Genomic DNA, 61,921 nt, shown 5'->3' on the forward strand with positions numbered 1-61,921 from the left:
GTGGCTTTCAGATGGTCTGGACTCTCGGCCGTGTGGATTCCCTGGCTCGATTGTGCCAAAGACCGTACAGATAGGACTTGTGTGTCCCAACAGGGTTGCGAGGTCCTCTGAGGTTTCAGATGGACTAGTGTCCTGGTGGGGTGTCCGATGGTGAACACCCACTCCGACAAGGATGGGGACATCTCCCGAATCCTCCAGGTCACCTTGCTAGCGTTCCAGCAATAAAAAACTGAGATCAGATGGCCGCAACCAAAGGGAAAGTATAGAAAAGACAGGCGGACAAAAAGACAGGCTGAAAAACACAGTTTTACAAAAACTTACCCAGCCGGTTGATCACAAACCTTTTGGGGTCGGTTCCTCTCGGAGGTCTCTGGGGGGAATCCCGGACAAGCCCCCAAATGCTGTACCCCCCCCATCCACTGGACCCCAAAGAGACCACCGAGAACCCAACACACCAAAATGCAAAAGCAAAGGTTTATGGTTTATTTGGGCTTAAGCTCGGGCTCTCAGACCTCACCAACTCAACGGATCCATGCTGAGAGCCCAGAGTAAGGGAGAGTGGAGACTTTTATAGGTTTAGACAAAAGGGTGGGGGGAGATACCAAAGATACATTTTGGTTGGTTCAAGGAGCCCGTGTGCGCCAACATAATTTTAAACCGATTGGATGTATAAGATGCAGCCCTGGAAGTTTCTTATTGGCAGGTGCTATTTTCAGGGCTGTGGAATGTACTGACTGTTACCTGTAGGGCCAGGAGTCTCCGTTTTTACCTTATAGGGCAGTTTTTATGCCTGGGCTTGCTTAATCTATAGTTTCCTGGAAGTGGGGGGGAATAGCAGGTGGGAGTCAGGGCATGCCAGGGCGTGTTTAGGCATGTCTAAAGCAGCAGCCAAGCATTTTACAGAAGCTAAAAGAGCAATTAGTGGGGGTCTGGAGGGATTGGGGGGTAGCGGGTGAATGAAGAGGGTCTCAGGGTTCTATAATTCACATAAAATTTTAAAAAGTTTAAGGCCCACCTGGAGTACATGGTGAGACTCAGTTTCAAAATGATTTTTAGCTGGGCATAGTGGCATGTCTTTTATCCCAGGACTCAGGAGGCAGGCAGAACTCTGTGAGTTTGAGGCCAGCCTGGTCTCCATAGTGAGGCCTGCCAGTGTTATATGGTAAGACCTTATCTCAAAACAAAACAGAAGGATTTTTAAAAAGGTTTTAGAGCCTGGGGAGATGGTTGAGGTGGCAAAAAGACTGTCTTACCAGCATGAAGACCTGAGTTTGGATCCTCCCGAACCTAAGTAAACAGCCTGTATAGTGATGTGTGCCTGTCATCCCAGCAATGGTTTGAAGGGAGGCAGAGATAGGCAGATCCTTGGAAACTCTTGGCTCAGCTAGCCTGGCCTACAGGCAAAATTCCAGGTCAGTGAGAGACTCCCTTTCAAAAAAAAAGGCGGAAGGTGTCTGAGCACCCACACCAGAGGTTCTCTCCTGACCGCCACACCTGTGCCCCCCACCAGAATAAATACAATGAAAACGATGTTGGGTTGGACCTTTGTTCAGTTCCTAGTACCACAAAACTGAACCAAACCCCCAGGCTTTCTTGTTCATGGAACTATATCCCCTTCCATGCATGGGACCCCCAGATCCCCAAAAGCTGAGCTCTGTAAATGCACAAGGGGCAGAAGGTGGAAAATAATGCAAGCAAGTGCTCCCTGGAAGAGAGGGTGGGGTTTGTTTGAACAAACTGGGTCTTGTCAACAGGAAGCAGCAGCTGTCACCTCCCCCAGCCCAGCCTGCTGTGTGCATTTTAAGCAAACCAAATGACTTTGCTGGCCACAAACATTTAGCATTTCAGCAGCTAATATAAAAGGGGACGTAAATAATGCCAGCTGGTGAGAGGCAACCTGCACAAGGGATGGGGAGGGAAAGACATTGGGCTCTGCTAAGGCTGTCTTGCCATGTCCCGGCTCCTTCCCTCCTTCCGGGAACCATTTCTCAGCCAGGCCTGGAGGTGTCACAGGTGGCTGTGGGCCAGTGTAAGTGAAATGTTGGCCGTAGGAGGTGATGACAGTGCAACATTGGAACGCTTCTGTGTCTTATAAGGTACCCCAGGAAGCCAGAGTGAGGAGCCGGGTACCCAAGATTCTACCAGTCACCCCAAAGAGAGCCACCACCTAGGGACCAAGTATTGAGTCTTTGAGGGACATTCCCTATTCAGACCATAAGGTGGCATGAAGCACTGTTGCTATTTACATTGTTCCTTCACCTCTCCCTGGACACAAAGTGTTCCAGAAACCAACTCCTGCAAAGCACAGGTGAAGTGTGGTGATGGGGACTGGGGATGAATTCTCACTGTTAGAAACATGTGGCTCAATGGGTACAGCACCTGCCTAGTGTGCACAAAGACCTGAGTTTGATCCCCAGTCCACATAAACCGGGTGTGGTGGTGCACACTGTAATTCCAGCACTTGGGAGGTGGAGTCAGGAGGACTAGGAGTTCAAGGTCATCTTCAGCTACATATTGAGTTAGAGGCCAGCCTGAACTATAAACCTATGAACATGAAGCTATGTCTCAAAGAACAAGAAAAGAGAGCCTGGCTCAGCAGTTAAGAGCACATACTGCTCCTGGCAGAGAATCTGAGTTCTGTTCCCATTACCCATAAAAAATAAAAGAAACCAGGTGTGATGTCACGTATCTTTAATCCATATCTTTAGTCATATCTTTAATCTCAGCACTCAGGGAGACAGAGGCAAAGGCAGGCAGATCTTTGTGAGACTGAAGCCAGCCTCCTCTACATAGTGAGTTCCAAGCCAGCTGGGGCTGCAGGGAGACTCCGTCTCAAAAAAAAAAAAAAAAAAAAAAAAAAAAAACAAACACACACACACACACACACACACACACACACACACCAAAAAAGGAGAGTTTTCAGACCAGCCCTCTGTAAGGCTCCTGGAGTTGGACTGCTCAGCTCCAAGGAACCTGGCCTGGTCAAGCCCAGACAACGAACATGCAGACCAGCCAGCAGCCAGAGACTTGCACCACCGAGTGGCTGTAAAGAGGACAGCAAGACCAGTCCATGTGCCCTCCACAGAGCCCCTCCTGACCCTCTAGTTCACTAGCAGCTCTTGTAGTGTATCTGGGGGCTGTGGCACAGGCCAGGGCAGGGAATGAGGTGCTGGCATGACCAGGCCCAATCTTCACTGAGCCCCAGAGCACACCTGTGGCAGGGCCTCTGCCTTCAAGGGTTGCCCATACTGACAGGGAGGGCTCGCTTTATAAGTTGTGGTGAGTATGCGTATAACCTAGCCCAAGATGTTTGTATTTCAAATAGTATGGTTACAGAGAATAACTTGTGGGATTTGATTCTCTCCTGGAGATTTAATTCGTCAGCCCTTTAAAAAATTTTTTTTGGGGGGGATAGGGTCTCATTATGTAGACTAGGCTGGCCTCAATCCACAAAGATCCACTTGACTCTTCTGCCTCCAAAGTGCTGGGATTAAAGACATGTACCACCACACTCAGCTCTTTAATTGTATTTTTAAAAGCTTTATTTGTGTGTGTGTGTGTGTGTGAATATATGCACACATGTATGTGTGGGTGCATGTGACTCTGTATGTGAATGAAGGCCAGGGTGCCTATTCTTCTGAGGCAGGGTCTCATTGTGTTTCCCTGGCTGGCCTGAAACTCATTATGTAGATCAGGCTGGCCTGAGCTCACAGAGATCCACCTGCCTCTGGCTCCCAAGTGCTGGGATTTAAGGTGTGCTATCATGGGTCTCCTCTTGAACCTGGGGCCCAAGTATTGACTAGGCTGGAAGCCAGAAAGCCCCAGTGATCCTCACCTCTGTCCCCCTCAGAGCTGGGGTTAGAAGTGAGTGTGTGGATGCTGGAATCCAAACTCTGGTGTCCTTATAATTATGGAGTAAACACTCTTAATTGCTGAGTCATCACTTCAGCTTGCTTTCTCTATATAGAAAAAATTTGTTTTTGTTTCTATGAGACAGGGTCTTCTGTAGCCCAGACTGGCCTCCTTCTCTACATAGTTGAGGAGGACCTTGAACTTCAGATCTTCCTGCCTCCACCTCTCCAGTGCTGGGTTGATAGCTGCAGTTACAGGCAGTTGTGAGTTACTGTGTAGGTGTTGGGAACTGGGCTCCAGTCCTCTGCAAGAACAGCCAGCCAGCTCTCCAGGTCCCCAAGAGTTTATTTTCTTTTTTCTAAGGCTTCACACCATAGAGCTACATCCCACCTGTCTTTACACTTTCCCTCATTAGGTTGCCCAGGTAGCCCTTGAACTTTCAATACATCTGCCTCAGCCTCCCCAGTAGCTGTAATCATTTTAAAGATTTATTCATTTATTTATTTTTGGTCTTTTTGAGACAGGATCTCCCTGTAGTCACAGCTGGCTTGGAACTTGCTAAAAGACCATGCTGGTCTTGAACTCACAGAGACCTGCCTGCCTCTGCTTCCCAAGTGCTGGGATTAGAGGCAGTGTGCCACCATGCCTAGCTATTTATTTTATGAGTGTTTTGCCTGCATGTCTGCAAGTGCACCACCTGTGTGCAATGCTATAGGAAGCCAGAAAAGGGCGTCAGATCCCCTGGAACTGGAGTTACAGACAGCTGTTAGCCACCATGTGGGTGCTGGGAATCCAACCCAGGTCTGCAAAAGCAGCCAGTGCTCTTAACTGCTGAGCCATCTCTCCAGCTTCTTTTGACACCTTGTTTTACTTAAAAGTTTCTACAGAGTTTGCTCTTGCTGGAAAGCTGATGTGACAGGGCATCTTGAGGATGCCATTCAAGAGGGTGGCTGATATTTCCTATCTAACATGCCCCTGCTTCAGCATATGCAAAGGAGACTGCTCCCCAGCTTGGCAGCTCTGACACTGTGCTGGACGCTTTAGTTGTCAAGTTGACACACCTGGGTGGAGGGAACCTCAACTGGGGAATTTCCTCCATTGGACTGGCCTGTAGCCATGTCTGTTGGGCATCTTCTTGATTTTCTAGTGATGTGGGAGGGCCGAGCCCAATGTTGGTGGTGGCACCCCTGGGCAGGTTGTTTTATATTGTATAAGAAAGCAGGTTGAGCAGGGGCCAGGGGAACAGTGTTCCTCCATGGCCTGTGCTCCAGCTCCTGCCTCCAAGTTCCTGCCCTGAGTTCCTGCCTTGGGCTCCCTGATGAACTGCGACCTAGGAGATGTAAGCCAAATAAACTCTTTCCTCCCCAAGTTGGTTTTGGTTAGAGTGTTTTGTCATAGCAATTAAAGGATAACTGGAATAGAAATTGGCACCCTCCACAGACTCTGCTCTCAGCACGCCAGTCAAAAATACACAGCCCAGGGCTAGAGAGATGGATCAGTGGTTAAGAGCACTGGCTGCTCTTGAGGAGGACCTGGGCTGTTCCTGCATCCATTAACAACCATCTGCAACTTCAGCTCCAGGGGATCTGACACCCTCTCCTGGCCTCTGGGCATTGCACGCACATGGTGCACTTAGGCACCTGTAGGCAAACACTCATACACATAAAATAAAAATAAATCTAAAAAACAACAAAACCTAAGTGCCCAATAGACTAGGAAGGTGAACAGTTAGGGGCCTAAGGCAATTGAGGTGACCTCGAGGGTGACAAAAGGCAGGTTAAGAACCCCACATTGGCTGGGTATGACTGTAGTCATTAAGGCAGGAGTATCAAACATTCAAGGCCAGCCTGGACTATACAGGGAGAAAAACTCTGCCTCACACACAAAAATACACTTCTAAGTTAAATAAGTAAATAAAAATGGAGAGACAGAAAAATCATAAAAAGAACCTAGTAGCCAGGCATGGTTAGTATATATCTGCAAGCCTAGGGTTTGGCAGCCGAAACAAGAAGATTCTTGAGAGTTCAAAATTGGCCTGGGCTACAGAGAAGATGTTGTCTAAAATAAGAGGGTCAGGGGGGCTGGAGAGATGGCTCAGAGGTTAAGAGCACTGGCTGCTCTTGCAGAGGACCCAGGTTCAGTTCCCAGCACCCACACGGCAGCTAACAACCAACTCCAGTTCCTGGAATGCAATACCCTGTTCTGGCCTTCATGGGCACCTACATGCACATGTGCACATACACATAGATAAATAAAAAATAAAATCTTGAAAAAATAGAGCAGTATTTTTCAATTTTAAAAAATTGGTTGAGGATGTGGCTCAGTGGGTAGAGTACTTGCCTAGCAGGCGGGAAGCCCTAGGTTCCACCCCCAGCACTGCATAAACAGGCGTGGTTGTACACACCTGTAATCCCAGCACTCAGGTGGTGGGGACTGGGAGATCAAAATTCAAGATTATCCTCAGCTACATAATGAGTTTGATACCAGCCTGGGCTATGTAGGATCCTGTTATCTAACAACAACAACAAAAAAAAGGTAGAGGGGAGGGGAGGGGGAAGGGAGCCAAAAAGAAAAAAAAAATGTAGCAGGAAAAACAACCCACTTTAGTGAAATGAGTGTACACTGATGGAATCAAATTAGAGCCCCCCCCAGATTAAAGTGGATTCAAACCAGGTCCCCCAGGCAAAAGAAAGTACAAGGAAGTAAGATGTAAAATCTAACTGCTGAGAAAAAGCTGACCTTTTCATGCTCTGTGCCCAAGCTGAAAATTACCCGAAACTTCCCCCCTCCCACTGCTGCCGGCCCCCTCCCACTGCTGCCGGTTTTGGTTTGTGGTTTTTGCCTTTAAAAGAAGCCTGTAAGCTGAGCTCTGGGCTGTTGCTCTCTCTCGAGTGAAGCAGGAGCCCGTCTGCGCAAACGATTAAATCCTCTTGCTTGTTGCATCTCCTGGTCTGAGGACTGAGTTATTGGGGTGCGGCCTCCCGTGGACATTGGGTACCCCAGACCAGGGGCCCAACAACACTACAGTTCTGGAGCCTCATGTGTCCTGGAGGAAAACTACATTGTATTACTGACTCCTCAGGGAGCTGGCCAGCCACACTCAGGGGCTTTCAGAGCAGCTCACCCAGCTATCTTTGGAGCAACTTGCCAGCAGATAATTGCAGGCCTGCTCCTGAGTTCATTAGGGTATATCAGAGGGGGTGTGCTGAGGCCTTTGATGAACCAGGAACCAACCACCAAGCTGTAGGGATATTTGCAATAAGTCAGTTCAGTGGGCAGAGGGAGTGCCTCTCTTAGAAAGTAACTTTAGGGTCTGGAGAGATGGCTCAGTGGTTAAGAGCACTGACTGCTCTTGCAGAGGACTTGGGTTCGATTCCCAGTACCCACATGGTGGCTACGAACAGTTCTTAACTCCAGTTCCAGGGGAATCTGAAGCACTCTTCTGACCTCCGTGGCTTTGCACGATACGGGTGTACTCACATACATGCAGGCAATACACTCATTCACATAAAAAGTAAAATATTTTTTTAAAAAAGCAACTTTAATTAAACCTTGGTATAGCAAGTGCAGCCCAAACTAGGTGTTTAATTTGAACTCTCAGCAATCCTCCTGTCTCAACCTCCTGAGTGCTGGGATTACACAGATTTGAGCAACCAAGCTAGTATTTTTTTTTTTTTTAAAGACCAGGTCTCAGCCAGGCGTGGTGGTGCACGCCTTTAATCCCAGCAGTCTTTAATCCCAGCACTCGGGAGGCAGAGGCAGGCGGATCTCTGAGTTCAAGGCCAGCCTGGTCTACATAGTGAGTTCCAGAACAGCTGGGGCTACAGGGAGACCCTGTCTCAAAAAGACCAAAAAAAAAAAAAAAAAAAGACTGGGTCTCTCTTGCCAGGCATGGTGGCACATGCCTTTAGCCCCAGCACTTGGGAGGCAGAGGCAGGCATATCCTCTGTGAGTTTGAGGCCAGCCTGGTCTACAGAGTGAGTTCAAGGCAGCTGGAGCTACAGGGAGACCCTGTCTCAAAAAGACCCCCCCCAAATAAAAAACAACAGGTCTCATTGTTGCCCTGACTGGCCTTGAACTAGCAGCAATTCTGTCTTGGCCTCCTGCAATGACAAGCATGTGCCACCATGCCTGGCTGGTTTTAATTAAAAATTTTTATGTGTATGAGTGATTTGCTTGCATGTATGTAAGTATATCCATCCATGCAATGTCTGCAGAGGCTAAAAGATCCCTTGGAACTGGAGTTACAGATGGTTGTTATGTTGGACCCCCAGACTGGGGTACCCAACGTTCACGGGAGGCCACACCCCAATAACTCAGTCCTCAAATCAGGAGATGCAACAAGCATGAGGATTTATTGGTGTTTTGCAAAACGGACTCCCACCTCACTCGGAGGACAGAAGTCCAGAGCCCAGTTCACAGGTTTCTTTTAAAGACAAGCAGCGGCTATGTGCCAAGCAGAAAAGCGGCTGCTATGTGCCAAGCAGAGGTAGGGGGAATTTCTGAGATGATTTCCAGCTTGGGCAAAGGACCATGAAAAAGGTCAGCTCAGCTTGTCTTAGCATTCAGAGTTATTTTTTATTTTTACTTCCTTGTACAGTTTTTCTCAGGCCTGGGGGATTTTAGTTTAAATCCATTATTCTGGGGGCTTTGGATCCATCAGAACAACCCGATGGCCCCCTCACCTGGGTCAGGTCCTTCCTTCCCCCAATTAACCCAACTGCTCCCTCTTTACCTCTACAGGTCCTCCCTCTCAGACCAAAGGCGGAAGAGAAACCCATTCTCCAGGGAGGCATGGGGGAGAATGACATCTTTCCCCGACCCTACTCCTCTCAGATGGGCACCCCACCAACAGTGCCACAAGTGCAGGCCCTGCCTCCTAACTCTGAGGAGCCACCATCGCCTCCACAGGGACCTGCGCAGGCCACACAGAGCAGGAGGGGGGCAGCCCCCCAGCCTGACACCATTGTCCTTCCCCTCCAGCCATCAGGGTCCCCGGATGGAGAGGGCAATCAGCCCTTTATTCATTACTGACCCTTTGCCACCAGTGATCTTTACAATTGGCACTCACAGAATACACCTTCTAGCGGAGTTTAGTCATAGAATCTTTAACAACCCCTGAGTTGTCAGCATAAAAGCAACATTCTTCTCCCAGGGCTGCACAGAGTCCTCCTTCCTTGAGGAAAAGCAGATCTAGCCCCCTCCTATTCTGTAATACTACTTCTGAGGGGGAGGTTAGAGATTCCTCCAAGAGGGTAATTGACTGTTCTATTGTTTTAATATCTTCATCTACAGCCATCTGTAAATCTGCATAGTATTGTGGTCCTTGTATTAGGGCCGCTGTTCCAGTTCCTACCCCCACTGCCACCCCTGCTCCTAGAAGTATTGCCAGGGTCAGGGATATAGGCTCTCTTTTATATCTGTCTGGGTGTTGCTCAAAAAACTGTTCTATGGAATTTGCAGGGTGGTAGAATACTCGGGGCAGAAGCTTAATCATAACATAGTAATCTTGAGAAGTTTTGAGGACCATGCTAGCTACACAGGCAGTTAACCCAGAGTTACATGTCCACCAAGCCCCTTTGATTGATCACCTGCCAGGTAGTTAACACAGGGAGATGGGGACTCCCTTGACTGAGGGCAAACCTACAAACAAGAAGAATTATTAAACATCTCTGGAGAGTCTTATTTTTAAGGGGTTGGATGTTTTGTGCAGATGTCATCTTTCAGCATCCTCTTGAATCGGGGCTCTTTTGGCGTGGGAAGCGAGGATCCAAGCCGAAATCCCATCTACCTTGAGGGCCGTGGGTGTAGTCAGAAGAACTGTGTAGGGTTCTTTCCACTGTGGTTCAAGAGTCTTTACGTTGTGTCTTCTCACGTACACCTAATCTCTAATTTGGTAGGAGTGGGGCGTTTGTGGACTCCCAGGCTGGTAGACAGCAGCCAAAGGCCTCCAAACGTGGTTCTGGATGATCTGGAGGGCTTGATTTTAGGCTGGGGTTATCAAAAGAAGAGGGCAAGGGGGACAAAGTTACATTGAGGACAGGAGGCGGTCTTCTAAAGAGGATTTCATAAGGGGTTAGGCCATGTATAGCAGGAGTATTTCTAGCCCGAAATAAAGCTAGAGGTAGGAGCTGCACCCAGTCTTTAGTGCCAGTCTCTAGAGCTAATTTAGTCAAGGTCTCTTTAATGGTTTTATTTATCTTTTTTACCTGTCCTGAACTTTGGGGTCTGTAAGCACAATGTAATTTTTAATTAATCTCTAATGTTTTGGCCACTCCCTGACTTACCTGGGAGTCGAAGGCAGGACCATTATCAGATCCAATTACCTTGGGCAGTCCAAATCGAGGGAAGATTTCTTCAATCAACTTCTTTACCACAGCCTGGGCTGTTTCCTTTTTGGTGGGGAAAGCTTCAACCCACCCTGAAAAAGTGTTTATAAACACTAAAAGATATTTATAACCATATTTTCCTGGAAGTACTTCAGTAAAATCTACTTCCCAGTTAGTCCCTGGTCATGCCCCTCTTTCTCTCTTGCCAAATGGGACCTTTGACTTAGTTGTGTTTTTAGTTTCTTGTGTCCCAAATGTGTCCACTGGTGAAGTTGGGAGATCAGCTCAAGTGCTGCTTCCTGGGGCAGTATAGTGCGATTTTGATGTCTCCACATCTTGGTTTCAGGATCCAAAGTAGCATTAAGCTTTTGAACAAGTTCTAAATCTTGTTCAGTGTAAGTAAAAGAAGCTTCTGCTTTCTTTTCCTGTTTCTTTATCTCAGCCTTAAGGTCTGCTTGTGTGTAAAGAATGTATGTACCTTCTGCTGCCTGACGGGCAGTTTCATCCACCATCCAATTGCCTCGAGCAATCGGCCCCTGGTCTCATTGATGCCCAGGGCAATGAATTATTCTGACCTGTTTTGGCAAGTACAAGGCTTGTAGAAGGGCCACTATCGCTTCTTTGTTTTTGATGTCCTTACCAGCCAAGGTGAGGAGTCCCCGCCTCCGATAAATTTCCCCATGTATATGGGCAGTGGCAAATGCATAGCAGCTGTCAGTGTAAATGTTGACCTTTTTGCCCTTTGCTAATTTTAGGGCCTGAGTCAGGGTTTCTAATTCAGCCCACTGGGCTGATGTTCCAGCCGGTAGGGCTTGGGCCCAGATTATCTTTTCCCCATCGACCACCGCTGCCCCCGCCTTACGCTCACCATTTCATAGAAAGCTGCTCCTATAAGTGGCATCTGCATCTGTTAGGGGCTGGTCAGTGAGGTCTTCTCTGGTCCCATGCGTCTCCACAAGTATTTGCTGGCAGTCATGAGGAATTTCAGTGCCTTTCTCGGTGGCTGGTAGCAGCGTGGCGGGGTTTAGGGTGGCAGGGCTACCAAACTTGATCTTTTCTGGATTTAATAGTAGTGCCTGATAATGGGTCACCCTGGCATTTGACAACCATCTGTCAGGAGGCTGTCTGATGATGAACTCCACTGCATGAGGTGTGATAACAGTTAAGGGCTGGCCCATAGTGAGTTTGTCTGAGTCTTTAACCAGGGATGCTATTGCCACCATGATTCTCAAACATGGGGGCCAGCCAGCAGCCACATTGCCCAGTTTCTTTGAGAGATAAGCTACTGGCCTTTTCCAGGGTCCCAAAGTCTGAGTAAGGACCCCTTTTGCTCTAGCCATTGGAGCTTACCATGAATGTCAGGAGCTGATTGCCCTATAAAGGCCATAACAAGATCTGCCTGACGCTCCTGGGCTGTGGGATCAAAAGGGGTGTACATCCGATATCCCTCTATCAAGCATTCTAGAAACCCTGCGGGGGTTTCATTTTCTCCTTGAATTATAGCACGTACCTTTGCCAAATTGGTCGGGCGCATTCCAGCCCCTTTGAGACCCGCTAACAGAGTCTGGCGATAAAGACGGAGACGCTCCCTACCTGCCACAGTTTCAGGGTCCCAGTTGGGTCTGGGCAGAGGAAATCCTTCATCTATTTCATTTGGGAGCATAGTGGGTCTCCCATCCTGCACGGGGACGTTTTTCTGGGCTTCCAGTATGACTCGCTGTCTCTCCTCCGTGGTTAGGAGTGCCTGGAGGAGTTGTTGACAATCCTCCCAGGTGGGTTGGTGGGTAAGAAGAATAGACTCAATTAAAGCTGTTAGGGCCTGAGGATCCTGAGAAAAAGAGGGGTTATGAGTCTTTCAATTATATAAGTCAGAGGCTGAAAAAGGCCAATACTGGATCTGATCCCCTACAGTTTGGAGAGGAAAAACCTGGGCAGTCCAGGATCCATCAGAGGGGCCCCCTCTATCTCTCCTCAGGCGAAGTCTGCTAGATGGTGGCGGGGATTGGTCAGGTTCGGTGGAATCAGGAGAGGGATGAGGTAGTTAGCGATTGACCCATAGTGGAGGTCACAAAAAAGAAGGGGAGAGAGAGAGAGAGAGATACAGATGCCACTCCAAACAATAATGACTAGTGGGTGTGCTTGTGGACGAGTACCTATTGTTGCCCAGTTTTTCTTCTGCGGGGGATGTGAATTTATCTGGGATTCACACCTGGGACCCCCTTATCCTTCCACGGGAGTCTTTTAGCGGCGAGCATCCTGTGGCTTTTATTTGCTCGACCCATGCCCGCGGGGCTTTTTCAGTGGCTGAAGAGAGGAGAAGGAAGTACAGGAAGGCTGTCTCGTCTCCACCCGTGTGGGCAGTCGGGGTCCACTAAGAGGGCTAAGAGCCTTTGGCTTACATCAGGGAGTGGCCCTGACCAGAAAACCTCAGTTGCTCCTTTGCCTTTAGCGGTCCCTCACGAAGACTTGGACCAAGAATAAAAGGAAAAGAGAAAAAGGCAGGGAAGGCTTAAAATAGAGAGCGTAGAGAAAAATACAAAACCAGACCTTCCCCTTTTAAGATATTAACACACCATCAAACACGCACACACACCACATTAAATCACATTTGTATGGACCGGTCCTTCTTACACCCAGAGAGACACTACACTCACCACTTTTACTTTCAGAAGATATTAACACATCATCAGGCACGTACACATACCTCATTAAATCACATTCATGTGGACCGGTCTTTCTTACATCCAGACACACACTTTACTCACTATTTTACTCTCAGGATCCTTAAGCACAAACACAGACAAACACAAAACAAAAATTCTTGCTGCGGCTTCTTGACTCAAAACTGAAAGTACAGACCGGGAGGGGAGTAGCCAAGCTAATCTCCCTTCTTCTCCCGAGGTGAGGACAGCTATGCTGTCCTCCCCATACCAGACCACTCCGGTCACAAAGATCAGAGTGTTGGAACCAGGGGTCCCTGGGCACGTCTGCCACTCCCACTGATTCCCAGAATACAGACTTACAGGTCCTGCACAGGGACAAATATTCAGACAGAACGTTCCCAAAACAAGAAATGACAGACAGACATTAAATCAAGACAAACCACAAGACATCTGTTCTTACCTCCTATTGATCTGAGGAAATGAGTCTGGGGGGACTGAATCCTGGACAAGCCCCCAAATGTTGGACCCCCCAGATTGGGGTACCCAACGTTCACGGGAGGTCGCACCCCAATAACTCAGTCCTCAAATCAGGAGATGCAACAAGCATGAGGATTTATTGGCGTTTTGCAAAACGGACTCCCACCTTACTCGGAGGACAGAAGTCCAGAGCCCAGTTCACAGGTTTCTTTTAAAGCCAAGCGGCGGCTATGTGCCAAGCAGAAAAGCGGCGTTCCAGCTTGGGCAGGGAGCATGAAAAAGGTCAGCTCAGCTTGTTCTTAGCAGTTAGAATTATTTTTCATTTTTACTTCCTTATAGTTTTTCTCAGGCCTGGGGGATTTTAGTTTAAATCCATCATTTTGGAGGGACTTGGGTCCATCATTTGAGGGGGCTTGGGTCCTTCAGTTAGGCACTATGTGAGTACTGGGAACGGAACCTGTGTCCTCTGCAAGAGCAGTCAGTGCTCTTAACCACTGAGCCAGCTCTCCAGTCTGTTTTCTTTTCTTTCCTTCCCCCCCCCGCCCTTTTTTTTTTTTTTAAAGACAGGGTCTCACCACATAGCCTTGGAACTTTCTTATGTAGACCAGGCTGGTCTTGAACTCAGAGATCTGTCTGCCTCTGTCTCCCAAGTGCTGGGATTAAAGGTGCACATCACCATGCCTAGCTTGGTATTTATTTATTTTTTGGTCTTTTTGAGACAGGGTCTCCCTGTAGTCCCTGCTGTCCTGGAACTATGTAGACCAGGCTGGTCTTGAACTCAAGTGATCCACCTACCTCTGCCCCCCGAGTGCTGGGATTAAAGGCGGGTGTTTATTATGTTATTTGTGTTTGGGTGTATTGCCTGCATGTATGTAAGTGCACCCGCATTGTACAATGCCCACAGAGGCCAGAAGAGGGCGTTGGATCCCTTGGAACTGGAATTACAGATGGCTGTCACCATGTGGATACTGGGAACTGAATCTGGGTCCTCTGCAAGAGCAGCCAGTTCTCTTAACCCCTGAACCATCTCTCCAGTCCCTCAGTATTCATTTCTTAACATAGTTATAAAATGTCATGGGATTGGACTTTTGGTCAGATTTGATATAGGACCTTTTGTCTTTTAAAAGATTTATTATTTGGGGCTAGAGATGGCTCATGGGTTAAGAGCACTTGCTCTAGCAGAGGACCTGGGTTTGGTTTCCAGCAGTTACATGGCAGCTAATAACTGCTTGTAACTCCAGTTCCAGGGGATCTGACACTTTCTTCTGGCCTACACACATGTGGTGCATTTGCATACATGCAGGCAAAACACTCTTATACATAAAAGTCTTAAAAATAGGATTTATAGCTAGGCGTGGTGGTGCATGCCTTTAATCCTAGCTACTTGGGAGGCAGAGGCAGGCAGATCTCTGTGAATTTGAGAGAAGCCTGGTCTACATAGCAAGTTCCAGGTCAGCTGGGGCTACAGAGACCATCACAAGACCAAAAAAAACAAAAAAAAAAGGATTTATGTATTGTGTCTGTCTGGGAGTGTGTACACAAGTGCAGGTGCCCACAAAAGCCAGAAGAGGACATTGGATCTCCTGGAGCTGGAGTTACAGGCACTTGTGAGCTGCCTGACATGGGCATGTTGGGAAATGAACTTGGGTCCTAAGAGCAGTGCATACTCTAAGCCACAGCCATCTCTCCAGCCTCCCTTTGTTTGCAGACAGGATCTTAATGCAGCCCAAGATAGCCTTGAATTCCCTACATAGTGGAGGATAACCTTGAACTTCTGATCCTCCTGTCTTCACCTCCCTAGTGTTAGGATTGCAGGCATGCACCACCGTAGGGGATGAAGGAATTGCTAGTCAGTGCGCAGGTCACACTGTCTTGGAGAGACAAACGTGTGTGTACATACACATAGTTAGCACCTGCCGTAGTTTCACCTTAAAAGGAAATGTAAATGCCAGGTGTGGTGACACATGCTTTTAATCCCAGCATTCAGGAGGTGGAGGTGGGGGATGGGTCTCTGAGATCCAGGCAGCTGGATCTACATAGTGAATTCTAGGCCAGCTAGGGGCTACAGGGAGACCCTTAAAAAAAAAAAAAAAAAAAGGAATATAAATTGTGACTCAGTGAAGAAACAGTAGAAGTGTGAGGTAAGGGGTCAGAGCCATCCCCTTAAATGTCCAGCTTTAAAAAGATTTAATTTTTCCAATTTTTTTCCTCATCAGATACCAGGGGAGGGAAGTGCCGATTATCCCTCAAAGTCCGGTGTAGTTGTTTTTTTTCTTTGTGCTTCTCAAAATCTACAGAATGAACGTAGTACAAGACTGGCAAGAACTATGGTGGGGCAGGAACTGAAATACACATCAGAAAGGTCTGTGTGGGGCCAGGTGTGGTGGTGCACACTTTTAATCCAGCACTCAGGAGGCAGGGGGATCTCTGTGAGTTTCAGGCCAGCCTGGTCTAGACAGTGAGACCCTGACTGAAAGAAAAATAAAATCCGTATGCTTGGCACCACACCCTCCTCACACTTTGGACACTACAGGGCAGGGGGGCAGATATTTCCACATTGACCGTCCACCTCAAGGCTACTTGCAAGGTAGCCTTTTGAGTTTTCAACTGGCCACTGTCAACTGTGGGAACAAGTGACCTGGTCATTCCCCACACGCAGAAAGCCAGAGCTATATAGAGAGCAGTGGACAGATGCACCCATGGGTCTTTATGCAAACGCCATTATGAAAAGCACAGACAACTGGTTGTGGTGCTGCAGGCCTGCCATTCTAGTGCTCAGAAGGCAGAAGGATCTTGAGACCAAGATCAGCCTAGGCTAATTACTGCAAGACCCTATCTCAAAAACAAAACAAGAAATCACAAATAGTAGCAATTAGTAAGAAACAGTTTCCCTGCTCAGTTGAGTTGCGACCAGAGCATTCAGGCTTTTCCACACACACCACTCTGTCGAATCTGACTTGAAATCAAAAGTGAAAATTCAGTTGCCCCATCCTTCTTGGTGTGGAGTGGCAGCCTCAAAACTCCTGGGGCCAGGGCTGGGCAGCTCCAGGTAGAGCCCAAGAAGGTGAGGGTCAGCCTCTCCTGGCTAGGCAGGGGTAGGCCCTGGCCTGTGGTCTCAGACCTTGACAAGCACAGCCTGGAGAAGCCCAGCAGGGGATTCTCCCATGCTGCACCAGAGACTGATTCGTGTCTTCTACCAATTTTCTTTTTTGGTCTTTTTGAGACAGGGTCTCCTTGTAGCCCCAGTTGGCCTGGAACTCTCTATGTAGACCAGGCTGGCCTTGAACTCACCTGCCACTACATCTGGTTTCTACCAATTTTCTTGGTGCTAAGGACCGAGACAGGCAAGGATAGGTCCCCACACACCCTCAAATATGACACCCTTTTCCCACCTACTTCTGTAGGCAGAACTGAACAGAAACCAAGCCATGCACTTTATTCCATGAGACATTTCAGTTTTAGTGTTTATTGAAACCCACTGCTGACCAGGCTCTATGCTGGGCTCACAGGACACACCGATATGCCTCACAACAGCCCTGTGAGGTGAGGTCCTCTTGTAGTCTATCCCCAGGCTCCCACCACCACTGGCTCACCCCATTAGCAAGGACAGGATGAGGGAGTGAGTTCAGTTCTTCCAACTTCCATCTTGGTTCAACCATTCTAGAAAATACAAAATCTTTGGTCCCAGTCTAGGAATCTGTTCAAAACTTCTCACTCCCATGTTTTTCCTCCCCCTTTGGCTTTTTGAGACGAGGTCTCACTCTGTAGCTCAAGCTGGCCCCAAGCTCACAGCAATCCTCCAGCATTCGCCTCCTGAGTGCTGAGATTACAGGTGTGCACCACCACACCTGGCTTCAAAATTCTTTGAACTTTGGGAAAAAATATAAAAAGGACCACCAGTGTGGGATTCGGGAGTTAGCAATCCAGTGTGTGTATTCCATCAATTCAGGGCCCTTCTTCAGTTGGCTCTGACATGGCGGTGAGTCCCACTAGTAAGCACCCACTGCAGAGTGGCTTCCCTCTCAGTCAGCAGAGACCAACCCTTTGCTTTTCTCAAGGGAGAACCTGCAGTCTTCCCTCTATGGGCTGCACTGGGCGGGTCTGACGCAGGTCAGTCCAGCCCTGGCAAGATCATAGACTGGAAGGCAGATGGCCTCAGGACACTGGAGGCTGTCTTCCTTGACCAAATTTTCAAGTGAGGAAATGAATTTCCACATCTTTTTAGTCTACTGACTGTGGAAGACGAATGAAACCGGGCAAATAAATGGTATCCCAAAACTACACAGCATGAGTCTATGTTAAGTCACCACACAAGTCACATTTTGCCCCAGAATCTGGTTAGCTCTTTGGTTCTAGGCAACCCTAGCTGAGGGTCCAAGTCTCCTTGGACTTGTCAGCCTCTTCCCATCTGTACGCTCCAGCTTGAGGGGACAGGCAAGCCTTGCTCTGGGAGAGGGGTTGTCCAGCGAAGGCCTTCTTCCAGCAAAGCACCCTCTGTGCCAGACTGCCAGGTAGGGTTCTGCTGGGGTCCAAGGAGTCCAGCACAGCCAGATTTCTAAGGACAGCTTGGTATGCGCAGCTCCATCCCTTTCTCATGAAAAGAAAATGCACTTGGCATGGCTGCTCAGACAGGTTTGTCCGTGGGTACCCCTGTTTAGGGAGGTAGCCTGGGAACAGCAACAAGAGAGGACATCAGTGGGTCTGTCCCGTCACTGGCACCCTCTAGAAATAGTCCACCATGTATACCAGCCTGACCTGAAGTCAGCTACCTATAGTCCTTCCTGTCCACACCCAGAAGCCTGACTAGGCTGGGACGAGTGGGCACTTCTGCACTCATTGTCCTCCACTGCAGAGGCCCTACCCTAGAGCCACGGTGTTCTGTGCCACAAGCTCCAGTTCACGTCCCTGGAACTTGTACTGCTTGGGGTCTCTGCTTGCAATGTAGAGAGTCGAGGCAGGTGAGTTGTTTTAATTCTGCAAAACTGAAAAAGGAGCTGGGCATAGTGGTGCAGGCCTGCCAGTTCTTGGGAGGTTGAGACAGGTGGATTGCTGCAAGTTCCAGACCAGTCTGGGCTGCCAAGTGAGTTCCAGCCAGCCTGGGCTGTAATGTGAGACCCTTCTTCCTTCAATCCCACCAAAAAATCAAGACGATGGAAGATAGGGAGATATCACAACTTGGGACCTTAGCCTCCATCACTCTGATGCACACTTGAAAGACTGATACAGAAAAGGCACATCACCCTGGCGAGGAGTGTCTACTGGCTTCTCTCCTGGGCATCTCACACGTCGCTGCTACTTCTGAGGAGGGAGGAGTCTGGCAGACAGTGAAGCTCTGGACTGGAAGACAACCAAGTCCATCTTAGCATCTTACCTTTGTGTTTTTCTGTGTAGCTACAAACTCTCCTTAAAATACCAAAACCAAGTCACAGTTATGTGATGGTAAGTATAGAGATAGAGCACTTAATGACACAATCACTTTCCCAGATTCTTGGGGTGTCTTGAAGTTCGCCTGTGAGAAAGGCAGGTAGAAAGGTAGAAACCGTTTCTCTCCCTTGCAAGATGCCCATGGGGTGCACTACCAGGGACAAGCCCACTGTGGAGGAAGGGAGTCTCAGAATGATCCAATTTGGAGAGTTTAATTCATAAAATAAAATGGGGGGAAATGGTTTCAGGTGGGGCTGCAGGGCAAGAGGACTCCTGATGGAGGCCACTGTCCACTGGTACCCTGATGGGTCCCAGTCAGGGCACAGCCCTAGGCTGTCCCTGAAGAACCAGCCTCAAAGAACAGCACCACTGCATGCTGCTGCTCTCTCACACCCCTCAATGTAGACGTTAGACCCGAGAACTGCGGTTTGCTGCAGAGTGGCTGCTAGCTCTCCTATACTGGCTTGGTACATCATGCATGCAAAGCGAGGAGACACCATGGACTTCATCAAACAGCTAATTTTGGCAAAGAGGGGGAGGGAAGAGGGAGGGAGGGGGAGAGGAAGGGGGGGAGAGAAAAAGCTAAAATTCATAAGCAGAATTAACCACTAAAGTGAAAATAGTGTATTTTCCCAACAGTTAACTATCACTACAATCTTTTTTGGAAAGTCTCTGCCATCCTCTCCCCTAATTCAGGTCAAAGTTCATAGCAGCAATGCATGAGTCCTCTGCCAGGCCAGCATCCCAGGCCAGAGTTCACAGGTCAGGGTCAGTCAGTCCGGAGAATCATGGGAGGATGCTCGCTGTCTTCGTCCAGGCGCAGGGTGCTAGCTTCATCTTCCAGGCACATACCACCCACTGCACCTAGGTCATCTGTGTAGGCTGCAGAGAGACAAGGGTGTCACCATCAAAAAGCTGTACTGGAGCTGAGGAGACGGCTCAGTGGTTAAGAGCAGTGGCTGCTCTTGTAAAGGACCTGGGTTTGGTTCTCAGCACCCACATGGTGGCTAGCAACTGTCATTCCAGTTCCTGGAGAATCTGATGCCCTCTCTGGTCTCCACAGGCATTGCACAATGCAGATGTACTTACATATATGCAGGTAAAACACTCATATACATAAAAATATATTAAAGAAAATTTTTTAAAAAGCTGGACTAACTATAGATCCAGCAATAGCAAGCTATGTCCAGGAGACTGCGTTTGGTTATGAGCTGTGGTTGCACTCAGACCTTCCAATCTACTGCTCAGGAGAGTTAGGTCTCTGCTGCCTCAGGCAGTACAAGATGAAGCCACTCATTTCCCAGCATACATCTGCACAGCACAAGGCCTACACAGTTAATAGTAGCTACTGAACACACAGCTGTACTCTCTCAACCAAGCAGTCTTTATGGGACTCCAGAAGGCAACATTGCATGTGCAAGCGCACCACCAGTTAGCACATTACACAGCTGACAGGGCTGCTCTACCACATGGGGAATCAGCACAGCCCGCCTTGCAAACAAACCCCTCAGGGTCTGAGAGTCAGCTGTGTGGTGGAGCGAGGGTTATGTCTGAGTGAACTCTGCTGTGTACCTGCTGGAGTCCAGGAGACAGGCCCAAAAGGCCTCTGCCCATACATGGCACAGTCAGCGCACTATGTCTTTGTTGAGAACTCCATGGGTAGAAGCAAAGGCCTGGGATGTACCTGGTAGAGCTCTCCCCAGAGGTGACATACTGAGTGTGACTCTCATGGAGCTAAAGTTACCGGTCATAGTGACTGAATATAAATTCAGTGTCACAGGCCTTGGAAGCACCAGTGTACAAGAGCTGCTTATATAAGAGGATAGTTTCCGTCCTGTGGCTCAGTGGGAGGTGGCAACCCCGGTGCTCACATACTACTAGAACTCAGTACTAGAACTCAGGAGCTGCTACTCAATTACCTTCTAGGTTGGCGTCCTGCCCCTTACCAAGTCTTGTTGGGGATGAGGGCACATAAGCACCTTTGGCTGCTGCTGTGCCATACGTCTGAGTTACTAGGGGGCAGTCATGAGAGGCAGAGTCTACGATCTCATTGGTTGTCTCCATACTGCCATCAAGCCTGGAGACAGAGAATGACAAGGTTAGACTCAGTGTCTAGCGGAGTATGAGCCACTTGGGAGGTTGAGGCAGGATGATTCCCATGAGTTGGAGGTCAGCCTGGGCTAGAGAGAAAGACCTAGTCTCAAAACAAGTGTTTGTACAAGGACAATTGGACATGGTTACAGCTTGAACATAAGGTGCCAGCCCTGCAGTGAAAGGTGACAAAAGTCTGTGGCTCACCCCAGGACACCAAACATGGCTTAGGACATTTTGCTGACCAAGTTCTCTGGAGTTGTTATAAGATTAATCTTTTTTTGGAGACAGAGACTCACCATGTAGCCCTGACTTTGTAAACCCTAACTTCACCCTGAGCAAGGGTCTGCTGGGTGCCCTGTCTGCAAGCACAAGCCATCCCAGTCTGGGTACTTCTCCCCAGCCCCGAGGTGGGATGCAGTCAGGGGTGGGATGGAAGAAGGCGCTGGGTACCAGCAGAATGAACTTGATAGGGAAGCAAAGCTTGCCAGTGGCACAGGGCAACACACAAGCCTCAAGGGAATGAATGTACAGACCCACCACAGCGCTCACAGCCTCAGGCTGCCATGGAGAACTGCCTCACCTGTGCTGGCGCATCAGCGCACACTCGCCTCCTTCCTGAGGGTCCAGGTTGTACATGTACAAATAGCCATCTGATGCTCCCACCAGCAACCGTGGGATCTTCTGAATTCTAGAGAAGAAAAAGCTTTACTTTAGAAGCAAGACATCCATAAAAGTTACCTTACTAGACTACTATCTCAGTTGGGCTGTGGAGAAACCAGCAAAGCCAGGACATGCTGAGCATCCTGAGCACATCCTGAGCTGGGTATGAAGTCTGCACAGAGGAAGACTGCCTGTGGCTCCTGGAAGAAGCTGGCAAGGCCGAGGATGTCCTGGGTGCAAGCACATGCTGAATCCCACCACAGGGTGGCTCTCAGTTTCTCCATGTGTGTCACTGGGTGCATACTTACCACAAGCATGGGGGAAGCCAGAGGAGGACACCAGGTGTCCTGCTCTGTTATTCTCAGCTTTGTTTCCTTGAGACAGGGATCTCTCACTGAACCTGGATCTAGGCTGGTGGCCAGTAAACCCCAACTACCCTCTGTCTCTGCTCCCATGGGGCTGGGTTACGGGTACATGTGCAGCCAAGCATGGCTTTTTGTGTGGGTGCTGCGGATGGGGCTCAGGATCTTAGGTATATGCAGCAAGAACTCTGACCCACTCCATGGGTGGGTATTTTCATAGATCTTTTCAACTATGCTTGGGCTCATTTTAGCAGCACATACATGAAAACAGCATAAGGAATTTCTAGAGTCATAGAACTCTGCTGTCACTGATCTTGACAGACAAGTTTTTTCCATAGAGCTCTGTTACAGACAATTTCTGCTGGCACAAGCAGGGATATACTTTAGTTCTCAAGCCAGGTCTGTCTCCCGCCCCTCACCTATGATGCTGTGGCTAAGCAGTGGCCATTTCCTGTCTGATTAATGTTTCCCATCAATACAGAAAGAGGGAGGTTCTGAGGGAAGAATGCCACATAGAAGGCACCCAGGTCTTTGGCCTGTAGGTCTGCCCATTCTAGGAAATCCTTGATGGAATTCAGGCATGGATAGACCAGGCAGGGTCACACACAGTTCTGCAGCCTAGTATCCAGCACCTGGACTCTGCTCCCTTGCCTGGATGTGCACAGGGCAGAGGGTGGGGTGGCAGGCTCAGTCTGCACTCACGTGGCTAAGGAGCAGATGTTCTTGTGACCACAAAAAGGCAGGCGGACGGTGGCAAAGGCCCTGCCCTGGTTGAACATTTCTGTCACTTGTGAGGGCAGGTAGTTGGTCGATGCCATAAGTACCTTCCCAAAGTAGCCGGTCCAGGTGGTAGGCTCCTCAGGAGGCCTGGAAAGGAGCATCAGAAGACATGTGAGGCTGGGTGCTCAAAGAATTACAGCCAGCTCTGGATCACTGAGCAGCAATCCACACCACATGGGAAGGCGGAGGAAAGCAGTGCCCTGTGGGTACTCTGTCAGAATGAGGAACCATGCCCTCCCCAGTGACTGTGTACCACAAGAGCACATAGTAAGGAACCTGCTCCATTGCAGGAGTCTCTAAAATCTTTCTGTGTACATTTCAAATTAGTCTCCTATGGAGACATCTTTTTCACATTTCTTTAATTACTTAGTGTGTGTACATGCACATGGGTGGAGGTCGGTTTTCTCCTTCCACCACATAGATCCTAGGGATGGAACTCAGGTTACCTGTTACGTTTGGCATAAGTGCCTTTCCCTACTGTTCATCCTTTGCATGTTTTAACGTTAGAGACTCTTAGTCAGGACAGAAGCCTTTATCAACACTAGCCCCAGTATTAACTTTAAGGAGGGAAAAGAAGCCTCTACCAGACATTCCTGCAGTGGCTCCGAAATTAAGATGAAAGTCATTCACCTCCCTGCTGACCTATGAGCAGGTTAAAGATGTGGTATTCATTCCACTGGCTGCCTGATTCTAACAGCCCCTGCTACAGGAGCATGGAGTGGGGACACTCTGGTACTGACCAGAAGACACCCTGGGGACCCTGAGAGTTGGTCTCACACTTTAGCATACCCTTCCTGTCAGCACATCCTAAAAATGGGACAACCTGTCTCATGATGGATCTATACTTAGCACATCCCTCTACCAGTCCAAGGTTCAGAAATGCTGCTGCAGAGCAGGGGGGCTCTGTGCTGTGCCTTTCTGGGTGGTCGGGGGGGGGTCTGTCTGTCTATCTCTCTATTTTAAATTATTCTTTAATAAATTTACTTAAAATCGAGAGAGAGAGAGAGAGAGAGAGAGAGAGAGAGAGAGAGAGAGACACGCATGTGCATGTGCCACAGCTCACCATGTGGAAGTCAGAAAAAACATGCAAGAGTCGGTTCTCTCCTTTCACCATGCTGAGACCCCAGGATTGAACTCAGGACATCAGGCTTGGTGGCAAGCACCTTTACCTAATGAGCCATCTTGCCAGCCCTTATATATTTGTTGAAAGTTGGGCCCACCAGGCGTGGTAGTGCATGCCAGTAGTCCCAGCACTTGGGAGGCAGAAGCAGGCGGATCTCTGTGAGTTCGAGGCCAGCCTGGTCTACACAGCGAGTTCCAGGCCAGCTGGGGCTACAGGGAGACCCCATTTCAAAAAGACAAAAAAAAAAAAAAAAAAAAAAAGTTGGGACCAGCTAGCTTGGTTGCAGAATACCCTTATAACATGCACAAGGCCCTAGGTTTGATCTCCAGTACCCAAACACACCATGTTAGAAAAACGTGTCTGTGACTCACTTTTCCCTCACAGCCTCGAGTTTGAAGATGTGCACAGTCTCGGTGTTGCTGGACGCGGACAGGAACATGCCATCCATGCTGAAGGCCAGTGAGCATATGCTCACACACCTGGGGACAGGAGGTGTGAGAGGGGCCCAGGGACCCTTCCCCAGGGGTTCCTTACTATGGTCACAGTCCTGTCACAGGCACACTTGGCCCCACTAGAGCCTTCCTGTTCCTCTGTCCACCCTTTCAGAAACTCTCTGGATAAAGGAATCTGCCTGAGATAAGATCAGAAAGAACAATTCTTCGGTTTATTTTCTGAGACAGCATATGGCTATGTCAATCTGGCTAGCTTGGAACTTGATATGCAGGCCAGCCTGGTTTTGAACTTAACAATCAATTTCCTGCTTCTGCCTGTTGAGTGCTCAGTTTAAAAGTATTAATGAATAATTCTTGAACAAGTCCTTAACCTGTTTTCTCTGATTAGAAAAAACAACAATAACAAAGGAATCAAGACTATATGACTGTTTTTAGGTGGGTTAGGATGGAATTGCAGCACTCAGGTTGGTAAATGCTGGCCCCTGACCAGAGGGACAGTCCATTGGCAGCCCTGGGGATATTTTAGAGGAATCCTTTCAATCATATCTCCCAGGTCACTAAAGAACCTAAATACAAAGGAATCCCTTTAAATCTTACAGGTAGGTCAGTGCCTCCAACATAAGTTTCCAATGTCCCCAGACTCTTGGACTATACCAAGGTGAAGACTATGAAGGATGAGAGTTGGCACATTCTGGCCTGGTGTCTAAGAGCCCGTCAATGGGCAGGGGAGCCAGGTCCACCTCAGGAGAGCTGTGCCCGGCACTCAATCTCAACTTGGCAGCATAAACAGATGATTTGATTTAGGAAGGGTGTAGGGTTTATAATGAAGGGGCAGAGAGGCTCCTGGCAGACACTGGACACTAGGCAGGAGCCCAGGGAGAAGCATCTAGAAAGGTGTGATGTAAGGAGACCCTGATTCAGTCCCTGAAGGACGACAGTGGCACTTAGGCTTTGACATCTTGTTTCCTTAGTGTTCTGAGACAGTCTTACTATCCAGCCCAGGCTGGCTGAGCTCTCTAGGCAACCTTCCTTCCTCAGTCCCCCAAGTGTTGGCCACCATTCCTGGGGACAGACACACACATGTGCTCTATTTCTGGAGACACCTCAATAAGTAGAGAGAGGTGACAACAGACAGCGGCAGGTCCATTAGGGATGGGGGATGGAGGACAAGCACCCTAAACACTTCCCAGCATTCAATGTGCAGCCCTGGGAGGCAGTTGCCCCTATTCCATTTCCACTGGAGGGGAGGAAGGTAAGACCCAGAGCCTCAGGGATGCACTGCCTGTGCCAGTCACAGCGGTGGCCTAGGGACCTGTGCCAGGGTAGTGGGTGCCATAGCCCGGTCCTTTCACACTGTGTTCCAGCAGCAAGGAAGGCAAGGGGAGCTGGGTGGGACCTCTAGGGGCAGAGGAGGCCAAAAGCAGGAGGAACCCACTGGGTGATGCTGCTGCCCTGCACCCTGGACCTCTGGGTACCATCTCCCCTCACGCACAGCCTTTCCAGCCTCCCTCTTGTCCAGGAAGGATCACATTCACAGAAATCCTTATCCTGCCTTCTGAGCTGATTCCAGCAGAAAGGTGAACTGTAGTACACATTACGGGGAGTTCCTGAGTCCTCCTCAAGCTTCCTCATCATATCACAGATACCAAAAACCAAAATCCAGATGGAACCCCCCAGGCAACCTGAGGCATTTTACCTCTTCACACCTCGCCGGAACTCAAAGAGTTTTTGTCCCTCTGGAATGGAAAATACCCTAATCACGGTCCCCTGAGACAGGGAAGGAGGGAGGGAGGGAAGGGAGGAGGGGGGAGAGGGAGAGAGAGGGAGAGAGAGGGAGAGAGAGGGAGAGAGAGAGAAACAGAATTTTAGCCAAGTGAACGTAGACTTTTCTGTTACCTTCACACAACATACAAATGAGTGAGCATGTGGCCCATTTTCAGGGGCAGCTCCATCTGGGCCAAAGGGAGCCCTGGCCTCTTCTAGTCACCCCAATTCTGGGGCAGACCACACCACTGGGAGGTAAGGCCTAGAGGAAGTTAGTGCAGTCACTAGGGTATGCTGTTATGGATATGGGCACCTTCCTCCTGTTCTTCTTCCTGACTACCGTGAGGTGAGCAGCTCTGTTCTGCCATGTGCTCCCTGCTAAGTCACAGGCCTATAGAGTGGAGTCAGCTGACCACTGACAGAACATGAAACCATGATCAGAAGCCATCTGTCCTGGGGTAGGGAGGCTGTTCACCTGGGACACTATCCCAGGGTAGAAAGCTAACAGTATGTCTAACTCACTCCATGGCAGCTCCACACAGCCTGGCTCCTTCTGCTTCTTTGTGTACTGGGCAACATGAAAACCTGCCTGGTACCTTGGAATATTAACAGAATTAGGAAAGTCTGTGGAGACCACTGACCCCCCCGCCCCCCCGCTCTTTCCTGGGCCCCAACAGACATACCTTCTCAGAAGCAGTGGCAAGCTTGGTCCCGCTTGCATCAAAAGCCAGTGCTGCTAAGGGACTGTCGTGAGCTGGGATCATGTTTGCAGCTCTCTGCAAAGGGAGAAACAGTCAAACATGACTGCCACACAGTGGAGGCTTGTCCCTGTGCTACCACTCAGCCACCAGGTGGTGAGGACCATGGCTGTCACTGAACACCATCACGGTCAACACCAAGAGTAAATTCACCAGGCTGGGGCCCCTGTTCAGACTTCACAAAGAGCAAACCAGTTAATTCACAGTTTACTAGAATTCTGAGAAGTGCTTCCTTGGAGCACAAAACTGTGGGGATGGTGATGGGCACAGATGCAGGTCTGCGCAGACTTGCTTTGCTATTGAGAGAGAAGGGCAGGGAAAGCTGTACTTGTTGAGTCAAGGACATGAGGACATCAAAGATGCTACTGTATGCCTTTCTAGCAAAAACACATCTTTTTTTGTTTTGGTTGAGACAGGGTCTCCCTGCAGCCCCACCCGTTCTGGAACTTGCTATGTAGATTAGGCTGACTTCAATCTCACAGAGATCTACCTGTCTCTGCCTCCTGAGTGTTGCAAATAAAGGCGTGCTCGACCACGCCCTACAAAAAGACACACCTTAGAGTGCCACTCACGAACATAAGGACCTCACCAAGTTAATGGTGTCGAAGACCTGCACCTCTCCGATGGTCGCACTCCCTGGATACGCCAAGTAGCAGTTGTCATTGTTTATCGACAGTGCACACAAGCCTGGAAAAACAATGACACCTAAGGCACACCCAGTCCAGGAGGCCTGCCTTCTGGCTGTTAGAGGAGTTAGCATTTACTTAGCTATTAACAAGAAATAAAAAAAATGCCTGATAAGCCTTCATTACTTTTCTTTAAAGTTCTGCACCCCTAGGCTACCATCTTGGGTGATGCCAGTACCACAATGAAAGCCTGTGGTTTGAAATGATCAATAAAGCTGGTCTGAAAGCTGATCCAACCAATGAGCTTACACGGTCACAAGACTGGCCCAGAGGGAGGGCAGGCTGGGAGGGAGGTGGCTCAGCAGGATGGTCGCTCAGGTTCCTATCACCATGTTTCATATCACAGAGAGGAAACTTACCTGTGGTTATCTTTAGTACATTAATTTTGGCGTGTGTGCCATGGCAAGTGCACAAAGGCCAGAGGGACCCCTTGCAGGAGTCAGTTCTCTCCTTCTACAATGGATTCCAAGGGTCCCAACTAGGTCATCAGGCACTGCAAACAAGCACCTTTACCTGCTGAGCAATCTTGCCAGGCTGATCCTCCTCCTACCAATGGCTTACCCGCAGGGTTAGGGGGTGTCTCCCGGATGGTGTGCAGTACCTTCATGTCCCGGATGTTGTGTATATAGAGTGATTCTTCCAGACATACAATGAGCCTCTAGTACAGTGAGAACAAACAAGACCGAGCATGAAGAAGGGCCTAGGACAATACCCTATCCTCCCTGAGCTTCCTCCTCGGTCCTCACTGAACCACTCCGGGAGTAGGACGTTCTCCATTGCTAGGATAATAGCAGACTGCTGTGCAAGGCTCAGGAGTGTGCAGTTGGCTTTCCACTGCCAATCAGGCTCTACAGTCCGTCCCTAAGCTCCCATGACTACACATGCCATGTATAGGAGTTCTAGCTAGGTGACTTAATTCAGCACCACCTGCTGCTGCACCAGAGCTGTACAAAGGGCTGGCTAAGCTCTGTAAAAGCAAACTGCTTTAGAAAAACAGGGTGAGAGCAAGGCATGGTGGCACACACCTTTAGTCCCAGCGCTTAGGAGGCAGAGGCAGGCAGATCTCTGTGAGTTCCAGCCCAGCCTTCTCTAAATAGCAAGTTCCAGGCCAGCTGGGGCTACAAGGAGACCCCGTCTTGTCTCAAACAAACACATAAAACCCTAAAACCAAACAAAACCAACCATGCACGCATGCAACATACACACAGAAAACCCTACAGTGGAGGCTGGGGAAACGGCTCTGGATAAAGGGCTTACTGTGTGAGGACTGGAGTTCAGATCCCCAGAGCACACATAAAAAAGCAGATGCAAGATGGAAGATTGAAGACAGAAGAATTCCCTGGAAGCTCATGGGCAAGCTAGCCTGCGTACACAGGGGCAAACAAGACACCCTGCCAGGAGAAGATGGCAAATCTGAGACCTTGCTCCAAAAAAAAGTGAAAAAGGACTGAAGATGAAGCTTAGCAGTTAGGTACCAGCCTAGCGCATGTGAGGCCCTGGCTTCCATTCCTAGGACTGCAAAAAAACCCAAAAAAATAACCCCAAACCTATGCTGAATGAGGCAGGAAAAACCTCAAAGCTCTGGGACTTGGGAAAGTGTAGTTTTCCTGTGCATACAGGCGATGTTGCTGTAAAGTCTTACTCATCTTAAAGAAAGGACACATGGGCTCCTAGCTGGGGATGATTTCTGCGAAGAAAGCTTGGCACACGCACTATACACTAGCTGTACTTGTTCAGACACAGCCTGTCCACGGACTGCACACACAGCTACACACAGAAAATCCTGGAGGCTCTCCGGCAGCAGCTGCTTATGTATAAGCCATGGTCAGCCAGGTGACTGTCAGGGAATGCAATGAGAGGCTTTGCACCAAGCTGGGGCCAGATGGACTTGTTGGTTTTGGGGAAAATACAAGTCAAAATAACAACCAAAAGAGGGAATTAAAATATTTTTTTAAAAAATTATTTTTATTTTATGTGTATGAGTGTATTTCCTGGGTGTTTGTGAGTGCACCCATGTCGTGCAATGCCTCGGAGGTCAGAAGAGGGCTTCGGATCCCCCTGGAACTGGAGTTAAGGATGGTTCACAGCCACTATGTGGGTGCTGGGAATCGAACCTGCATCCTCTGCAAGAGCAGTCAGTGCTCTTAACCGCTGAGCCATCTCTCTAGGCCCAGAATTAAGAGATTTTTAAAAGTAACATATACAAAGGCAAAAGACAGTACTAAGTGAAAAGCTCCAACCATCTCTCACAAGCATGCAGACGGACAGAAACCTGATGGTATGTCTGGTTTTGAGAATACAAGTGGGATGGGCAGGCAGGGACGAGGCCAGGGTTATGCATGGGACCATCTGAGCACAGCTTGGGATGAGAACAGAGCTGTCAGTTTGGCTGCGTGAAGGGGCGTGAGAACCAGACAGTGCACAGTCCAGACACTGAGGGTGTGAGGCATGGTAGGAGCACTGAGTGACAGAACACACTTGGTCTTGTGGTGTGTGAGATCCAGGTATGTGTGCAGAGGTCAGAGGAGGACATCAGTATCCTGCTCTATCATGTTCTACTTCATTCCCTTGAGACGGGGTCTCTCACCAACCCTAGAGCTAGGCTGGTGGCCAGCATGCCACAGCAACCATGCCTCTGCCCCCTCAGCGCTGGGGATACTGGTTCTCATGGCCACACCTGGCTTTTTATGTGGGTACCAGGGATTCAAACTCAGGTCCTTATTCTGTGTAGTAAGCATTCTTATCCACCGAGCAATCGCCCCAGCACCCCCTTTTTTGTTTTGGAGACAGTCTCTCAATGTAGCCTAGGCTGGCCTTGAACTCAGGATGACCTTGAACCTCTCATCCTCTTGTCTCTACCTCCCAAGAACTTAGGTTACAGGTGCACACCACCACGCCTGATTTGAGGCTGTGCTTGGGATGGAATCCAGGAGTCTGCATGCTGGGCAAGTTACTCTACCAACTGAGCCATTTGCAGCCCAGGGGCCACTCACCTGCCTGTTGAGCTTCACGGCCAGTATGGTGTTGGAGTAGCTATAGTTGCAGATCTCGGTTCCCTTCTTAAAGTGGCAAACCTTCAGCTTCCTGGGAGCTTTGAGGCTCACGATGGCCACTAAGCTGCTTGAGAACAGCCTTTCCACAATGCACACATCTTCAGTATCGGCTGGAATCAGAAGAAAACACAAAACTGTGTGTGCATGCACACCTACAGTCAAGGCAGTGACCTGTCCACAGACACCTGACACAGAGAAGGGAGCACCACAGCACCTACAGGGGCCAACATGTCCCTGACCATCACAGGATGGAAGGGGAGGGAAATCCTCATCTAGACTTTGCTGTGCTGCCACTATAAATAGAGATCACATCCCCTGTGCAAACGCAGATGCCAAATTACAGAATCATGCAGAAGGGCTCCTTTAAATAAGTTTTGCTGCTGGGATTAGATGGCATGGCTTCAAATACACTTTCAGTTTACATTATTTATTTTGTGTGTGTGCATCACAGCCTATGTGTGGAGGTCAGAGGAAAACCAGTATAAGTCCTTCTACCACGTGGGTCCTAGGGACTGAACACAGGTTGGCAGGCTTTGAGGCAAGTACCTTACCTGCTGATCCACCTCACCAGTCTACACTTCTTAGTTTAGGAAAATCAAACAATAACATCAAAGAGTAAGATGCAAGCCCCCAGGCTAAGGCCCAAGCTACAGCTGCTCACCAGCTTACAATGAGTCAGTTTGCCATTTTTCACCTTTGATCCCAGCACTCGAGAGGCAGAGGCAGGCAGATCTCTGTGAGTTCAAGACCAGCTTTGTCTACATAGTGAGTTCCAGGACAGCTGGGACTACAAGGGAGACCCTGTCTCAAAAGGACAAAAAAAAAAAAAAAAGAAGGTTAAGTAGTGCTGGGGAGATGGGAGGAGGACCTGAGTTCAAGTCCCAGCACCCATGTAAAAAGCAGGACATGGTACTCTATGTCTGGTATTCTAGCAGTGGGGATAGACATCAGAATCTCTGGAGCCCACTGGCCAGCTAGTCTTACTGAATTGGCCAGCTCCAGGTTCAGTGATCATGTCTCAAACACATGAGGAGGAGGATGATAAACACACCTGATGTTGATTTCTAGCCTCACCACACATACCTACATTCACACAAAAACATGCACAGATACATGGCCCCTACTCCCACCAAGCAAGCCAGCTTCAGTGGTACTAGCACTTGGGAGGCTCCCTATTGTCAAGGCCATACTGTTAGACATAGTAAGTACAAGGCCAACTAGGGCTACCTAGCTAGAACCTGTCTCAAAAAAACAAAAGATCCTCCTTCTGGCTCTGCTGTTGGTGGTAGTGAGGCGGAGTGCTGATAATGTGATAGTGAAGGAAAAGCTGGACTTACAGCTGTGGTAATTCTAGAGCTGGTACATGTTATAGGAAAGCCTGGACTACATAAAACTGATTCTGGGTGAGTGTGTATATGTGCATTCTTGTGGGTGTAGGTATATGTGTGGGCACAGAACTCATGGGGAGGTAAGAGGGCAGCCCTGGGTTCTGGTTGTCCTAAGTCTTCCACCTTTTTGTTTGAGACAGAGTTTCTCATTGGTCTGGAATGTAGGCCAGGCTGGCCCATGATCTTCCAGGGATTCTCCTTTCCTTGGATTCCATCTCCCTGGCTGAAATTACAGGTATATACCAGTGTACCTGATGTTTTACATGGCTTCAGGTCCTCTCAGGCAAGTGCTTTACTGACTCAGTCATTTCCATAGCACAAAACTGATTTTTTTTAGTCTTTTTGAGACAGGGTCTCCCTGTAGCTCCAGCTGTCCTGGAACTCACTGTGTAGACCAGGCTGGCTTCCAACTCACAAAGAGCCGCCTGCCTCTGCCCCCTGAGTGCTGGGATTAAAGGCGTGTGCCACCATGCCAGGCAAAACTGATTAAAAATTTTATTTATTATTTTTATTTTATGTATATGAGTATATTGCCTGCATATAAGTGAGTGCACTCATGTCATACAATGCCTCGGAGGTCAGAAGAGGGCTTTGGATTCCCCTGGAACTGGAGTTAAGAACGGTTTGTAGCCACCATGTGGGTGCTGGGACTCGAACCCAGGTCCTCTGCAAGAGCAGTCAATGCTCTTAACTGCTGAGCCATCTCTCCAGGCCCATTTTTTTTTTTTAAACTAAAAATTTTTTAAATTGTGGGGCAGAGAAGGGGGTGGAGGTCACAGGACAACCCTTGGGAACCAGTCCTCTCCTTCCAAGCATGTGGATCCTAGAATCAAACTCAAGTCATCAGGCTTGGCGGCAAGTGCCTTTACCACTGAGCCATCTCATAGGCTCTGATTTGTTTTTTTTCACTTTAAATAAATTTTACCTAAATCCTCTGGTCCCTTTAATTAAACTGTTGAGCTTGCCTTTTTAAATACAGTCAAGTGCAGCCTATCACAGGCTAATGTTTTCTTGGAACCCCAGCTGAGCTCTCCTGGGGACTTTATAGCCATCCATTGACAGAGTGGTGAAAAAAATTCGAGTCCTCTGTGCACAGTTCCCAGCTGAGGGCTGACATGTAAAGACACAAGGGACTGGAGAAGGACCTGCAGAAGGCCTGTTGTGGCAAAGCAGAGATTATGGCCAGCAGGGGGAGGACCATGAATTCAAATGTGATCTTTCTTTTTTAAAGATTTTATTTTTATGTTTTAATTATGTCTGTGTGTGTTTGTGTATGTTTGTATGAGTGCAGCTGCCAGGACAGTACTAGATCCCCTAGAGCTGGAGTTACTGACAATTGTGGGCTATCCTATGTGGGTGCTGGGAACGGAACACCTGTAGTCCCAGCACTTGGGAGGCGGAGGCAGAGGCAGATGGATCTCTGTGAGTTCAAGGCCAGCCTGGTCTACATAGTGAGTTCCAGGAGGACAGCTGGGGCTACAGGGAGACCCTGTCTCAAAAAGACTGAAAAAAAAAAAAAAAAGAAGAAGAACTAAGCCAAGGAATCTGGTGGTACAGCTCAGTCAGGAGCGTGCTTCCCTAGCATGCACAAGGCCAGGAGTTCTACTCTCAGCACCACATAAACGGGGTGGGGTGACACACAACTACAGAAGTGGAGGCGGCAGCATCAGAAATCCAAGGTCATCCTCAGCTACAAAGTGATTTTGAGGCTAGCCTGGGCTATAAGAGACCTGTCTCAATACAAAACCAAAGTCCCAAGCAACAAGAACATACTCTTAGAAACCCAGGAATAGGAAGAAAAATCTTTAACTGATTTTCATGTGCTGAAAAATCCATAGCTAATTCTCAATGGTAGAGATCTGCATTCTGTCCTTGGAGCCAGATTCAGGCATGAAGACTACACCATTCCGCTGGAGTATCTAGCTCACCACAACTCAAGAAGGAAGTCATTAACATGCTATCTTCAGTCTATGAAGCAACTACTAGAGTACATGGATTTAATAAGTACTAGGGTATAAGTCAAAACCACAGATGCATAAAGCTGGGGTGCCCACCAGGAGTGCCAGCACTCAGGAGTGAAGGCTGGAGGACCATGAGTTCCAGGGCAGTCTGGGCTACATATCAAGACCCTATCTCAAGAAAAAAGGTTGGCAGGCTATAGCGATAGCTCCCCAGGGTAAGGCACCTGTTGCCAAGCCTCATTACTAAGTTTGAGCCCCGGAGTCTAAACGGTAGAATGCGAGAACCAATACCCAGAATTGTTCAGTGATAACCATGCCCACATACACACAACATAAAAAAATGTAATTTAAAATTTTCACTTGTACAAGAAGCCATATAATTCACTGGTAATTTTATTTATTATCATTGTGTGTGTGTGTGTGTGTGTGTGTGTGTGTGTGTGTATGGAGGTACATTCCTACCATGGCACATGTGTGGAGGTCAGAGACAACCTCGGTGACGGTTTTTTCCTTCCATCCTTACATGGGTTCTGGGGATCAAATGCAGGTCATCAGGCCTGTGCAGCAAGGGCTTTTACCTACTGAGCCCTTGTGCTGGATAGCTTTAGTGTCAACTTGACACACTTGGGTTGAGGGAGCCTCAATTAGGGAATTGCCTTCACTGGACTGGCCTGTGGCCATGTCCGTGAGGCATCTTCTTGATTGTTGAGTGATGTGGGAGGGCCCAGCTCACTGTGAGTGGCACCACCCCTGGGCAGGTGGGCCTGTGTTGTGTAAGAAAGCAGGCTGAGCAGGGGCCAGGGGAACAAGCCAGTAAGCCTCATTCCTCCATGGCCTGTACTCCAGCTCCTGCTTCCAGATTCCTGCCCTGAGTTCCCACCTTGGGCTCTGTGATGAACTATGACCCGGGAGATGTAAGCTGAATAAACCCTTTCCTCCCCAGGTTGGTATTGGAGTATTTTGTCACAGCAATGGAGAAACAAACTAGGACAGCCCTCTTTTAGGATTTTGTTTGTTTGCTTTGGGCCAGGGTCTTATACTACAGCCCTGGCTGGCTTGGTACTATGCAGTTCAGGTTGGCCTCAAACTCGTGGTAGCCTCCCAAGTGCTGGGAATAGACACATGAGGCACAACCCTTAGCTTGTTCCAGGTTTGGGCAAGGGGAGTGGAAGCAGGAAGGCAATTTGTAACTGCTTTTTCTTTTTCTTTGTTTTGAGACAGGCCTTGCTATGTAGCACCGGCTGGCCTGGAACTCATCAAGAAGACCAAGGTGTCCTCCAACTAGTAGCAATCCTCCTGCTTCTGTCTCCTGAGTGTGAGATTAAAGGCTCGTGCCCCAATGCCTGGCTTTATCTGTAAATACTCACAAAGGTGCAATGTCCTGATCCTTTAGGTGGACTTAACAGACTTCTGCCACTTAGCAATAAGGACTTTTTTCTTTTCTTTCCCTGTGATATTAGGATTTGAACCCACGGTCTCATGCATGCAAGGTGAGCTCTCTACCACACGCACTACATCCCCTGCCCCTCAAGTGTATTTTTATTTCCAGCAGTCTCAAAAGCTCATCCTGACACGTGCCCCTAAATACTTCAGTAAGCCCCTCTACGTGAATATGAGAAAAGTATCTTCCAGAGACATGGAATGAAGCAGACTTCTCCCATCAGAGAAACTTCAGGTGTACCACACACTTAGTATGACAAAGAATCAAAACATGGAAAATATCTTACTATAGGAGAAATGTTTAAATATACAAAGACTTCAGAATGGCAGGGATAATCAAACTCTTAAATAAGGTTAAAATGCAAATGACAGTCCAAAAAATTTACAACTCACAACAAATTTATTAATTTGCTTTAAGTCAGCAAGAGACAAATGATCCAATAGAAAAATAAAACACTTCTTTTACCAGGATCTGCCAACATAGGCCGAGTTAGCACCAAAACTGTGAAGGCAGTGGCCCGGGTCACTGAGAAATACTACATGCGCTCGAGGAATGACTTCCACACCAACAAGGGTGAGAGCAGCTATATCAGTCTGATGAAGCCCATTCAGAGAGGTCCTGTGAGAGGTATCTCCATCAAGTTGCAGGAGGAAAAGAGAGGGGAGAGATAATTATGAACTGAGGTCTCAGCCCTGGATCAGATCACTGAGGTGGGTCCCGACGCTATGGGAATGCTGAAGCTTCTGGACCTCGGCAGTCTCTTTAACCTGCAGGTCACTCAGCCTATAGTTGGGATGAACTTCAAAACACTATGTGGAGCTGTTTCAATCTTTTCTGCTACTCTTTAATATTTTCAATAAATGTGGGACAGAGGGAGTGGTATGGGACAAAACCACAGAGCTGGTGAGATGGCTCAGCAGGTAAGGGCACTTGTTGCCAAGGATGACAGATGAAGTTCAGTCTCTGGAACTGACAGGATGGAAACGAAATTGACTCTCCCAAGCTGTCCTCTGATCACAGCCTGCCCTCCCTCCCTGAACAAATAAATGTTAAAAAAAAAAAACAACTAAAAACAGGATTGGAGACATAGTTTTACCCAGTGGTAAAGCACTTGCCTAGCATGCTTGAGGGTTTAGGTGCAATCTGCAGTAAGGTAAAAACTAAAGTCAACAAACAAGAGGCACAGGCAGCTTAATGAAAAAAGAAAAAAAGCAAAGGGACAAAGTATATTATAAAAAAAAGTCCAGCTAGGCTGGGCGTGCTGGCTCATGCCTTTAGTCCCAGCACTTGGGAAGCTGAGGCAGGCAGATCTCTGTGAGTTCAAGGCCAGCCTGGTCTACATAGCGAGTTCCAGGACAGTTGGGGCTACAGAGAGACCCTGTCTCAAAAAAAAAAAAAAAAAAAAAAGTTCAACTATTACTGATTCACTAACTGAAAATCTGGCTAAAGTGTGGCCTCAGCAGCGAAGCCCTGACGTACCATGTTCAAGGCCCTGGGTTCTATGCCCAGTTCAAGAAAATAGAAAAAGAACTGTAATCAAGGTAAATGAACTTAGAACAACCAGGAACAGGCGCAGCTGAGGCCAGCATTGGTCCTGGCTGCTAAGGGTGGAGTGGCATGGGCTTGTCTGGCAGGCCTATCTGTGGATCAGCCTTTCCACCTCCAGGAAGCTCTTGCAGCCAGATTCTGCATCAGACAAGGCAAGGACATCCAGTCACTCACTCCACTCCTCCAGGCGTCTCCTCAGTGAAATGAGAACACACGCAGCTTACAGCTTGCACACCAAAGTCCAAGGCAGATGCCAGGAAATGCAAACAGCCCACATGTGCACAGGTGAGTGTATGAACCATGCTGGACAGCCAAAAGTCACAAGAGTACTCAGGAACACAGACAAAGGACTGACACCTGCTATGGCAGGAAGCATCATGGAAACACGTGAACGGAGCCAGCCACGCATGGTTACATTTATTTTTGATGCCCAGATAACAAACCTATAGATCTAGAAAGCAATGAGTGCAGTGGGGTTGGATGGTGGGAGGAACAGGGAGTGACAGCTAAAGGACTTGGCTTTCTTTGCCAGATGACATTTGAAAATTCAATGATGGTAGGCTACACAGCTTAGCAAATACACTACAACCCACTGAACAGGATATTTCACAGATTTATAGATGGTAAAGGTATATAAATTATAATCCCAAAGAGGCACTAAAAACCATCCCAGGTAGCCCACTGCAGGGATTTGAACTTTGGCTGATATATTAAGATCTGATGCAAGAAGTTTCTGACACAAGCAACAGAGGACTCTGAATAAGTCCTGCCACCCCTGAGAAAATGGGCCGCAGGGCCAAGACAGAACTAAGTGTGGGGCAGAACCTCCCAGACTCCAGTCCTTCAACTCCAGGCCATGTTCAGACAGGCACTGGGGGGAAAGATTCCTCTTGAAACACTATAAGACATAAGTCAGCTACTGAGTTTTTTGGAGGGAACTATCCAGAATTTTGATCTGACTTCCAAAGGCCAGTAACCAGGAAAAGGGTGAGGTCCTCTGCAAACAAGGGAGACCTTCTCCCACCTGAGTGACCATGAAGAGCTGTGTGTATTTTGTGTGTGAATATGTATGCATGTACATGTGTGTGGAGGCCAGAGATGAATGTCAGATGTCTTCTATCACTGCTCATGATTTAAAAATAGAATTCCATTTACTCTGTGTGTGTCTATCTATACACACGCATGCATGACACAGCACACATGTGGAGGTCAGAGGACAACTTGCAGGAATAGATTCTCTCTTCTATTCTGTGGGTCCCCAGGATGGAACTCAGGTGGTCAAGCTAAATTCACCCACTGAACCATCTCTCACAGAACCTGGGAGCTCAAAGACTGGCTAGACTGTCTGGCCAGCAAGCTCCAGTGATCTTTCTGTCTCCATTCCCTTTACCCTCCAGCACTAGGGTTTTAGACACATACCACTACACCTAACTTTTTGTATGGGTGCTGAGGATCCCAAATGAGGTCCTCATGTTTGTGTGGCAAGTGCTTTGCTCCCTGAGTCATCTCAGTAGCCCAGCACTGTTTTTTGTTTTTGTTAAAATATTTTATTTATTATTTTTATGAGTGTATTGCCTGCATGTATGTGAGCGCACCTGTGTCGTGCAATGCCGCGGAGGTCAGAAGAGGGCTTCGGATTCCCCTGGAACTGGAATTAAGGATGGTTCATAGCTGCCACATGGGTGCTGGGAATTGAGCCCGGATCCTCTGCAAGAGCAGTCAGTGCTCTTAACTGCTGAGCCATCTCTCTAGCCCCCAGAGCTAATGTTCTTATATTAAACTGCACAGTTGACAGAAGCAGCATAGCAGCAAAGCATTAGCCCCCCACACCAAGTACCATCTTTTTCCACTCATTTTGGTCAAAGACAGACAGCTCAGCCCTTCCAAGAAACAGTGAGTAGGTTGGAGACCAAGATGGGCTAGTCAAAGGACAGGCAGAATTAGCAGCACTGTCCTTTCGAGATGGCATGCTCCCAGCAGAGCGCACTCAGGTTGATGCCCACCGAACATAAACTTCCGTGACCTTAGTGGTGATGGCCCAGCTTTCAGGTGGCCTCTGCCACAGTTTTGCCTGCTTCCTTCCTTGAGAGCGCCTGTCTACAAATCTGTCCTAGCAGATGAATAGAAGAGTAGGGGGATACTGGAAACAACACAGCTCCTGAAGTGGGAAGGGAAGAAGGAAACCGTTAAATAATTGATGGGACACACTTCTACACCTGCCTGTCTGTGCCTGGTGCTGGCCAGCGGTGCCAGTTAGGAGCTGATGATGCTCTATTACTGCAGACTAAGGCAAAGGGAGGTGACTCCATTAATATAAATTTCATGGAAATGAATATTCTGACTGGTCTGTGGCCTTTCAAATGGACCACTGTCAGAGAGTGTCACCTCTCAGCCTGATGATGCTGATGATGATCCAGGAGGTAAATGAAGATCAGCTTCACGACCAAGAAAGGAGGCCAAGAGAAAGTGCTCTGAGCACAAAGGGCTTCCTAACTACCAAGGCTCCAGGCATCTGCTGGGCCCTGGCCCTGCTGACTACATGGCCTTTTAGAAGGCAATGATTGTGAGGGCACTGTCCTTACTTAGAGCTTCTCATACCATGTGGAATCTGGAAGATCACTTTATAAAAAACTTTAGAGTATTTTTATTATTCCAAAGACAGACAATTTTAAACACATTTTTCCAGAAATAACTTGAAGCAGGTTACACAAAAAAATATATACAATGAAGTTTAAGGGGGGAAAAATATGAATAAGAAATCAAAGATCAAAGGGTTTGCCAACATGGGGTCAACTTTGATGGAATAATGAAGGTTTCCATTAGCTCTGTTCTTTTGTTGGGGGGGGGGAATCCTAACTAGTTTATTGGGCTTGCTAATGGAGCATAGTGTAGGGGTTTATTTACAGAAGAGTGGGTGCCCCCCCACCCCATTTATGGCTGTGCTGGAAAGGCCACACACAAATATAGATCCTGTGACTTCCTAACAGCTGCACAAAATGGTGAGAGAGGTGCCTCATGGTATTCTCAGCTTATAAATCCTTAGCCCCTCCCCCACATGCAGCTAAGGTTGACTGATTGGGTGGGAATGGTAACTGACTCCCCCACTGACTCTTTGAGGAGTGTGGGAAGGAGGAGGTATGACTATAGCTTGCCCGCATAGTGGTTGAAGGACACTTCTAGGTAACTCTCTACCCCTTCCTCTGGCTCTTACATTCTTTTCACTAACCTCTTCCACAAAAGTCCCTGATAGTATAGGGTGATCTTCTTCCTATTGTGGCACTGAACTTTCGGGTCTCTGCACCATCTGTTTTCTATGGGTTGTTGGCCAGATGTCACTTCTAAACTTCTTTGAAATTTTAGAAACACTAAGTCCTGATCTTTTGTGTATTTTGTCCCAAAGTGGACAATTCTGTTGCAGTAATAGTTTAGAGGTATGGCACATAAGTGTATTGTGAGCCTTCAAACACTGAGACATGTGCCTACAGAGAAAACACAAGAACACACAGGACAGATACAAACCACGGGCAAAGAGCACCCAAGAGTCCTTGCAACTTTCCCTAAGTTTGAAACCATCATGTGGCTCAGCTGGCAGAGTAATTGCCTAGCATGTAGAAAAGCCCTGGGTTCCAGGCCATGCATCAAAACTGCAACTAATGTTGCAAGTCTGTAATCTCAACACTTGGAAGGTGGAGGCAGGAGGATCAGAAAGTCAAGGTTATCCTCAACTACATTGTTGAGTTTGAGGTCAGCCTATTATTATAAAAATAATAAATATTAAAAAAAATTTTTAAGTATTATCTGGAAATGTTCTTTGCCTGCTTCATCCTCTATTTCTTTCTCTCTTTTTAAAATTTTATGTGTATGAGTGTACTGCCTGCATGTGTGTAACTACACCCATGTTGTACAATGCCCATGGAGGTCAAAAGAGGGTGTTGGATCCCCTGGAACTGGAGTTACAGATGGCTGTAAGCTGCTAGGTGGGTACTGGGAATCAAACCCAGGTCCTCTCCAAGTGTTCTTAACCACTGACCCATCTCTCCTGCCTCCATCCTCTATTTCCAAGGACTGAAGTTCACCAAGGGGACAGAGAAATGGGTACATGACTCATTCACCAGTCAGTAAGGACCCACTTCTTAAAAGATTCTGTCAAGGCATATCAATCTGTTTCAACCAAAAGCCAGCCTCGAAGTTCAGACTGAGGAAAAGTGAGGACCAGGCTCTACATTCTTTGTTTTGGGGACAGCGTCTCTCTGCAGCCCCAGCTGGCCTGGAACTTGGTACATATACCAGGCTGGCCTCGATTTCACAGAGATCCTCCTGTCTTTGCCACCACCACACCTGGCCTGATACTGGAATTCTTTGTCCTCTTTACACACTGGGCATCTGAACAAGGCAGAACTGTAGATTTCCAAATAGTCACCTAAAGAGACATCACAACTGAACAGCGTAAGGCATGCCACTGGATTTAGATTTGGTCAGCATTTCAGTCATTTGTAAAGCCAGGGGATCCTTTCCCTGAGCTAAGCTATCCAGAGGGGTCCAGCCTGGAGATGTGAGGACTGACGGATGACCTATACCTGACATCAGTCATCATTGGGTAATGTCTACATTACACCAGGTACCATCTCAGCTAGGCTTTTAGGTACTACGGGAAGGGTTAATGGTACCAGGAGGTTAAGTCTGAGCACAGAAGAAGTGGAATGTCTAGAGACACAACAGGACACACTCCAGCATAGAGTCCAGGGCATCTGCAGGATCATCTGGAGCAGAAGTGGATGGTCTCTGCCCTTCTAGTGGCTGGGACTTGAATTCTAAGATTGAAACCTGTGTCCTCCTCAGCTTATGCTAAGGGCTGGGTGGGTGGTGTTTTTTCTCGCCACTGGGTCCTAAGTCTCACCCTGGACAGAGTCAATCAGTCCTGGGCCTCCTCCATTTAGACACAGCTGTCCTGAGGGCAGGAATATGCCTGCCACTCCTCTCTAGCAAGCGGAATACTGGAGCTGCAGCTCCTCAGGACTGAGCATTACTTGCAGAGTGGGCACAGTGCAAGTGAGGAGTCTGCCCACAAGTTCTCAACCTCCCTTCCTGAGACAGTAACAGGAAAAATGGAGTTCCAAAATGGAACACAGACCACAGAGGAAGCAGAGCTGACAGTACTGGTCCCCAGGGGGTACTGGCACGGCTAGTAAAAAGACCTGGTTCCCCCAGACTTTATGCTCATGCTGATAATCAGTATGAGAGAGCGGGACTCTCCCCGAAATCACAGCCTAGAGAGACAAATAACAAACATTGCAGCTTCCTAACAACAATCCTGGGCTCAGGGTGAGGTCCCAGCCAGGTACAGAACTGCTCAAATGTTGAATGTGGAGGGGAGAGAATATTTACAGGCTCTATGTCCAGCAAAGGACAAATGCCTAGAACACACAAAGAACTCACAAAGCTCGGGCTGCAGAGATGGCTCAGTGGGTAAAGAGTTTATTGCATAAGCACAAGGACTAGATTAGGGATCCCAAGAACCTGCTGGGTATGGCAGCACACATCTGTAAAGCTAGCACTGGAGTGGTAGAGACAAGAACCCTAGGCTCACTGGCCAGTCAGTCTCACCGAAATAGCAAGCTCCAGGTTCAATGAGAGACCTGGGCTCAAAAAGTAAGGTGGTGAACAACAGAGGACGACTCCCTCCATAGGTACACATACAGGCAGGCATGCCTGCACACACGCACATATACCCCTCCCCCAACTTCACAAAGTTCAACATTATTAGACTGACGTGCTACCTACTGTGCTAACAAGGCACCTACAAAGTTCAACATTAAAGAAATAAACAGGCTGGGTATGGTAGCACATGCCTATAATACCAACTTGGGAAGGGTAGGTAGGAGAATTAGGTGTTCAGCACCATCCTTGACTACATAGTGAGTTCAAGGCTGGCTTGGACTATACACAACCCCATCTCAGACAGACAAACAAACAAACAAAGGGCAAAAACACTCGTGATAAGCACATAAGATATTTAACACTGAGCTAGCTGTGGTGGCATAAGCCTGTGATCTTGCCCTGGAAAGGTAAGAGGATTGAGAGCTGAGACCTGTCTATCCCAAAAAACAAAAACTGGGGCTGAAGAGATGGCTCAGCAGTTAAGAACACTAACCGTTCTTGCATAAGACCGGGATTCGAATCCCAGCACCCACATGGCAGCTAACAACTGTCTATAACTCCAGTTCCAGGGGATCCAATAGCCACTTCTGTTCTCCGTGGGCATTCATTGCACTACACAGGTGCGCTTACCTACATGTAGGCAATATACTCATACACATAAAAGTTAAAACAAAAAAACAAAAAACTGAAAAGATGGTCAACATTATCAACACCCCCCATGGGATAATACCACAAACATCAGAACAATTGAAAAACAATAGAGAAACTGAACTCCTTACTACCGTTGTCAGAAAAAAAAGTAGTACAGTGGGGGCCAGGGTGCTAGAGAGATGGCTCAGCAGATCAGGACTTGTGGTGCTCTTGCAGGGAATCTGAGTTCAGTACCTAGCACTCCATATGGTGATTTATACCTGCCTGGAACTCCAAGTACAGGGGATACGACTTTTGGCCTCTTCACACACATACATTAATTAATAAAACAAAATATTGGGGCTGGAGAGGTGGTCAACGTGTTAAGAACTCTTCCAGAGGACCCAGTTTTGACTCCCAGGACCCAGATGGGGGTCCTGTCACCCTCTTTAGACCTTCAAAGGCACTACACACATACCAGTAAACAAACTGGTAATCAAAGCTGGGGATGGTGGTGCACACCTTTAATCCTAGCATTTGAGAGGCAGATCTCTGGCTAGCATGGTCCACCTAGGGAGTTCCAGGCCAGCTGGGCCATACAAAGACCCTATCTCAAAGCTGCCGCACCACCCCCCAAAATGGTACCATCACCACCCAGGAAACTAATTTTTCAGTTTCTTTTGTTTTGCTTTTACAGATCATAGCCCATGCTGTGCCCAATTGTTAGGATTACAGGTTTGTGCTACCATACCCACCTCTCAGCTTCTTAAAAACCTACACATGCAATTACTACACAATTGTACTCTTGGAGACTCATCTCCAGGAAATCAAAATTTATATCCCCAGAAACTTTACTCATGAACATGCACAGCAGCTTTATTTGTAAGAGCCCAAAGCTGAAATCAGTCGTGTTTTTCCATGGCTAATGGTTACGTTGTGGGGCTCTCATGCCATGGAACACTACTCATCAATGAAAAAGAGCAAAGTACTGACACACTTGGATGACGTCCCAGGGGATTATGCTGACCAAAACCATCAATCACTGGGCTGGGGAGATGGCTTAGTCAGCAAAGCACTTGCCTCACAAGAGAGAGGACCTACGTTTGGATCTTTAGAACCGTGCAAATAAGCTGGGCCTGGTGTTGCTCGTAATCCCAGGGATGGCAAGAAACTCGACGGTCACCTAGCTTAATCTACCTGGGGGAGTTCTAGGGCCAATGACAGACATTGTCTCAATAAAGATCTGGAAGGTGCCTGAGGACCTACACTGGAGTCTGTCCCCTAACCTAGATACCCAAATGCATACATGTGCTGATACACACACACACACACACACACACACACACACACACACACCAATCACTACATTTTTCTGTTGCAGTCTGCATATGGTTTGAGGGTCCTGTGCTGGGTGCTTGGTCCCCAGGGTAGATTACCCCACTACTGGAGGTGGTGGGACCTTTAAGAAGGGGAGCCTGGGGCTGGACAGACAATTCAGTAGTTAAGAGCACCGGCTGCAGAGGACCTGAGTTTGGTTCCCAGGACCCACAGAGCAGTTAACAATCACCTGTAACTCCAGTTCCAGGGGTTCTGACATCCTCTTCTGGCCTCTGTGGACACTGCACACATATGATGTACTCACACACAGAGAGGCAAAACACTCATACACATAAAATCAATCAATCAATCAATCAATCAACCAATCAATCTATCTATCTATCTATCTATCTATCTATCTATCTATCTATCTATATATATATATTTTTTTTTTTTTTTTTTTTAAACTGGAGAACAGTGAGAAGAGAGAGAGATGACAGCTACTGTTCTGGTTATAGTACTAAGACAGGGATTGTACCTCACAGATGCATTTGACTCTGAAATCATTTGACTTTTAAAATGTGGGGGAGGGGAGGAGCTGGTAAGATGGCTCACTGAGTAAAGGTACTTGCTACCAAGGATGTTACTGGATTCCAATCCCTGGGACCCACATGGTGGCAAGAACTGGCTCCTGCAGGCTGTCTTCTGAACTCCACATTCATGCCATAACACATGGGCATCCCCTGCCCCCCACACAAAATAAAAAAAACTTTTTAGCTGGGTGTAGTGGTGCATGCCTTTAATCCCAGCACTCGGGAGGCAGAGGCAGGAGGATCTCTGTGAGTTAGAGGCCAGCCTGGTCTCCACAGTGAATCTAGGCCAGCTGGGGCTACAGGGAAACCCTGTCTCAAAAGGACCTAAAAAAAAAAAAAAATTCCTATTTTCTTTACAAAATTACAGAATAAAATATGCTTAATTCATCCAACTTATATTTGTTTTTCTTTTACATTCAAATCTCTCACTTAGCTTCTGATACTGATAAAGAACAAACTAACATTTAACAATCCAGCTAATGTATTAAGTACTTTCTGTATATATTTCTTTTTTTTTCCTGTAGTGCTGGGGATTGAACCCAGGGCCTCATGCATGCTAAGCACAGGTTCTGCCACTGAACTCCACCCCTGCACCCCCTCCCCCAAAAAAAAAAAAAACAAAAAAAACCCAACTTTTAAGAAAGTTTATATATATGCGTATATGCTTGCATGAATTTATGGGCACCATATGTGTGCAGGTGATAGGAGGCCAGAGGAGGGTATCACATCCCCTGGAGTTACAGGTGATTGTGAGCCATCTAATGTGGGTGCTGGGAACCAAATCTGGGTCCTTTGCAAAAGCAGTGAGCACTCTTTAACTTCTGACTTCTGCATACTGTCCTCACTTCCACACTTGTGCCATGGCACATGCACATACTCTCACACAAACACACTAAATAAAATGGAATTAGAAATTTTTTTATGCTATATAGGGGCCAGGAGATGGCTGAGTAGGTAAAGTGTTTGCCATACAACCAAGATGATCCAAGTTCAGATCTCCAGAACCCACACCCACGTAAAAAGCCTGGTGCCACCAGTGCATGAATGTAACCCCAGTGTTGGGGAGACAGAGACAGGTGGATCCTTGGAGCTCACTGGCTGGCTGGTCTAGGCTAATACAAGAGTTCTAGGTCGAGAGAGACCCGCATTTAAAAAATAAAGGGAGACCAGGTGAGGTGGGCCACACCTTTAATCCCGGTACTTGGAGATGGATCTCTGTGAGTTTGAGGCCAGCTTGGTCTCCATAGCCAGCTCCAGGCCAGCTGGGGCTACAGGGAGATCCTGTCTCAAAAAAGACACCCCCCACACACTCAAAAAAAAGGTGAAGGGTAGAGGGGCTGGAGATGGCTTAGGGGTTAAAAGCACTGACTGCTCTTGGAGAGGACCCAGGTTCTGACCTCCATAGGCACTGCATGACACGGGTGCACTAGCACACAATGCAGGCAATACACTCAATGCATTTAAAAAAAAAAAAAAGGTGGAGTGATTGAAAGACTCCTAATGTCAACGTCTGACCTCCACAGGCACGCATGAGTGCATACATCCACATATACCACACACAAACCAATGGATATGTGAAGAGTCCCAAGCTTTCCACTGTACTCTGCCAGCAATATTCAGCAAATTCTATTTTACAGTTATTAATCCCCAGTCCTGACCACAGTGCGAGACAGGTACTGCTTCTGTTTTGTGAACAATGAAAAGAAACATTAAGCTCCCAGCATTTCTATCCCATAGAGCCTCTGTGATATGAGGGCCACTTTCGACTCGACCAAATGACAGAAAAAAAAAAAATACCCAGCCCAGAAAACAAATACATTTATATGTCTGTACATTTATACATATGCAAATACACAGAGATCTAGGACACCCAGACTGCTACTAGATATGACTTTTTGGGGTGATGAAATATCCACCCTGGTCTATTTTATTATTTTTTTTTAATGAAAAAATAAAGCAAACACTTACTGCATTCATAGATCTGTTCCAGTTTATCCACAGAAGAAAGGGAGAAAAATTTATAACCGGACTTACTACCAACAGCTAGGGACCTGCAAAAAAGTCAAATGCAGAAATAAGAGCTGATGTGTGTAGAGAGGACAAGGCATAAACCAGCTCCCACCACACCCATCAGGACCAGAGATTTTACCAGAAATCAGCGTGGTCCCAGTAGCCACACAGGGCCTGTACCAAGGGCAAGGCAGAGGATGCTACAAGCCCAGTGGGATGAAGCTGGACCATGTTCTTATTTGACACTTGGAAAATGTATTCTGTAAACCCTAAGGCAGGGTCTCTATAATTAACAAGGTAACCCTATTGTTAATGGACTCAGACAACCTAAGGATATTAGATGGTTACTTTCTGTATGAGTGTGCATGTTGGTGTGTGTAGATGCAGGTAGGTGAATGCCACAAACTCATGTGGAGGTCAGGGGACCTCAGGTGTTAGTCCTTACCTTTCCACCCTATTTGACACAGGGTCTCATTATCATGTGTGTGCCAGGCTAGCTGACCTGTTTCAGGGATTCTCTTGCCTACCTCTGCTCTCCCCATAGAGACACTGGGATCACAATTGCGTGCTACCACGCCTGGCTCTACATGGGTTCTGGGGTTCATGATTCTCGTGCTTGCACAGCAAGAGCTTTGCCCCCAAGCCATTTCCCCATACTCATGTAATTCATATGTATACTGAGGCATTGTGTTGTAGACCTTAAAAATATCCAATTTTACTTGTTAGTTACCTCTCGATAAAACCAGGGAAAGACTAAAAATAAAAATAGTAAAAACAAACAAAACCTTATAAACGCTAAGGGAAAGTATGAGAACCTAAATAGAGCTGGCAGCTGTCAATCACTGACTCCCTGAAGACATGAAGGGCTTCTCAGGAGCACCTAAGCCTGCAAGTTCAGCAAGCCAGAACTGCATTCCACATTTTGAACACAGTATTCACAACCTGGGTGGGCTTGTCCTTCAGTGCGGCCCTTCACTGTGTCTCTGCCACTCAGGCTATGTTGTAGACAAGTGGTGGGGTGAAAATGATAGAACCAAAAGCTCTTTAGAGCCTGCCAGCAGAAGACCACGTTTCTGTTGGTTTACATGGAGGAGAGATGAGCCCCTTTGATGGCCTATGCTTGACAGGCCATGTTCACCACCAACTTCCTGCTTTGGCTAAAAGGCTCAGAGCACAGACACACCAAATTGAGGGTTCCTGACCCGAAAACGACCTTGCTCCAGAACATAGGTGACCAGGGAAGCAGGAACAAGCAGAGAAGAGGCAAGAGCAGGAAGTGGCGAGGCAGGAAGACTCAGGCACTACAGCAGCTTCTGATTTTTAAGCTTTGGAAGACTGAAAACAGGGCAGACAGAGGGTCAGGAAGCTGGAGGACAGACTTCTCACCCTACCCCAGGGCAGAGTACAGGCCTACTTTAACATGTCCTCCAGGAAAGGACTGAGATTTCCAACCCCTCCTACACAGATAAGCGGAATAGACCCCTAGAAGCCTGGCATGGTAGTCCATACCTGTTAGCCCGGCACTCCTGGGGAGGCAGAGGCAGGCAGATCTCCAAGTTGGAGGCCCTCACAGGCTACTTGAGGTCAGTCAGGGCTACATTAAGTGAGAGTCTGCCTCAAAGCAATAATAAAAGAAACAAAAGATTTTCTAAGAAGGATAAAAATAAAATCTTATCAGCTTACAACTTTTTTTTTTTTTTTTTTTTTGATCTTTTTGAGACAGGGTCTCCCTGTAGCCCCAGCTGACCTGAACTCACTATGTAGACCAGGCTGTCTCACAAAGATGCACCTGCCTCTGACTCTCAAGTGCTGGGATTAAAGGCATGCGCTACCATGCCCGGCTTAGCTCACAACTTTTTATTAGTATTTCCAAGATAACTTAGGTTTGCTTTTTAATCTCCCCTCTACCCCCACTATTTCTGCGTTTAAAAAACAACCAACCAGGCTGGGCGTGGTGGTGCACGCCTGTAACTCCAGCACTTGGAAGGTGGAGGCAGGAGGATCAGGAGTTCTAGGCCAGTCCAACCTCTGCCTCTCCCCCTCAAAAAACCTCAAAATAAACAACTTGGAGGCAGAAGCAGGTGGATCTCTACAAGATAGAGGCCACCCTGGTTCACATTGTGACTTCCAGGTGGGCTGTGACTAGGGAGTCCCTGTCAAAAAACAACCAACAAAAAGACAAAAAAACAAAAAAACAAACAAAAAAAAAAAAGCGGGGCATGGTGGTGCAGGCCTTTAATCCCAGCACTCAGGAGGCATAGGCAGGCGGATCTCTGTGAGTTCAAGGTCAGCCTGGTCTACATAGTGAGTTCCAGGACAGCTGGGGCTACAAGGAGACCCTGTCTCAAAAAAGACAAAAACTCAGAAAGAAAAAAAAGACAAAAAAAAGTTAACATAGGGCTAGGGGTGCAGCTCAGAGGTAGAGCATTTGCCCAGCATGTAGAAAGTTCTGGGTCCAATCCCCAGCACTTCAAAAAACAAAGTTAACATCGTGAAATTTTTTCAGTGACAAAAGGGAAAATTAGCAGCTACAACTAGCAAAAATGGGCAGGGGACATCCTTATAATCCCAGCACCTGGAAAGTGAGACAGAAAGACCTCCAGTTCCTCCACTGTATAAAGAGACCCTGGTTTCTTAACTGCTTAGCCATCTCACCAGCCCAGGAGCCCCCATCTTTAAATGATGTCTCTGCTACTGAATTTAAACCTGACACATCTAAAGTCATTTCTACCTCACTTTGAGAACATGCCCTCAGCTTCCCAATCAGTCCATAAAGGCCTTCATCTGTCATTATCTTCCCCACAAAAGTCATACTTGGTTATGAGGGTAAGTGGGACAAGCCACCCCTATAAACAGGAAGCATCCTGTTCCGTGACTGCAGCAACCTGGCAAGACTTGTGTCCTTACTTAGGACCACTGTCATGCCAAACTCATAGAGAGCCCAGCCTCCAACTCAGATCTCTACATCTCCACCCCAGACCTGTACCAGGATCCAAAGCAGAGCCCTTTCCTTCATTCATTTTTATAGTTACCACCCAGAAAGGGAATTAGCTTGTCCTTGAGAGCATCCTGTGGCCCCTTGGGTCACTGCCAACCGAACTGTCCTCTGCAGTGATCCTATACGCCTCAGCCATCTCCTCCGCACGGTGGGCAGAGGGACCTCCAAGTTGAGGCTGAAGCAGTCTTGGAAACCATCTTCCATTTACAGGTGAGGGAAGTGAGAGAGTGGTACCTTCCAGAATGGTTGGTTCTATCACCTGGAAACGGGGGAAGCAATCAATACCTTCAGACCCTTCATAATGTCAGCATAGGAGGACAGTCCCTTTCTTTACTCTAGCACTCTGGGAAAGGCCACCTCTCTGACTTCCCACAATCCACTGGAGAAACTGAGCTCCTGATGTTTCCATGTCAGAATCCAGTGATCCTCTGTCACTCATTCACTGGTGAAGTTCGACCTGGAAAAACCCGACAACCATCCCACATAAACCTTGCACTCTGCCACTTTGGGAAACTGGGGTGGGAACTAACCAGGCTAAGGCTCTTCCTGGCCTTTTCCTCGCTCTAGTTTAAAAACAAACAAAAAATAGATGGTAAGAAGCAATTTAAATCAAATATAAGTCACTTTTAGGATAAGAATCATGAAGAAAAAATATTTAAATCACAAGAAGATTGGTATGGTTTGATGTACACTAAATGTGTTGCTGAGCATTTAAGGGAGCAAATGAAGTTACTACAAAACGTACGTGTGCACCAGTAACTACAGTGGCCTCCACAAGCCCCTCAGCATGATGAACCGATTCCACAAATTTCTTTCCCTTGCTAAAAATTGCACTGCTCTTAAAAAAAAATTGAGTATGTGTGATAGATGTGTTTGTGCCCATGAATGAGAATACAAGTACATGTATGTATCTGTGTATATGGAGGCTAGAGGTCAATGCTGAGTGTCTTTATCATGCTTCATCCTGTTTTTGAGTCAGGGTCTCTTACTGAACCTAGAGATCACGAATTGGCTAGACTGGCTGGCCACAGGGAGCTCTGGGATCAGCCTATCTCTGGCAGAAATCCCAACTCAGTGCTGGGGTTACAGATGCACACCATGCCTGGTTTTTGCATGGGTGCTGAGGATACCAATTCAGGTCCTTCCTCATGCTTACGTAGCAGGCACTCCAGTGAATGGGTCATTCATTCCACAGCCTTGTATTCGTTCCTCTTAATATAAATTTTGGAGTCGGGCATGGTGGCGCACACCTGCACTCAGGAGGCAGAGGCAGGAGGATCTCTGTTAGTTCAAGGCCAGACTGATCTACATTAAAAAAAAAATTTTTTTTTGGCTGTGTATGGTGCTCTACTCATGTAACTCCAACACTTGGGAAATGGAGGCAGGAGGATCAAGAATTCAAAGCTGAGATCCTATCCCTAAATAAATAAACAAGTTAATTCTGGAGTCAGGAAGGGAGACCAAGCTAAAAGCATAAAGCTGAAGCCTTCCATGGGAACTTTCTTTTCTTTTTAAGACAGGGTCTCACTATGCAGCCCGAGCTAGCCTCGAGCAGGCTATGTAGATTAGACTGGCCTAAAACTCAAGAGATCTGCCTGCATATCTGTTGGGATTAAAGACATGTGCCACCGAATCTAGCCCTTAGGAACTTTTCTTTTACCTGTAGCTTTAAAACCAATTCCACAGTCACATCAACCCACTGAACTTTCAGTATAGATCTAATTTGGAATTCCCTCCAACTTAAGCTTCTTTGTTTCAAGGTCTGTTTGGCAAGTCCAAATTACAACACAGAAAGCCTCGTTTTGAACCAGCAACTTCATGGCTGAGAAATGGGTGGCAGTGAAAAACTTTTACACAGACTAGAATGACACTCTTATACAGGGAACTCAGGAGCCCATGTAAAATAATAACTTTTTTTTTTTTTTTGAGACAGGGTCTCCCTGTTGCTCCAGCTGGTCTGGAACTCACTACATAGACCAGGCTGGCCTTCTCAATGTCCACCTGCCTCAGTCTTACAGGTGCGGGGATTAAAGATGTATGTCACCATGCCCATCTCTTTCCTATTTTTAAATCAGAAAAGGCTGAAATAAACATAGAAACGGCTTGGAAAGATCTCTGATTTCAGACAAGGTATAAATTCTTATGGTGCTACCATTGCCCACTGGACCTGAAATAACTAAGGGCTTAGAAATCAAATCACTACTGGCATGAAACTTCTTCCTCCCGGTATACCTGCACCTGAAACTGCAACAGGTTGTCCCTAACAGTTTTTTTGGTACTGATTTTAGGGCACATACAACACCGCAGTAGTTAGCAGCTTTAACTTTTGTGTCTGTGTGTCAGACTGCATGTGTACCAATGTGTGTATATGTGTGTGGAGGCTAGGGGTTTATGTCAGGTGTTTTCTTTAATTGCCCTCTGCTTTATTTACTGAGGCAGGGTCTCTCCCTCACCCCAGAACTCACTGATTGGGCTAGTCTAGCTAGCCAGGTTGCCTCAGAGATGCTGTCTCCACCTCCTGCATGCTAGGATTATAGGTGGTGGCTTGACTTTTATGTGGGTGCAAGGGACTCAACTTGCCCCACCAGCACTTTATCCACTGAACCATTTCCCCAAGCCCCTGGGTAGCTTAAACTTATACAGACTGCTGTGCTATTCTAGAGTCAGTGTCCTTCTGAACATAGAAAGTACACTAGAAGAGAGAATCCAGGAGATAACGCCTGACTTGCACCCTCTTCCCCTAAGATCCACCTAAGCTCTGAACCTTTCTGAACTTCAGTCTCTTCCTCTGTAGTTGGACCAGGTGACTTGCCTCCTTCCAAGTCTCAGTTGTGTTCCACCACGTGTATCTATCTTCCCTGACCTCAAGAATTTGGGAAGGTCTACTGAGCACCTGTTGCACACCTCTGGATGGGAGTTTGCCATTCTACAATTTACTTGTTTTTGTTTTGTTCTGCTTTGAGACAGTGTCTCACTGTGTAGCCCTTGGCTGGCCTCGAACTCAAAGAGATTCCCCTGCTTCTGCCTCCCAAGTGCTGGGATTAAAGGCATGCACCACCACACCTGGCCTTACAATGAACTTTTAATTAGGAAAAACAAAAATCTCATCCTCTACCCTAGCCAATTCCACTCTGGCAGTAACAACCAACTACTTACTATGATGCCAAGTGACCTATTCCTCCTCCTTCTCTCTTACATCACTTCCTCTTACTCATGTCCCAAGATGGCTCTTCTCCCTTCCAGTCCCATAACTCATCCTTCTAGCCAGGTATGTCATGGAAGAAGAAGATAAGGGCCTACAGCCAGTTTGGGAAAACAGGAGATTGGCATTAAGGTCCTCTTTCGCCCTAAGGATGGCCCACTCTCCGGAGCACCGAGACTCCTTGGGATACATTGTCTTTCTTAGTTTCTCCACAGGTCGAAGGCCTGGGTTACTGCTAAGTTTGTTTCTTGCCCAGAGAAGACAACAAAGTTACCCCTTAGAAAGAACATCAGGGGAAGAAAAAGAAAGCGATAGCTGAGGCGCTGAGGATGGTGTGATCATAAGCAGGAAGGGCAAGACGCAGAGAAAAGAGCGGGGTGCGGGCGATGCCTTGGGGGGCCGCGAAACCCGTTCCAGGCGACTGAGACAAATCGGGGTGCAGAGCTGAGCCCCAACTGTGAGAAGCGCGAGGTTTGGGGACTGGGGTATGGATCCAGGCACCCCGAGCTCCACCACATCCCAGGTAGGCAGCAGCACCCTAGGGGCTGGGGCACCAGAACCCCGCCCTCTGACCCCGGCCCCCAGGACGAGCCCGGCCTTACGTGTTGTCCTGGTTGAAGTTGGCGAACAGCAGCTGGCCGGCGCCGGCCTCGCCACTCTGGCTCGCCAGGTTCATGGCTGCGCGCGCGGCGGGCTCGGACGTCCGCTCGCGGGAGCGCGCCTGGCGGCCCAAGGGAGCGCGCTGTACTCAGGGTCGGCGCCGGCTCCCGTTCGCCGCCACTCGCTGCGCGGGGTTCAACCGCCGCCTCATTCCGTCCCTGCTCTTGTTTATGCTCTGGAGCCCAGGCGGCCTGAGCGCCTGCGTAGCCCTGCCCACCCTCGCGGAGCAACGCGACGTACTGCGCAAGCGCACTGCATAGGCCCGCCTCTTCACCGCAGGGGCTGCCTGGGGTTTCCGGTCGAGTGCGCGTGCGTGGAAGAGAGCTGGCTGGTTGGCCGCCTGGTGGGCGCTGGGCGCGCGTGCGCGTGGCGGAGAGCGGCTCTTACCGCGTTGGTTCTCAGTCTCCGGTCCGTGCGCTGCGGGCTCGCGTGAACGGTGTTGGTGGGTGCGCCGTGCTGCCCAGTGTAGAGAATATAACTTCATTTTATAGATTTGAAAACCGAGCACTAATAATTTGCAGAATATTAGATCTGAGGCAGAAAACGCCCAGATTTCTCCAAGGGGCATGCGTTCAAGGTCTTTGGGACAGGCTTCTACCATAAATGTATTCACCCGTGCTGCAGTACACGAGGGGCCTTTTGCTCGCCCTCTCCCCTCCGTCCCTTTTTCCTTTCCTTCCTCTTCTCTCCCCACTCCTTCCCTCCTCTCTTCTTTTTCGTCCCTCCCTTGCTTTTTGCTTCCCCTTTCTTCCCCTCTCTCTCTCCCTTTCTCCCTCTCTCCCATCCTTTCCTTCCCCTTCCTTCTTCCTTTCCCCTCCCATTTTCCTTCCCTTTTCCCCCTTCCCCTCCCTTCCTGTTTCCTGGGGTTAGAACCCCGAGTCTCCTGTATGCTAAGCAACTATTCCCCCATTGAACTAGCCGCAGCTTTCTTTTAATTTATTATTATTTTGACAAGGGCTGCACTACCCTAGAACTCACTAGGTAGTCCAAGATGACCTTCAACTCTGAGGTAGGCCTGCAGCAGTCGCACAAGTGTGGGGATTGCAAGTGTGAGCCACCTTGCCGGCCTTTCACTTTTCATTTTGAGACAGGTTCTCGATGACCTTCGGCACCTTGAGCTTCCTCTGTAGCCCAGGCAGCCTCAGCTTCTCAAGGTGTGGAGATGATAGGCCTGAGCCACCAGACGGGGCTTGGGAGGTACTTTTCGGGAGAGAAAGAGGACTTCTTTGCCTTAGAGTAGTCATAATGGTGGGGGAGACATGGAACGAAGTATCAATACACCTGACTGGAGAGATGGCCCATAGGTTAAGAGCATTGGCTGCTCTTGCTGAGCACCTGGGGTTTTTTCCAGCACCCATCAGCTAACAACCGTCCTAAACTCCAGTTCCGTGGGATCCGACACCCTCTTCTGGTCTACAGATGCATCTACATACATGCAGGCAAAACATTCATACACATTTTTAAAATTAAGAAAAAAACTTTAAAGAAATATATGTACAAAGCCAGGACCAAGGGCTGGAATCAATTCTGCAAAAAAAAAAAAAAAAGAGCCTGGAACACAAAACAGCTGGTATTTGAGGTCACCTAACCCAGACTTGAGGACCAGGAACTACAGCCAGAGGATCCCCAGAAGAGATGAACCTTTTCAGCCCAAGGCAGTGAAAAGTCCCAAGGGGCAAAGGGCAGGCCTTTTTCTGAATGGATTTGACTGGGAACACAACACTGGGCTGAGACCCAGTCTCAGAAAACAAGACAGCTGGTGTGGTAGCAAACACCTTTAATCCTGGCCCTCAGGAGGCAGAGGCAAGTGGCTCTCTGGGTTTAAGGCCAGCCATGTCTACATAGTGAGTTCAAGGCCAGCTGGGGCTACAGGGAGACATGTGTGCTGTGATACAAGCCCACCCAACTCACACATCACACACACAAACACCCCCCACAATAATAATAGATTAAATTAAAAAGTTAAAAAGTCCTTTAATCCCAGCACTCAGGAGACAGAGGCGGGAAGATCTCTGTGAGATACCGGCCAGCCAGGTTCATATAGGGAGTTCCAAGCCAGCCAGGGCTACATAGTGAGGGCCTGTCTCAAAAAATTATAGTTTACTTTCTTTTTCTTCTGAGACAGGGTCTCATATATTCCAAGATGGCCTAGACCTGCATATCTAGCTAAAGCTGACCTTGAACTCATGATACTTCTGCTTCTACCTCCTGAATGCTGGGATTCTGTTATTCCTCTCAGCAGGAATTGTTCCATCAAGTATGAGATCAGTGATGAGTTTTCTCTGGATTCCATGTAAAAGCTGATGAAAGAACATTGAGTTCCCTGATAGTCTTTTCTGCTTGGTTTGGATGATCACAGCCATGGTGTTTCAAGTACTGTCGTCTGAGTACCTGAAAGGCTGACACAGGAGTATGGCAGATTTGAGGCCAACCTGGGCTACTGAAAGACCTTGCTTCAAACAAAATAATTGGATGATCATGTGGTTTTAGTGTTTATTACTATAGTACATTACATTTGATTTTTTATGTTGCTTTCTTTGGATAAATTGACAGTTGATCATGGGGTATGATATATTTTTTAAATTATTTATTTTATGTGTATGAGTGTTTTGCCTGCATGTATGTAAGTGCACCACCTGTGTGCAGTGCTCTAGAAGGCCAGAAGAGGGTGTTGGGTACCCTGGAACTGGACTTATAGACCGTTGTTAGCCACCTTGTGGGTGCTAGGAACCAAACCTGGGTCCTGTACAAGAGCAGCCAGTGCTCTTAATCACTGAGCCATCTCTCCAACTCCTTTGAAATTTTAAAAGTTGCCATTGGGGCTAGCGAAATGGCTCAGTGAGTAAAGGTGCTTGCTGTATAGCTTGAGGACCTGAGTTTAGTCCCCAGAAGCCAAAAGTTTTAAGAGAACCAACACCTGCAAATTGTCTTCTGACCGCCACATGTATGTTCTCTCTCTCTCTCTCTCTCTCTCTCTCTCTCTCAAAAAAAGATAAATCATTTTAAAAATGGTAGTTGGATTTTGTTTGCTGATATTTTGTTGTGGATTTGACATTCATGAGGAACAGGGGTCTCAAGTTTTGTTATATGTTCTTTAAAAAAAAATTTTTTTTTGACCGGGTGTGGTAGTACATGCCTTTAGTCTCAGCACTTGGGAGGCAGAGGCAGTTGGATCTCTGTGAGATCAAGGCCAGTTTGGTCTACATTGTGAGTGCTAGGTGAGCTGGGGCTACAGGGAGACCCTGTCTCAAAAATCAAAAAATAATTTAATTAATAATTAATTTGTATTATATGTGTATGGGTATTTTGCCTACATGCATATTAGTGCATCATGTTCTTGCAGTGCTTGTGGAGGTCAGAAGAGGCTGTTGAATCCCTTGAAATTGGAGTTATGGACAGTTGTTAGCCACAAATGTGGTTTCTGGGAACCAAACCCAGGTCCTCTGCAATAGTAGCCAGTGCTCTAAATACCACTGAGCCATCTCTTCAGCCCCCTTGTTTTTGTTTTGGGACAGAGTCTCACTGTATATCCCTGGCTGACCTGGAACTCACAGAGGTTTGCCTGCCTCCTCCTCCTGAGTGCTGGGAGTAAAGGTATGAGCCACGACACCCGACATTTTTTGTGCCTTTAAAATATTTTTTGAATTAGTTTTATTTTATGCGTATGAGTGTATTGCCTACATGTATATAAGTGCACCCATGTCATGCAATGGCTGCAGAGGTCAGAAGAGGGCATTAGATCCTCTGGGACTGGAGTTATGAACAGTTGTTAGCTGCCATGTAGGTGTTGGGAACCAAACCTGGGTTCTCTGCAAGCGTGGCCAGTGCTCTTAACCACTGAACCATCTCCCTAGTCCCTTTGTGCCATTTTTTTTTGAGACAGTGTCTCATATAGCCCAGGCTGGCCTCAAACTTCCTGTGTACTAAGGATGACCTTGAATTCCTGATCCTCTTATATCCATGCCCTCAGTTTTAGGGTTACAGCTCTGGGCTACCATGTCTTGTTTTCTGTGGTGCAGGCTGGGCAAACACTCTATTAAATAAGCCACATCTCTAGTCCCTGTGTGATTTTTAAAATTAAAATTATTTTATTTTATTTTAATTTACTTTTTTACTTTTTTAATTATTTATTTAATAGCCACATAATTAGAAGGAGCATTTCATTACAACAGCATTGACATATTCAATAACAATTTCCAGAGCTAAGATGCATCTCTTTCAAAATTGGCTGTAAATTTTTAGGTTTACAGTTGAATTAATACAGTTATACAATATTGTACTCAGTATAAACCCTATAAGACATAAAATTAAATGAGGTTTTAACCTTTAAAAAAGATCTCTATTTCATTATTAAAATACACAGTTTCATACAGAAAAATTCATTTTTAATGCATTTGATGCTAAGATTTTTGCACATGTGTTTCTAATCTCTATATATCTGATTAGTATTAGTCACAGTCGGTTACTTTCTGAGCTCCTTGGCATCTGAGCGTGGATATAAAGTCATCAGGTAGATTTCAATGGTAATGTTTTTCACATCTAATTATTAAGGAGCAAATTTTTATGCTTTGAAGAATTATTTTTTAAAATTAAATTTCATAACCACATGCTTAGAAGAAGCATTTCATTACAGCTTTAACATATTCAATAACACATTCTAGAGCAAGGATACATCTCTTTCAAAAGTGGCTATAGAATTTTTAGGTTCACAGTTGAATTAATACAGTTATACAATATTGAACTCAGTATAAACCCTGTAAGACAAAATTGAATGAGTTTTTAACCTTTAAAAAAGATCTCCATTTCATTTTAGAATATATTTTTCCGTGCAGAAAGACTCATTGTTTTTTCTACTAACACTGAGCTGTTGGCACATGCATCTCTAATCTGTGTGTATCTGATTATTACTAGTCATAATAGGTTGCACTCAGATCCTTGGTGCCCGTGTCATCGGGTAGATTTCAATGGTAATGTTTATCACCTCTACTAATTAACATGGCGTAAATTTAGCCTCTATGCTTCTTCCTCAAATATAATACATTTAAAAAAATTTGTTGATTTTTTTTTGTGTGTGTATATCACACAGAACACCCCAAACCATCTTATTCAACTATGCACCCATTTGCCAGATGGCAACCTCCCATAGCCTCCCTCCCCCAACTGGCGCCCTTATACTCTGTTATCCCTGCTACTGTCTGCTGTGTTGTCGGCAAACTCAGCCATTCCCCACTACTTGTCCATCTGGTGAATCTAGTCAGCCTATCTAGAGGTCTTTGTTTTAGGAAGGTCAGCTGTTCCTCATCTAGCAGCAATTGGTTGTCAATATTGCTTTAGATAAGATTGGGGTCTGCTGTTCATTTTCCCAGTTCTATGCTGGGTTACTATCTGGGAGTCCCTTGGGCCACCCTGGCCAACAACTCAAAAGAAGGTATCTCCTATCTGGCATTGTTGTTTGTTATGTAGCCTTTAGCTATACATATGGACTCTTAAAAAATTATATTGGCCCCTTTAATCTTTGGTTATACTTTCCTTTTGGGTGTTTAAGGCCATACAGTTAGCCCAGATAAAACAATTTATTTTTACTCTTAAGATCGTTTGAGGATCTGTTCCTCAGGGGTCACATGGGCTTGAGAGGAGCCCCTGGCTCCTTTCTTTTACCAGTTCTGCCTATGTGAAGATAAGTCAAGGGTCCTACTCGACCATGGCTGGTTTTACTTGGAAGCATGGAGGAAATGATTCCTCTGTGTTGACGACCCTCTTTGTAGACTGGACACTGGTTCAAGTCCATCTTGTGAGGTCTCCTCAGCCTCCTTGAACAAGAGGACAGATGACCCACCACAATTACAGGACATTTTGGGAGATGCTCATAGTCTCCTGGAACTAGTCGACCTAGGAGGGCAAGGAGCAAAAACTGTCCTTTATGCCCCTCTGACCAAATTATTATAGGCCTCAAAGTATATCTGTTAAACATCCAAGAAGTTTAGTTCCACCAGTCTGGTACTTTTAATTATTGGGTGCGAAGTTATGGGAGAAATCTGAAGGAAAAAGGACTCAGAACAGACTGGGCCCCACTCTTGGTTCTTGGTTGTTTTTTGGTTTTGGACTTTTTGAGATAGGGTCTCCCTGTAGCCCCTGCTGGCCTGGAACTCACTACATAGAAAAGGCTGGCCTCAAACTCACAGAGACCCGCCTGCCTCAGCCTCCTGAGTGCTGGGATTAAAGGTATGTGCCACCACGCCCGGCCCCCCTCTGGTTTTTAAAACTAGCTAGGCATTATTTATCTCTCACGTTGTCTAACCCCTCCATCATGGTTTCCCCAATTAAGGTGCCCCCATTTTCCTCCTTTCTCCCTTAATAATACCATTCACCTATGGTCCTACCTCTCTGGATCTCCTTCTTTCCCTTTATCCCCTAGGTTCCTTGTATACCCTTCCCTCCCCCCTCCCTTAAACTAACCCAATTTTTATCCATATCTCCCTTGTTAACACCTGTTTCCTACTGTTCTTCTCTTTTGGGTTCTTTCTTTTCCTTTACCTCCCTGGTTCCTTTCCATTATCCTGGTTCCTGTAGTTATGTCTGGATACATATTCACTTATCAGGATTTGGTTCTAGGATCCACATATGAGGGAGAACATATGTCGATTTTTTTTCCGAGTCTGTGTTACTTCACTTAGTATAACAGTTTCTAGTTCCATCCATTTACCTGCAAATTTCATGGTTTCATCCTTCTTTACTGCTGAGTAAAACTCCATAGTATAAATGAACCACATTTTGATTATCCACTTGTCAATTAAGGGACACTTAGGTTGCTTCCATCTCTTAGCTATTGTGAAAAGAACAGCAACAAACATGGATGTACAAGTGTCTCCGTAATAGGATGAGTTCTTTGGGTATATGCCAAGGAGTGGTATAACTGGGTCAAATGGTAGGTTCATTTGTAGTTTTTTGTTTTGGTCTTTTTGAGACAGGGTCTCCCTGTAGCCTCAGCTGTCCTGGAACTCACTGTGTAGACCAGGCTGGCCATGAACTCACAGAGATCTGCCTGCCTCTGCCTCCCGAGTGCTGGGATTAAAAGTGTGCGCCACCACACCCGGCATTTGTAGTTTTTAAAGAGTTCTCCACACTGATTTCCATAGGGGTTGAACAAGTTTGCAGCCCCACCAGCAGTGGATGAGTGTTCCCCTTTCCCCACATCCTCCCAACATTTGCTATCATTTGTTCTCTTCATCTTAGCCAGTCTGACTGGGGTAAGGTGGAATCTTAAAGTGGTTTTAATTTGCATTTCCCTAATTATTAGTGATGTTGAACATCTTTTAAGATGCTTCATAGCCGTCTTTACTTCTTCTTTTGAGAACTCTCTGTTCAGCTCCTTAGCCCATCTTTAAATTGGGTTACTTCTTGTCTTGATTCTCTGTTTTTTTAGTTTGTTTGGGTCTTCAATTTTGTTCCATTGGTCTATGGGTCTATTTTTGTGCCAGTACCATGTTGTTTTTATAGCTATAGCTCTGTAATACAGTTTAAAATCTAGTATAGTAATCCCCCCAGCATTGCTCTTAGTGCTCAGGGTTGGTTTGGCTCTCTGAGGTCTTTTGTGCTTCCATATGAATCTTAGGATTTTTTTCCAATTCTGTGAAAAATGTCATGGGGATTTTGATTGGCATTACATTGAATCTGTAAATGGCTTTTGGTAGGATGGTCATTTTCACAATATTAATTCTTCCAATCCATGAGCATGGGAGGTCCTTCCAGCTTCTGATGTCTTCCTCAATATCTTTCTTTGAAGATTTAAAATTTTCATTGTAGAGCTCTTTAATGTCTTTGGTCAGGTTTACTCTGAGGACTTTTTTTTCTGCAGCTATTGTGTAGGGGAGTATTTCCGTGTGCTCTTTCTCTGATTGCTTGTTATTGGTATATAGAAAGGCTACAGAATTTTGTAGGTTAATTTTGTAACCTGCTACTTTACTGAACATGTTAATAATTTCTAGGAGTTTTCTGGTGGATATTTTGGCATCTCTTAGATATAATATCATATCATCTG

The 61,921-nt window shown here is 47.2% G+C and overlaps 1 protein-coding gene and 1 pseudogene across 8 annotated transcripts; one reads left to right on the forward strand and one right to left on the reverse strand.

Annotated features, from left to right (window-relative positions):
* Positions 1-16,767: 16,767 nt before the first annotated feature.
* On the reverse strand, positions 16,768-54,108 carry Wipi2 (WD repeat domain, phosphoinositide interacting 2). Of its 8 annotated transcripts, none has more exons than XR_003846822.1 (13): positions 53,826-54,107; positions 46,982-47,064; positions 30,418-30,587; positions 27,938-28,082; positions 27,328-27,425; positions 26,664-26,756; positions 25,913-25,983; positions 24,136-24,243; positions 22,564-22,728; positions 21,420-21,527; positions 20,665-20,822; positions 18,183-19,627; positions 16,768-17,988 (listed from the first exon to the last, which is right to left on the reverse strand). XR_003846822.1 is itself a non-coding variant. In XM_029555125.1 (12 exons), exons 1-12 carry the CDS (start codon positions 53,897-53,899, stop codon positions 19,515-19,517), a joined length of 1,326 nt encoding a protein of 441 aa, XP_029410985.1. In that variant the 5' UTR covers positions 53,900-54,108; the 3' UTR covers positions 16,768-19,514. The 8 variants fall into 8 exon arrangements, 6 of the variants coding, with proteins under 6 accessions (XP_029410985.1, XP_029410984.1, XP_029410987.1 ...); XR_003846821.1 differs by having other exon boundaries at positions 18,077-19,627; XM_029555125.1 differs by having other exon boundaries at positions 16,768-19,627; positions 20,725-20,822; positions 53,826-54,108.
* On the forward strand, positions 33,714-36,288 carry LOC115067412 (annotated as a pseudogene).
* Positions 54,109-61,921: the final 7,813 nt, after the last annotated feature.

This window comes from Nannospalax galili, unplaced genomic scaffold, assembly GCF_000622305.1.
Source record: "Nannospalax galili isolate Female #2095 unplaced genomic scaffold, S.galili_v1.0 scaffold664, whole genome shotgun sequence".
NCBI lineage: Eukaryota > Metazoa > Chordata > Mammalia > Rodentia > Spalacidae > Nannospalax > Nannospalax galili.

What these genes read in the sequence shown, in the direction of transcription:
- Wipi2 (XM_029555123.1), bottom strand. Translation starts at nt 53,899, where the DNA reads ATGAACCTGGCGAGCCAGAGTGGCGAGGCCGGCGCCGGCCAGCTGCTG. An exon ending in TCTTCGACACCATTAACTTG is followed by an intron (nt 26,757 to 27,327) that starts GTGAGGTCCTTA and finishes CTCCCTTTGCAG; the next exon opens with AGAGCTGCAAACATGATCCC. An exon ending in CTCGAGGCTGTGAGGGAAAA is followed by an intron (nt 22,729 to 24,135) that starts GTGAGTCACAGA and finishes GCTCCTTTCCAG; the next exon opens with GCCTCCTGAGGAGCCTACCA.